This window comes from Chenopodium album, chromosome 2, assembly GCF_948465745.1.
Source record: "Chenopodium album chromosome 2, dcCheAlbu1.1, whole genome shotgun sequence".
NCBI lineage: Eukaryota > Viridiplantae > Streptophyta > Magnoliopsida > Caryophyllales > Amaranthaceae > Chenopodium > Chenopodium album.
In genome coordinates, this window is record NC_137835.1 from 85,828,328 (window position 1) to 85,900,416 (window position 72,089).

General features: G+C 35.1%; 2 protein-coding genes, 1 long non-coding RNA gene and 1 other non-coding gene across 15 annotated transcripts; 2 read left to right on the forward strand and 2 right to left on the reverse strand.

Annotated features, from left to right (window-relative positions):
- Positions 1–372: 372 nt before the first annotated feature.
- LOC145591898 (autophagy-related protein 8i-like) lies at positions 373–3,024 on the reverse strand. The gene is made up of 5 exons (XM_081648385.1): positions 2,832–3,024; positions 2,688–2,743; positions 2,536–2,588; positions 747–865; positions 373–655 (listed from the first exon to the last, which is right to left on the reverse strand). Exons 1-5 carry the CDS (start codon positions 2,869–2,871, stop codon positions 549–551), a joined length of 375 nt encoding a protein of 124 aa, XP_081504511.1. The 5' UTR covers positions 2,872–3,024; the 3' UTR covers positions 373–548.
- Positions 3,025–11,631: 8,607 nt separating this feature from the next.
- LOC145605380 (uncharacterized) lies at positions 11,632–19,611 on the forward strand. Of its 10 annotated transcripts, none has more exons than XR_014105072.1 (8): positions 12,017–12,474; positions 12,898–13,129; positions 14,869–15,095; positions 17,475–17,593; positions 17,722–17,790; positions 17,901–17,979; positions 18,117–18,225; positions 19,190–19,611. It is a non-coding gene; the product is annotated as an uncharacterized LOC145605380 (long non-coding RNA). The 10 variants fall into 10 exon arrangements; XR_014105073.1 differs by having other exon boundaries at positions 17,722–17,786; XR_014105065.1 differs by lacking the exon at positions 14,869–15,095 and having other exon boundaries at positions 11,632–12,474; positions 13,043–13,129.
- A 391-nt stretch (positions 19,612–20,002) lies between these two features.
- LOC145605418 (uncharacterized) lies at positions 20,003–36,971 on the forward strand. 3 transcript variants are annotated; one of them, XM_081661466.1, is made up of 21 exons: positions 20,003–20,429; positions 21,086–21,390; positions 21,590–21,707; positions 22,050–22,132; positions 22,246–22,466; positions 22,568–22,700; positions 23,109–23,191; positions 23,548–23,754; positions 24,750–25,109; positions 25,699–25,861; positions 26,027–26,215; positions 27,343–27,549; positions 27,703–27,795; positions 29,148–29,341; positions 29,647–30,192; positions 30,278–30,358; positions 30,462–30,547; positions 34,021–34,734; positions 35,331–35,484; positions 35,596–35,699; positions 36,311–36,971. In XM_081661466.1, the coding sequence occupies exons 1-20, from the start codon at positions 20,321–20,323 to the stop codon at positions 35,672–35,674; spliced, it is 4,125 nt and encodes a 1,374-aa protein (XP_081517592.1). In that variant the 5' UTR covers positions 20,003–20,320; the 3' UTR covers positions 35,675–35,699; positions 36,311–36,971. The 3 variants fall into 3 exon arrangements, with proteins under 3 accessions (XP_081517592.1, XP_081517601.1, XP_081517609.1); XM_081661475.1 differs by having other exon boundaries at positions 21,133–21,390; XM_081661483.1 differs by lacking the exons at positions 35,331–35,484; positions 35,596–35,699; positions 36,311–36,971 and having other exon boundaries at positions 34,122–34,293.
- Positions 36,972–71,566: 34,595 nt separating this feature from the next.
- Positions 71,567–71,673, reverse strand: LOC145606981 (small nucleolar RNA R71). The gene has a single exon (XR_014105472.1). It is a non-coding gene; the product is annotated as a small nucleolar RNA R71 (small nucleolar RNA).
- Between the last annotated feature and the right edge of the window lie 416 nt (positions 71,674–72,089).

The following is a 72,089-nucleotide window of genomic DNA, read 5'->3' on the forward strand; positions in this document are numbered from 1 at the left end:
CAAGCGACCGGGTTCGTGAAATCCTATGAGAAAAGGCTCATAACATAATTCTTTTTAACTTATTGAGACAGAACGAACTCCCAGCAGAGGAAGCTTAGTTCTTTCAAGCTTATACTTAAACGTTTGGGAGCCCGACCCGGGTTAAATAACACTAATTAAGTAGTAAATGTAATTTAGGAAATCACATTTCACAAGCCATAATTATTTTAAGCAAAAAAGGTAATGACAAGTTTATTTTCTAGATGTTCTTCAAGGGCTTACAGTCTATGGCTACTAGAATCCAGCACATTATTAGGCCAGAGTATCTCGTGTGTTGCATCACCTCTTCCTGAAGCAAGAAAAAGAACAATATTCTATGGCAGACTGCAATGCTTTCATAGTAGGATAAACAGCTTATTTGCCCATAAAGTTTTAATGCATACAGAAAGTTCATAAGTAAATCATGTTTGACAAATTTACAATATTAGCTTGAGAAGTCTAAGAGCTTTGTACAGAAATGAACTGAAGGACAACTTTATAAGTGACATGGGGCACAAAGTTAGCAGAATTCACATTACAGTCGCAACACCACCGAAGGTTTTTTCACTGCTGTAACACATGTACAGAAATCCATCTTCATCCTTGTATGTCTCGTAGACAGAGTTCAACAAACAAGCTGCAGGTACAAGAATAAAATGAGAACATTGCCCCCAATAAAAGTCCCTGGAGAGAGTACCCAAAAATATGAGCATAGAGAAAATCCTTACATGTTTGAGGCAATGTATCCTTGACAAATATAAAAAGTGCCTTGCCAGGAGCAAGCCGAAGTCTGCCACTCAATATGTGAATGAAATGCCCAACTGACATGTCTTTAGGAACCAAAAATCTGTAATGTGGAAAACATGGTTTAAAACAAGACAGCAATGAAACTTTTACAACTATAAGTCTACAAGGGAACAACAATTGAAAGACAGGGGCACAAGCCCGATTCATTAGACATGAAATAATACAGAAGCATCTCATCTTAGCAAAAATACATGTATTAGAAGCACACTAGACGACACTAGCGTCATAAATGTTGTGTGTGTGTTGGGCGTAGAGGGGCGGGAGGGGGAGGTCAGGTGTTGGACAGTTTTGTGCCCATAGTCACCAAGGAGGCAAGGAATGAGCAAATCTGCACACTTAGAATCTGGAAGATAAAATTGCACATGCAACTACATTTTCTCAAAGCTAAATGAGACAAAGTCTACAAGAATTTCAAATGGAATGGCAATAGATATGGGGATTAAAATATAACATTCTGATAAAATGATAATGGAACAAAAGCTCGTACTATTAAAGCTTGCTAGATGAAAGGTTATAAATTACAGGAATCCACAAAGTGTTGCCGTGTTCATAAAATTGAATTTGCATGAGGATGGGGCATTGGATTGTAAGGGATGGAGAAGGAAGATTTTTACCGATGACTACATGGAATAATCAAATTTGGTCCATGTAGCTAACCCCACTTATGGGATTAAGGCCTCGATTGATTGATTGATTGAAAAAAGTGAAGAACTCAACATATAACTACCGGAAAACCATTATGAGTGTTTTGCCTACGGGTTATTGAGGGAGTCCCATTGATCTTCATGATAAAACAGTTTATGTTTGCCTAGAGGCAACCATAAAACCGCAAGTGGTATAATTATTACTCATAAAAAGTTGTGTGTTTATTTACAATATTGCCGGATAAACAATTGTTCTTTATCATGAAGATCAAGTTGTATTTTCTCTAGGTTATTTGATATTTTGGACCTCTAGTGATCCATAATCACCCTTAAATTGTACTTTATACATCTTCAAAATCAGATTTCCACACTACAATAATTAACACAACTAGCTACGTAAGCATTTGTGGTAATTCTTCAACCATATTTAGATAGAATTTGTTATATACACCTGGGTGTACCGTACACCCAAGTAACTTAAAGGTAATGTTTACTCTTCATTTGATGATTAAATAAGAAATAATCACCAAGATAAGAACAAAATAATCATGGGTGTAGAGTACACCCAAGTGTATATAACAAGCTCTCCTATTTAAACATGTCAACATTTTCTACTTTAGCATAACCCACTTGATAAACCAAGCACTCTTTTCTCCAAAAAAAAATGTCACATTGTTCAAACCCTACAAAAAGCAGTATATGAAAACAAATTTATTTGGATCTAAAGAGGAACAAAGTCAGTATATATGAGCCAAAGCGGCTAGCGTAATCAAGAACGAGGAAGCCCCAGGTTTATCAATTTTATAAACAAAATTTGTTTATTAAATGGCAAAATTTTATTTGATATGTTGTTTTATTTACAATTTTGCCATTTGATAAACAAATATCGTATTCATAAACTTAAATTTGCTCATCAAGAACTATTCGATTGAGCAAATTCAAAGAATTTGGCATCTTAATTATTAAAATTGAATATTAAGCAATCAATGGACGAATGCACACAAAATCTAGTGTCTGATCAAAAATTAAAGCTCAATGGAAATCAGGAAATAGGGAAAGTACCGACTTTTTCTTCTCGAGTACAGGAAGGTCAGTTCTTGAATATTTTTCGGCAATCACCTGCATTTAACAGAAAACCCCACAAATTAAATTGATCAACTAAAAGCCCTAAAATCAATTGATCGACTAATAAATAACAAAATTCAGAAAGTGACTAACCGGGACTCGATCAGGATACTTGGCAAGCATATCTGTGGCTTCATTCAACCTTTCTTCTGTAAATTCCAACACAACATATGAAAATATTCAACAAAACCTTTGAATTTGCAGAATCCAATGAAACCAACAACAAATTTTACATACCAAAAGTGAACTCATCCTTGAAAGATGGAGTCTTTCCCATAATCAATTAGTGTTTGTGTTTCTCTCTCCTCAATTCTTGACTTCTGGCCTGGGGTTTCTGAATTACGTCTTCAAATTCACAATTCGGGATGCCACTTACGATTTAGGAAACCTTTTGTAGACTCGTGTTATCTGCCATTGGTGACTTGTCCGACTTGAATATATATACTAACCTATGCCAAATTGCCAATACAAACTTTTTCTTTTTTTTTTTTTTTTTTTTTTTAAGGGAATAACTGCCAATATAAGGAAAATTTTTAATTTACCACCCAAAAATATACCTAATTTCTAGCTAACCACCCGAATTTTTTTTTATTTTAAATTACCACCTAATAATTTAATTAGTTACTTAGATTACCACCCAATTTGAAATGTTGGTGAAATTTAGTCACGTGGGCCCAGTCAACGGCTAGAAACGGCTATTTTTTTTGCTTTCTAACAGTTTTCCTTCCCCGATTCTTCCTGTTCCCCTAACTGAAATTGCCATCCCATCTTAAATTTCTTCACAAATTCCACAAATTGGAGGTGAATTGTAACAGCAGTAGCATCCCTAACAGCGACAGAAAATCAATTCGCTTCAGGTAACCTTTTAATCTGTAAAAATTAGGGTTATTGTGTCAATTAAATTGGGGGAATTTGTGTCAATTTAATTGAGGGAATTAATTAGGGCTTTGAAGGCAATTGAATAAATTAGGTTTTTAAAAACAAAATTAGGGTTCCAATGTGATGATATGTTAAGAATTAAGAAAAAAAAGGGAATTTGCTGGAACGATTTCCCTTAATATTGTTAAAATATAAATTAATTCCCATTATGCTTCGTTTTAAAAACAAATTCCCAAATTAGTGTCCACGTAGGATTGGTTTTCGGTTCAACTTAAAACCGCTAACGGTATTAGCGGTTTTGCAATTTTTGTAAAATAAAGTCAAAGAGACCTGTTTTTATTGAAAGGCGGTCTCTTTGAAGTTATAAGTGTAATTTCAGCGCTCTCTTTTCTTGTTGTGGGCTAAGAATTAACAAGGACACAAAGAGACATGTCGTATTGAAAGGCGGTCTCTTTGAAATAATTTTCCTGTAGACTATGCCTTGTGAATTAACCAAGGACGCAAAGAGACATGTTATTGTTAGAGGCGGTCTCTTTTTTAAAACCGCTAATACCAATAGCGGTTTTAAGTTGAACCAAAAGCAAAAAAAACGATCCTACGTGGACACTATGTAGGGAATTTATTTTTAAATCAATGTATTATGGGAATTGATTTTTATTTCAACAATATTATGGAAAATCGTTCGAATTTGCTGTGATTGAAGGGAGAAAAATGAATAAGGAATGGAGTTGGTTGGGAGAATTGAATGAGAAAGAGAAAAAAAAAAAGAAAAAAAATGGAGGGAAGTAACTACGGTGGGGCCCATGTGACTAAATTTCATCGGAATTTCAAATTGGTTGGTAATCTGAGTAACTAATTAAATTATTGGGTGGTAATTTAAAATAAAAAAAAATCGGGTGGTTAGATAGAAGTTAGGTATATTTTTGGGTGGTAAATTAAAATTTTTCCTTTAATTAATTAAATAAATTCGCGGGGATAGCTCAATCGAGAGAGCGTCAGAAGATCTGAAGGTCGCGTGTTCGATCACAAAACCTAAGTGTTGGGATGTTGGATGGTACAAGGGGGCGTGTGGCATGTGCTCAAGACATGTGCTCCCAATGACAATATTTTAGTCATTTGAGGGTATGTTGACTTTGCGTTAAAAAGTGATGATTCCTATACTATTTATGATTCCCAAGGCCCTTTGGGGACCCATGAAAGTACTTGGATGCATAATCTCGCTGGGTGCAAAAATGATATACGGAAGCCAAATATGAAGAATATAATACACGAAATCGAAAGAATTTAGGAGGTGTCGTGATCCCGGTGTCGGAAATCCACTGAACACTACAGGATGCATCCCAGGATTATATAATATTATTTCACCCATACATGACCATTATTCAGCTACGTAAAGGCCCCATGAAAGCCTATAGCCAATATAAGAGGAGTGTACGAAAATGGGTAAATTGGATGCTTAAAGGAAAATTGGATGGTTTCACCCACCCAATTGGACTCCCGGAGGATAATAGAGACCATGGTAAACATCACAGCAATTTTTATTTCCGGGTCAAAAAAAAGTGAAAAATTGTCAAATTGAAGGCTATTATCCACACTTTTTTAGCAAGTTTGGAGGTTTCGGGACTCGGTGTCGAAAAGTCTTGAGATAGTAGGGGATATCTCTCGAGGTCATATAATGTCGTTTGGAACCATATATGACCATTATATGTTGTCATAAATGTCTGTTGTAGGCTTGAGTTCATGAAATCGGTGCAAGTTGTAAATGGGTAAATTGACTGTTTAAAGGCATATTGGATGGTTGTACCCACTCAATTGGACTCCCGGGGTGTATTAGAATCCATGGTAAGCATCTCGACAATTTTTATTTTCGGGTAAAAAAAGTGAAAAATTGTCCAAAATGGAAGCGATTTCGGCTCAATTTTTGACATTTTTCAAAAATTGAACTGAATGCGTGGGGTGACTCCTGGGGTCATATAAGGATGTTTGAAACCATAAGAAACTGATAAAGATATTTATAAAGTACTAAGAATGAGTTTTCACTCTAATTTGAAATTCATGAAATTTTGAAATATAATGGTGTCTCACATAAATGTAATAATGTGATGTGAATTGACTGTAATGATGTCATATAAATATAATGATGTCATATATTCATATTGAAGTGATGTGACTTGACTAAAATGATGTCATATAAATACCATAATGTCATAAAAGTATATTAAAGTGATGTGACTTGACTTGGATATAATGATGATATATGAATCTAAATGATGTTATATCAAGTAATTATACATATGATGATGCGATGTCATAATATGATTTGACTTTACAATAGTGATGTCATAAAAGTATAATAATAACGAAAATGGTACACATAGACATAGTCTATGTGTACCCCACATAGACAAATGTTTTTATTGGTTGATAAGCTTGGCCCACTTGGTCCCACCCCAATTGTTTTGAAAATTTCATTCTGAAAAATTTTGAAAAGAAAATTTTAAAATTCAAATTCAAAATTTGAAAATAATTGTACTTTTGGGATGAATATTTGCGAGTAGATACTTAGGATGGCCGACGACGGTGGCTTAAGGGTGAGGATTGAAGACGGTGGGTTTAAGGCGAGGGTCAACGACGGTGGCTTGCTTTAAGGCGATGGTCAACGATGGTGGGTTTAAGCTGAATAAGGTGGCTTCAAGGAGAACGACGGTGTGTTTAAGGCGAGGGTGGACGATGGTGACTTAAAGACGACGGTGGACGACGGTGGCTATAAGGTCAGTGAGGTGGTTGAGAGTAAAAGAAGGGACGATGGTTCGATGTAATGAAAAATTGATGTGGTTTAGAGTATGAATTGATGTTCGGCGAAATCATACACTGATGTACATGTGGTACATAAGATGGTGTAGAACAACGGAGGGTGAAATAAAAGGTGCCGGTGAGCAAGCGAAAGAGACGACGGCGACCAAGTGTATTGTTGTAGTATTGAAATTGTTTAGAAAAATTATGTAATGCATCATTTGTGTTATTGTGTTATTTTAGTGTGAAAATATATTGTTTTAGGAGTATATGTAATGCAAAATTTTAGTATGACTCGTTCACAAGTCGGTTCATCTACACTTCTATAATTCACCATTAAACGGCTACATGATGGATCAATTGGATGATTGTGATCCAATTTACAACCACGTACTTGCATCTTCCCATCTATTAAACGAGCATCAACAAACACTTTGCACCCTATGACGTTTGAACCTTTGCTTTGTTTATACCCCCCATTTTACATTTAAATCTTAATCGTTGCATCATATGGTACATTGTCTCATACTTCCCTACCCCTGTTCGAGTAACACCTTCGTCCTTGTACTCATCCATTAGTTTGCTAGTTTCAGTGAAGAACATGAAACCCTTTTTGAAAGCATAGTCGTGGCAAAACTGGGCATACTCTTCTCCTGATACAAAGGTCATTCCAACTTCTGGGGGTTTTGCTATTCCCCGATCCTCTTCTTCACAGTCCTCAAACACCTCGTTTAGATCAATGTTTCTTTCTGAATTGCCCTCCACATTTGCCATTACACTACAACCCAACCCTGCACAGCACAATTAAACTCATAAATAATTCCCCACCACAATTAAATAATATACATGTAATAATACATAATCATACCACTATAATTATATTCATACTAAAAAAAATAATTTCACACAAAGATTGTTTAAAATCAATTTTATAAACTCACGATAAAGGTACATTATACATTATTAACTACAAATCAATAACTTCCATATTTTTTCATAATTTAAACAATGGATTGGAATTAAATAGCAAAACTATAATCATATCTATCTTCTTCAACCCAATTATATTTCCTTATAAACAACTTTTTCATCAAATATAACATATTACCTTATTACTCACTATACTGTCAATGCCCCCAATAAAGTTTTGAGCTTCTTACTTCAGCTTCGATTCAACAAATGACTTGAACTTCATTCACCAATACCGTAGAAATTGTTTCTAAAACTATATTAACATACCTTGGTGGACTAAGTTATCGTACGCTGAGAAAGGAGAACCACTTCTAGTCGAATAATTGAAATTTTTGAGTTATACTTTTTAGCAAAATGGCGCCATCTAAAACGCTGAGAAAGGAGAATATAATCGAAATTTTTGAGTTTTATTTTTTAGCAAAATGGCGCCATAAATTTAATCCTTACCGCTGCTCACTTCAAGGCGGGAATCTCACTCATTTTTGCCGCTCAATTATCCCGCTCAACTCTCTTTCTTTTTTTTTTTTACAAAATTGACGTGTCACCATTTCATTGGTTGTCTATGTGGGGCTACACATAGACTTTGTCTATGTGTATCACCTCCCTAATAATAATATATAAGCAATGTCATATAGGTAAAATGATGTCATATAACCATAATAGTGATGTGATTTGACAACAGTATTGGAAAAGAACACATGATATGTATGTAGGCTGTGATCACGAATCGGATATCCGATTAGAAATCCAAATTCGGATCGGATATCCGAATTCGAAAATTGTTGTATTTGGTATCCGTGTCAGATCCGAAAACTTTCGGATATCCGATATTCGAGTATCCGATGGTATCCGAAAAGTTCAGATCGGATACCTCGGATATACAATATCAGACTCTTTTAATAAACTTTTTTAAAATTTTAATAATATTGTTTGAATTCTATTTTAATGGCAGATATTAATTTTTTTAACAATAAATTGATATATACAAAGTATTGAACCTAAGCAAAAGCAAATTAATTCTGCAACAATTCTAAAAAAAAATAATAATTAATGGAGCGGATGATGGTTACAGTTGTTGTTGCAAGGATTTGAAATTTTATGTTGTTGTAGCGGTTGTTAATCGAAGGAGGGAAGGCGGTCAGCTGGTGCGAGTGGTAGAGATCGAATAGAGGATGAATGAGAAGAGAGATAGTGGCGGTACTTGCACTAAAGAGAGAGAAGATAGATCTGAGGGGAAAGAGGAGAGAGAAGAGAGAAGAAAGAGGGGGCGACAAGTTGTATTTTGAGGGATTTTAAGGGTTAGCTGCTTTGGGTATTTGGGAGTATATGAATAAAATTTTCGCCTGGAGGGTAAAAATTCACTTCTTACTCGTTGCTCAATTCATTCTCGTATTCATAGCTATGATCCAGATTGTTCTATATGTAGTAGGGACTTCGATACCACTATTTACGCTTTGAAAGAATGTGTTTATGCAAAGGCGATTTGGAGCAAAACTGATTATAAGTTTGTTTCTTCCATAAGGTCTCAGAGTGTGGTTGATTGGTGGAATTCTGTTTTCTTGGAGCTTGATGACATTGATGTGGCAAATGTTATTGCTATTTGTTGGGCATTTTGGGGGATAGTAACTCGCTGGTGGTGGAGGGTGTGAGAAAGGACACTGCTGATGTTGTACGCTATGCTTTGAAGATGAATGAAGAAGTTTTTGAGGCGGTTTCAGTAGGGAGGGGGTCTGGTCAGAGTAAGAAGGAGGGTGGTTTCTGCTCTTATTCACTGGTTGGTGCCATCTGCAGGGGCTTTCAAGGTCATTGTGGATGCGGGGTTGTGGGGGAGCTTGTAATCCCCCGCATTTTTAAATATATTATAAATGAAATTATATTTTATTTATAATATTTATTTGTATTTTTCCGGAATTTAATTTCAAAAGTTTCAAATTATTTTGGGTGGAAAATTATTTTTATTACAATATGATTTTTATGAACCATCATTCTATAATTTATGTCCATCAAACAAACCTAACCCACTTTACTTACTTGATTGACCCATTAATTTTTTAGGCCCAATCTTACAACTTGCCCTATACCACTTTCTCTCCTATAAATACCCCATACATCCCCAAAATTTTTCCCACACAAAAAAGGTTAGTACGAGTATTATTTTTTTCCTTTCTCTTTTATTTTTCTTTATTTTCCTTTCTTTTTCTTTTTTTTTTCTTTTCTTTCTTTTTTTTCCTTTTCTCCTTTCCTACGTGAGAATGGCTCACCATTCTTCCTTGCTGCCGCCCAGCCACCTCCGGCGCACCCCCCTGCCGCCGCTATCACCTGGTCGCCGGCGCCTGCCACCGCACCACCTTCCCCCCCCCCCTTCTTCTTCCTTTATTTTCTTAAATTTGCTTAATGTTCATATAATTAGTTTTGGGTTTTGATTTTATAGTATAAAGTTTATATTTTTAGTATCAAAATCATGTTTTTGATGTTTTAAACTAATAATTTCATATTATAATTGTTGTTATAATTTTCAGATTTTATAATTTTAAAACCTAGGGTTTCAATTTATTTAAATTGGGATTTTAGGGTTCTTATGACTAATTAAATTGGAGATTTTGTTCCTATTGCATTTCTAATGATTAATTAAGCATAAAAACATGTTTTTAATGAAGTTTTTAAGGAGTTTTAATCTAAATTATATTGCTGGAAATTTGGTTAAGTATTAATTTATTGTTATTGCTTGTTTTCTAGGAAGTGATTATTTCTTAGGAGACTTTTAAGTGATTAAAAGTGGCACAAAGGATTGTTTATACGAGGTACGTACATGTCTACTTCGTTGTAAGTAGTATCATGTTTAGGTACCAAAGAAAAGAACTTAGTTTCATGATTAGAGAACACTTGGATGAAAATTGTTTGGTTATACATTTAATTAATTCATGTGCTTATGTTTATGAGACATGTTTTGGTGAATTGATTATGTTTGTATGGAATTATGGATGCAAACATGTTGAATTATATTGGATTAATTGTTTGTATGGAATGTTGATACAAGCATATTTTTATTGGATCGGTTTGTTAACCACATTTGGATTATTAAAGGATTGAAATTGAATGGTTTAAGTGGAATGAATTTATTAATTATTCCACAAGGTTGTTATTTATTTTATTACTCAATCATGAATTGTTAGTATGTTGAGTAAAGGTGGATTAAGCCGAAATGGCTAGGTGAGTTGACTATGTTCAACAATTTGGGTAATTTGGAAGTTTAATGAAATTAAAGGTCAATTTATGATGTGATCACCATTGTCCTAAATAAGATTAAAAGTAAATTGATGTATGATTTTTATGTATGGTTTATTGGATTGAGTCGGCTATTAATTAAAATTGTAATCACGTAAAGTGAAACATGGATGAGCAATAAAACTCTAGAAAGCGTGCACTTCTAGAGTATTGACAATTATGGGTTGGGGTACACGGTGGTAGCCCGTGGCTTTCCGAGGCTTGTTTGATCAACATGTCCTCTTTTCTTTTGGTATTTACATTTTTATTTTATAATGAAAGTTAGATGGGATCCTAGACTAACTTTGTGAGAATGGAGTCGCGCCCATTCTTGCATCGCGCTAAACTTTTATTTTAAATGGTCATTTGGGACCAAAATGATTTGGTGGATTGGACAACCTCGTCTATTGCTTACTCCAAATCAAATTAATTAAATTAAATATAAAGAGTCAAGTGTTTGGAATTGATTAGCAAGTATGTTGGGTCGATTGAATTGTTTAAGTGTGGAGTCTTGATTAATGAATTCGTGTTGTATGTTTATTTACTTTAATTAGTTGAACATGCTAGGCTTGGTATGTTGTAGCTTGTATGTACTCAGCTTTGCTGACTGCGTGCTTTTGTGTGTGTCTTTCTTTGGTCATGGCCTTCGCCTTTCAATGACCCTGTGATGATCCAATTATTACACTTGTATTATTAGGGAGCAGTATTGCACATGTTAGCTTGATGATATGAAGTTCGGGGATTTGACATACGCATTGTCAAGGGATTGGTGTGATTGAGAGTATTCGTTATTTGTGTTGAACTTATTTATGTTTTACTATTTTAATTATGTTTTGGGATTTTGAATATTGGTTTGGTTTTAATAAGGGCCTTTATGGTTCCAATTTGTAAGCTTTGACTTATTGGTTTTCTAAATTATATTATTTAAAGATGTAAGTTGGATTTCCGCTGCAATACTTTGATAAAGCCTTAACGTTTTAACACGTGGCGGTAACATGCCAATGGTTCTCCTTTATTTTTATTTAAAGTAAGTGGTTTGGAAAAGGGAGAATTGTTGGGGTGTTACAGAGCTGGGCTAGGTGATGTGATTAGAAATGGCGAGGGGATTGTTCTAACTGTTGGTGAGTAGCAAGGAGGGGAGAAGTGGAAGGTGAGGGTGGCTAAAGCACACGCTATTCTTTGGGGTCTAAGGTTTGCTATAAGTTCGGGTGTGTAGGAGGTTATTGTGGAAAACGATTATTTGCAAGTCATTCATGCTCTGAGAAACAAAGACGTTGGATGTAGCGAATTCCATTTAGTCATTGAGGATATCATTCTATTTTGTAATAATTTTGCTAGTTTTTTATGGTCGATTGTTAAAAGAGGAGGTAGCACATGAGTTGGCTCGTCTTCAACCTTGGGAAGTGGGTTAAACGAATGTGGCCTGACTTGTATCCTTGATTTTTTTATTTTTTATTTTTTTTGTTTTGGAAGGGATCCTGATATCATGTGCTTCTTCTAATTTATCTAATTAGTTCCCTGCACCGTAATGGATTTCTTCAATCTATCTGTCTACACTCTTTAAAAAGAGAGAACATATGCGGAACTATTCCTTATGAACAGTAGAGCAGTGTGCGGACGATTTTGTCCTCGGCTTAGGATGTTTTTTGCGGGCCTGCCATTGAATTTGTCTGTTTTTCTTTTCCTGAATTCACTTGCTATCAGCCTATCACTCATTCATTTTTATTTTCTCTCTCTTCCTACTCTCTTTCTCTTTCCTCCTCTTTGTCCTACCATTTTTCCACTTTTGCTTTCAAGCTTTTTTCTCTCGTCCATTAAAGGTCACTAAGTTTTCCATTGAAGCGTGTTCTGAGCTTTCTTTCTTCCATTATAGCTGAGCCTTTTCTCGACTTTCCTCACAACCTCAGTTTTAAGGATACAAAACCAGAGGAGAGAGAAAGCGTTACAAAGAGAGAAATGGGGCCGCGAGGAAGTAAGTGATGATTTGGAGCTTCTTCTCGACCTCCTTGATCAAGCACCTCTTAATCTTTTTCCTCAATTTGTTATATGTAGTCATAATTTTTGCAAAATTAGGTTTTGATTATCATTTAATTTGGGAAATGGGGTTTGGATGTTGTTGAAATTGGGTGTTATTTTTTTTTTGTTGTTTTCTTTGCTTTTTTGGTGTTAAATCATGGTTTTAAATGTGAATTATAGGTTGGATTTTTGTGTTGAGTTTGGGATCTGTGGTTTTCATTTTGTTGAATTTGGGAATTAGGGTTTTGATTTCCGCTCAAAATGGAAATTGGGGATTTTTGGGTGTCAGTTTTGGACTTTTGGGCAATCTTGTTTTAATTTTATTATTATTATTATTATTATTATTATCATCTTCATGATATCAACGTTCTTGTTTTAGGAATGAGTTGTAAAGAATAAGGAAGTGATGGTCTATATGATTCCCCCATGTCATTCAGACCTAAATTGGCATGATTTAATGCAAAATGCAAAGCCTGCCTTGAATTATGTACTGAGTTTGGTGCTGAAAGTTTGTTTGCTTAAAGGTATCGACATTTTGGGCAATTTGCTCACTGGGAGGAGAGCAAACTACAACTCAGCTTCCTGTGGTTGTGGTACTCCGTTTACGCCAGGTACACCATTTTAAAATCGCTTCTATCTTGAACCCCAATTTGATTTGTAATAGAGTGATTGATGGTTGAAATTTCTTAACTATATATTTTTGAATTGAGGGTTTGATTTATTGGGGTTTTATTACAGTTTGTGAGACTGCATAATCGGTTAGTTTTTTCATTTTCTTTTTTAGACTTTCCCCTTACAATGTCTTTTATTCCTCTTAGTATTGCTTCTTTATGCCACATTATTAACACCAATCAAGACATCCCTGATTATGGAAGCATTGAATTTCACAATTTCTTAGGACTAAAGTAACTTTTTTGCTTAATAATCCATCGTGATTTATTTTAGTTTCATTTAACAATTTAGTTAATTTATTGTAGACTAATCTAATTTATTTTAGGTACATGGTTTCTGTCATTGCTGCAGGTTTTGCTCTAATTGCTGTAATGTTAACTTGGATTAGTTGTTTAGTTAACCAGGCTCGGGTTTTCATTATCTCTGCTCCCACAAATGTTTAGGATTATTTGCAGAAAATGGAGATAGATAAAGCGTTAAATGTATTTATATATACATTATTTGATAGATGATGTAAGTTGGAAAGATGATAGAAAGTTTATGATATCTACAGCAAGAAACATTTACTCGGCTCTAAGAAACATATTAGTGTAATAATAACACTAAAAGGGATATAGATTAAAAATTATGTTTTGGTTTTTCTGTAGCCATTTGGAGTAGTGCAGGAATAAATGAGTAATATAAAATCATTCTCTTATGCTGTAATATTCATATCTGCAAGTGAAAGAGGCGGAGTGATGGTTGTGTTAACCTTATTGTGTTTTTCCACGTCACGAATTTCTTATGTCACAATTTAATCTTAATATTTATATACATTGTATAATGGTGTTTAGAGTTTGGTATTTAAATGTATTTTCTGATGTTAAAAAGTTCTTATGCAAGTTATTTGTATTGGTTAAAAACTCCTAGCTAAATGAAATTAATCATCAGCTAAGTTAGTCAAATTATATTCCACATTTATGTTCAAAATTTCTTGGCCTAAAGGCATGTCATAGATGCATTCTATTATTTACATGAGCAAGACATCTTTTGAGATTCTCTTGTACTTTCTTTCCTTTTATTTTTATTTTTTTTAATTTTTTATTTACATGAGCAAGATATCTGAAAATATACTTAGATTATACTATGTACATAGGAATAACATATAACTCAGACAATCAAACACTTTACTGTCTTTTGAAGTACTTGAACATGAGATTGTGGTTGTATCTATAATCCTTATATCTTTGGATTTGTGCTGTTAATTAATATTTAAGTTGTGTTTGATGTTCATTATAGAGCACCTGGAGGTATGTTTATTGGAGAAAATTCTCTTAGTTAGTAAGCTTTCTTAGCTTTGTTCTCCTTGAGCAATAGTGATTTGATCACCCACAAGATTATCAGTATGAAAGATATCACTAAATCGATACTTTATGTGATTAGTCTGAGTTTCTTGCGGGAAAATGGTAGTAATAAGAAGTATTTTAAGATGATTTAGTACTCTCTGCACTAAATTTTTTGGTTTACTCCAGTGTGGGGAAAATGTGGGCTTCAAATAATATCTGTGGATTATGAGCTGCTGCTTTATGTTTTTATGATGTTCTGATTTTTGCTACTTTGTATTTTGATTGAACACAATCAATGCTCACGGGGCATTAAAATAAGTATTCTGCTCTGAATATGTGTTTTTTCTTTCTAGAATTATGTACGGAATTGGAAAGATGAGTTTGGCTACATTTTAATTAGCTGACATTTTGAAGCAAAGTAAAGTAAAAAAAATTCAGGCATGAGATTTGCTCCCGAGGCAAGGACAGCTGAATTTCATCGTTATGGTCCACTCTCCACTAGATCTTGAGGAAGATTTCTTTATTCATGGAAAGCCCTAATTGTTTATAACCGGAACAACTCTTGATTGGCACTAAAGAGGTATCAACTGAACACCTATGCAATTGGTATTTTAGTTTTCCTTAGTTTTGCATGCATTTGCTTCAAGTGTATGATATCTAATCTTTACAAGCATATTGTGATTTATGTGCATGGTTGATGTATGAATTACTCCTTTTCTGTCAGTTTACTTTTTACTCTGTATTAATAAGCTTATGTTGGAGTTACTCTCACATTTATGTTTGTTACTTGCCATTTTAAGATTTGGATCCCTCGTATAGTATAATAGAAAGATCTCACTTGGCTACAAGATTATGTGCCAGCCTCATCCCGAGCTCTGAATTATAATTAAGGTGCTTTGAAATCTGAAATGCTAAAATTTCAGGAATCATATGTATAATGCTCAGTGCTGGATTGACTATAATTTTTGTGTGACCATTTTTCAGAGTTGAGGTGCTGCTAAATAAAGAGTTTCTGAATGCTTGTTTGGTTTTACAGAATCGTTAAGATTGTGAACCGTGTTTTGGCACTCTTATGGAGTGTTTTAAACTATAATCATTGATACCCTTGCTGGTAAAACATTTTGCAATTATTGATGTTCTCTGATACTTCAGGATTCTGTTTTCAAGAATCGAGTGGTGTTCTATGAGAAGGAAAACAAGAGACATGGTTTATGGTTTTCAATTGATCCTTTGACTGAAATATGTTAGGGAATCTTCTGTGAAATTGTTGACTTGTGGGTTTGGGAAATTGGAATTATGTTGTACGTAGTTGATTGAGAGTTGTGGGAATTTTTTATACCAACATTATAGAAAATGAAATATATAAGTAAATCATATATGAAGAGTACTTGTAGTTGTTAAAGATCAATAATGCAATGACGCTTGGACCATTTCATATTAAGAAAAACATTAGATTTTCATAAGGGAAAAAAATGTTAATTCATAGGAGTAGTATTATGCAACATGTCATTCATATCAGAAATCATATTGATATTGGAAAACCTGAAGACGCATTCTTCATACTCACAGCTTACTATTTCACTTAGTATGATTACAGTTATGTTAGACAGCTATTATTAACTTTTAGTATTGTAGAGGTTGTTTGGATTGTTAGCTAATACAGGCTTGCTAATCTGTTTGAGCTCACATTTGGTCAATTTTCAGCGCATAATAAAAATTTTGTGAAAATTTTGATAATTTTTTTTTCTTGTCATTTCACATTAGATTGTTGGATTTGGAGTTATGACTGATGATGAATCTCATAACAATTTTGTTGTTAGATCTGATTGATTTGTGTTACCCCATTTCACTTTACTTCAATAGTAAGAATTTACCCTTGCTGATCTCACACCGGGTGTAGAAAAAGTTTAGGGATTATGAACTTTTGTAGTTAAAAGCAAAAGAAATAAAGATTAATGTTGGCTATGTTAGGTGTTTAAACGTGCCCTTTGATGTTGTAAATTCTAGGCAAATTCTCAAATATATAAAAGTTGAGTAAGAAAGGAAAGCGTTTTACAAGTAAGAATTGACTATAAAATTTGCAATATTATAAAAGAGAGATAAGGGATCAATTTTAAGATGCCATAAAATTGGAGAAGAAACGGAACTTACTAATGACTTTTGTATGTTGTCTAAGTAACTCGAAACCATAATGGAAAATTCAAACCATGGTTATTTAGATTTACACCTATAATATAATGATATACTTGTATTTGATTTATTTAGAACAGATGTTTCAACTCAAGGTTCACACTATGCTGGTTATGATGTGACCATGTCGTTCCAAGAAGGGAAAGCATGGAAAAAATAGGTGGTCGTCCCTTTTCTGTAGCAATGTTGTTCTAAACAAGGAAAAAAGTTCAATAAGTTTGCTCTAATATTAAAATTAGCGACCACAACAATTATAGTATTTAACATATAAGTAAACAAGAAGGGCTAAATCTTATAATGAAAAGAATGGTTGTGGTAAAAAAGTACAATTAGTCATATTATGCCAACTTATCTTTCTGATCCGCAGCTTAGACAGATTTAGCAATAGAAAGTTAGCTTCACTCCACTAATATTAATTTTTAGCTTAGACACTCTTTGATGCCCTTAGTTAGAGAGGACTAAGGTGATGCAGAGCTTTGCATGCAGGAGGATGATATCATTTGAGGTCATTCGAGGCTAAATCTCAAAGAAAAAATGGGTTCATTTGAGGTTGTTTTTGACAAATATAGATTTGAGGAATGCAGCTTTGGTTTTTTTTTTTTTCTTTTTTTCTTTTTTTTTCTTTTTATGTTATTTGATCGGAATTATTACATCGATTTTTATGGATGCAAGTAGATTAGTAGATTTAGGTTTAAAAAAAATTGTTTCACTCTATTGGTTAGTTTTTGGTTTCAAGTGTATGAATTATCTCAAAGTTTAATTTGTGAAGGGTGCTTGGGTTTTGTTCTGGTGCTTGGAAATGGTGTTTTGTTCTTCAGGAAGTATTTGTGGACAACCTTTTTACATTATGAACTGATGATAGGATATTATGGTTTGCTTGTGTTTCAGGTAGTTTTGGTTTTGATTGTTTCAAATTGATTCTAAATTTTGTTGATTTAATTTTTATTGGATTTGGAGCTGGTTATGTTGATTGGATCGGGAATTTGATCTTGAAATTGTTGGGTTTTATGTTTTAGGGTTTGATGATTTGGGAGTTTTTTGTTCGATAATTCTGGGTTTGTGAACAGCTTCAAACAGATTTGTAGGTAGTTTCAGTTTCATGTTTTCAAGTTACTCTATTAATCTTGTTAATTCCTTTGTCGATTGCTATTAAGCTAGTTTTAGAATTGCTTATATAAAGTTTACTATTTGTCAGACGGTAAACTGAAATATCGATGGTTATTCGGCAAACTATGGAGGCTTGCATAATGACAAACCTAATGCTTCGTTCCCAGGTAGAAAATGACTAACAAGCTTATATGAACTTGGTACTGCCTTATTATTTTTTCAATTTTTTTTTTTTAAATTTTTTTGAAAACTATTATTTTTTCATTTATTGATAATTTACAATGACCAATTTAAATCATTGCAGATTGACATTTTCGTCCAAGTCCTCCAATCCGATGGAGGTAACTATGGTTCCAGCATTTATATAGTTTCTGAGCAGTTCGACTCATGATTGATTGTTTGAATATTCAATGGTAAATCCTCATTTTTTTTCTTGTTTCTATTCTCCTCTCTATTCCATTATTGTTATTACTTGAATTGAGACTTTCTTTGCCTTTCAATTTGATCAGTTTTAAGTTTCGTGAAATCAATTTTTGGGTGTCATTCTATTTATGATACCGTGTTTCTTAATTTTCCATTTGAGACTTAAAATCATTCATGAAATCGAGTTTTAGGTATTTAAATTGCAATTGGCATACTCCTTTGGTTATAGCCTTCTTCTGTTTTAAATCTTTTGATGCTCCCTGCAGTACAGATAAACACTTTTCCTCGCACATTTTCCTCTTTCTTCATCACTTTTCAATCTCTCTCTCCTCAGTCTTTCTTGGATAAGGATGTCATATAGGATCCTATCAGTAACTCTCTCGTCCAAATTACTTGTGTACAAATTAGTCAATTTGGACGAGAGAGTTACTGATAGGATCCTATATGACATCCTTATCCAAGTAGGGCGAGTAGTTGATTTATACATTCCGCATGATAGAGAAACGAACAGATAAACCTAAGGGTTTTGCCTTTGCAGAGTATGAAACAAAATAGAATGCAAATTATGCTGTCAGGCTTTTTTTCTGGCCTTGTGACTCTGTACAACAGGATGTAGAATTTGCGCTCCGTCCCCTTCCTTTTTTTCTCTGCATATCTTATTCTGACATTTAGTTGGAGCTTCATAAGGCTATTTTTAGTCTCATGTTACTTTCCTCATATTGTTGGTGGGATCTTAGTTAGTTCAATTGCCTACTTTTGTTATATGACCAATTACTTTTGTTGTATGGACCAATTGACCTGTTTAAACTTTTATGAGTGGAACTTGCGGCCATGATGTATTATGGCGCCATAATATGGGCATTGGGCAATTAACATGTATTTTCCGATATATTTTTATCGAATAGGAAGATAATTGATTTACCTTTGTTAATAATGTTTTGTTTTTATGGACAGATTTCTGGGCAATATAAGCAGCTGCGAATATGTCCTCTACGTCGATGCACCCATCTAAGTCACCCCTTAAGTCCAGGAAACCTGAACCTTTTAGCAGAAGACCCTTATCACTCTCGATCTTTTGAGGAAGGCCATCTCCATCTCTATTGAGTTGAGGAAATAGCGCAATTGACTTAGGAAATTAAAATAGAGGGTACAAAACAACAATGAGAGAAGAAGAGATAGGATTTTTTATTTTTTATTTTATTTTATTTTTTATTTTTTATTAAGACAAGTGATATAGGATAAAGGATAAAGGAGAAGTTAACATGAATTGACTTTACTATTAACATTAGTTTATTTAACAAAAAAGTGAATTGTGTTAAGGAAAATCTTATATTGTATTATCTTATTTTTTTATTATCAAAAAATCAAACTTAGCATGCTTTGGGTTACTTCTTTCTAATATGATGATATAGGTTACTTGTTATTTATATGATGATTTTTATGAAATCGGTGAGTGTTATCAGACCTAAAATTATAAAAGAATTGTTATTTTGAACGACACATCAAATTACTGAAATTCTAGCAAAAATTATAAATTGTAAATTACTTTTAATCATAATAATTTAAATGCATACATAGTTTAAACAGTTTGCAAACAATAATTGGAGAAGCCCTTTAGGTTTGATAGGTTTCAATAATTCTCTATTACATTGCCGGTGATAATTTAAATGCATACAAAATTTAGACACTTCACAAACATAATAAAACATGTAACAATACCACCATATACAAAATTTACAAGCAATTATCACCACCATTGACGGACCGTGTGCGAAGCGCGCGGGGCCACAACTAGTAATAAAAAAAGAGAGAGTCTGAGTTAGAAACGTTTAAGTAAATTCTGTAAAGCTAAGAAGGGCACGGATCAACTACAGTCCTCCGCTGTCCGCTCTACCAACTGAGCTAAGGGCACTGCATTTGTTTTCGTCTAGGCATTCATAAACTTAGAGCATTAATTAAAAATAAAAAAAATTTGAAGACTTAAGAGGACTCCGAGCGCAAAGGGTTGTGGTCCGCCGTCGGCAACGCCAGACTTGCGGCGTTTAGGGTTGAGAGAGAAAGTGTGTTTGTGTATTGATTAATAATATGGGCGAGTTGAGAGTGGTGGATGGCGGGCAATACCTCGGTGAAATCTCGGCTTTGTGCTTCCTTCACGTCCCCTCTCATTTCTCTTCTTTTCCATATCTTCTTGCTGGTAACTCTCCTTTCTTCTCTTCTTTCCATCTTCAACCAATTTTTTTTTTTTTTTTTTTTTTTTAATGCTTATTTTTCTATGTTTTATTTATGTACTTGTATTGCTTTTTTCAATTAGGTTTCTCCAAAATGTACTTGTTTTTCTGCTCTAATTATTAATTTATTATGTTTGATGATGATAATTCATTTGTGCGATGAGTATGCAACCCAAATGTGTGTCATATGAAATGCATTTTTGTTGAAAGTGTGCTCAGCAATCTGCTTATGCAACTTGCGTTTCCATTTAAAAAATACAAAAATAAATTCTCAATTTTTCAAATGTTAGAGTGCTGCCTTGTTAAATAATTTACTATATGCTTCAGATTATTGTACAATGACCATTGTTTCAAATTTATACAAAAAAAAAGGATCGTTTTGACCAAAGTGTAACTACCTTCAAGGTTTTAGTTAAGATTTTGCTTTTATTTTGGGAAATCACTTGCTTGTAGTTATGTCTGCCACAGTGTTGCTTCATGTATCTTCATCTAACTGTGGCCTTAATAATTGCACTGGAAGCTGACTGATGTACTTCATTTTCCTTGAAGGTTATCTTTGAATATTTTGTTTCTGAACCCTAAGCATGTCTTCCTTCTGCGGTTTTTCCCCCCCTACTTGCAGGATCAGGATCACAAATAATACTTTTTGATGTAAATCTTGGTCGACAGATAAAATCATTTTGCGTGTTCGAAGGAGTTCGTGTTCATGGGATTGCTTCTATATTAATGAATTGCAAGGACGATGCCTTGTCTCAATCTGTTACTTTTAAAGTTGTTATTTCAGGGGAGAGGAGAGTGAAATTGTATAGCTTGCACCTTCAGCTGGGGTCAAAGTCTCTTGATAGATCTGATGTTTCAATAGATCTGACTTTTATACAGTTGCTGCCAAGATTTACACACTGGGTCCTGGATTTTTGTTTCTTAGAGGTGATTTATTTCTAGTTTTACTTAGGAGATTGAACTATGAAGTCGCAATATTATTTTATTTAATTATTATTTTTTGAAATAATGAAGTCGCAATTTTTTCAAGCTATTTTGGATCAACAACCATCTATCTCCTCCTAATTAATTCATTTCATAATTTTATATTATGCTCATACATTAGATTTTTTATCGACTTGTGTAGGATGGCTTATCTTCTTCTGAAGAGGGATGTCATTATCTTGCAGTTGGCTGTAATGATAATTCTGTTCATATATGGGATGTCTTGGCACCAAAATTGATCTTTGAAGTTATATGTCCAGGTCTGTAACAATCTATACAACCTCCTTTGACTTCATTTTTGAAGAACAGGTCCTCCACTTTCATTATTTGACATTGCAGCATGTCAGAGGTTCCATGGTCTCTCTTAACTAGTTCTTGTCTGTTATCTTTTGCTGTAAGAGAACCTATATTTGTCTCGCCCAAAACACAAAACAAGGAAAAAGTGTTATGCCGATGCAAGTGTGGAACAATTGTTTAATATATATTTTTAATTTACATTAAAAAAGATATGTAGGTCTTGCTAATTTTGGTAGTAAATCACAGCATTGTTTCATGAATTTTATCCAATTTGCTACTTCTGACATTCTGTTTTTGGTCTGTAGAGAGGTGCCTTCTGTACTCTATGAAGTTCTGGGGTCATGATTTTAGAGCTCTCCTTATTGCATCTGGCACTATTTTTAATGAGGTAATCCTTGCTTGTCATTAATTGTTGGTTGAACATGGGCAATTTTATTAACACTCAACCTTTGATTCGGCTCTTCTATTCATCTATTTTTTTTTTTTTGTATGGTATGTCAGATTGTTGTATGGAAATTGGTTCGTCAACATAGGACACAACCTTCAACAAATGCTGGTCAAGACCTTGTTGTGATGAGCTTTTCTGAAGCTAATTGTCCTCTTGATTGTTTCTACTATAAAGTTGAGATTATTTCTAAACTTGCTGGCCACCAGGGTTCTATATTTTGCCTATCATGGTCTAGTGATGGATCCAAACTGGTTTCTGTGTCTGATGACCGTAGGTGAGAGCCACTTCATATGCTATAGGATATCTTTTGCTATTCTCCGATATATTAGCACTCTTTAGTTTGTACCATGAGAAATTAATTAGACTAGTTTTCAGTGCTCGAATTTGGATTACCACTGCTGAAATGAACATGACTGATGATTTGACCAAATTGCATGGCCATTACCTGGCTGGTCCTGGGCTGTTTGGTCATGGTGCGAGGATCTGGGATTGCTACATATCTGACTCAGTAAGCTTTGAAGCACCTCTTCTAGCTTTGATTTGTCTCAGTTGAGTTATATGTTGCCGCCTGAATGATATGTAAAAATATTAGGGCATTGTCTATCTTGGATGTTCATTATCATTTATCTTTTACTCTGTTGTGTAGAAACTAGGATTCTCATGTTCTAGGCTTTTCTCTCACCCTACCCCCAAGTAGTAAGCAATCATATTTTCCCCTGGTCTTGGACATTGGAATAGCGCAGCATCATTTACCTGTATAATTTCTTCATGTTTTGGTGTAGTGTAAACACTTGGGAACTGCAAATAGGATGTTAGCTCTTTTTAATTTATAATGTTTCATTTCAGAAACTGAATCTTCTCTGCTTTTTTTGTCTTTTTTTTTTTTTTTTTTTGTTTTTTTGTTTTTTTACCTAAGTTTATTGTCACTGCTGGAGAGGACTGTTCATGTCGTGTATGGGGATTGGATGGAAAAGAGTTAAGAGTTATCAAGGAGCATATGTAAGTGCATCTCATTTCTGTGTTTTGTTTTTTTAGCTTTTACATTACTTAAAAATTAAATCCTGTTGAAAACAATAAGTAGTCCATTCCCTTGTTCTATTTTTGTTATAGGATCCGAAGGTGAAATAAACTCTCTGAGTAACATGGATCTCTCTTGTATTACCTTTAGATTCTCATGTTCAATTCATTAGGATATTCTTTTGTGAGATCATGAATTTGTTGCATGCTGCTTATGTGACTTTCGTAGCTTCATCAGTTTCTCCTCACAGTAAAATGGATCATACCTGTTGCTTGTTTATTTATTTATTCATCTTTAAGTCTGTTTTATGTTGAACAATTCATTTGTTGTTTGGCAGAGGGAGGGGAATATGGAGATGTATCTATGATCCTGACACTTCCCTTCTTGTTACTGCTGGGTTTGATTCTGCAATCAAAGCCCACTGTCTGCATTCTTCGTTATCTGCATTCTCTGGTGAATTTATCAAAGAGGTCAAGGAAAGAAAAGAAGAGGTCTTCAGACTTTGCATTCCAAATTCATCAGGTCATAGTGTCCTTATGGACAGGTGAGTGCTTACCATTTCTTTTTGTACTCCCCTCCTTAGTCCTGAGCTGGGCATTGTTATGACATTTATTCTTTTTAATGTCCTTTTATCTGGGATCAGGATTTGTTGACACATTGCACAAGTAAAAAAAATCTGCTCATTTATTATGTGATTATTTAGTTTAGCTTTGTGCTAGATCTGGGAATGCCTCCCATTTGGCTACAAATTTATGAGATAAGAGCACCTTGATTCTTATTGCTATATGGCTCATGTTGTGGCTTCTTGCTAACTTTGTTAGACTCCCTTTTTTTTTTTTCTTTTTCTTTTTTCTTTTAGGAAAATTATCTGAATCTTAACTTAGAAGGCTGTTTAAGATAGTTCCAAAAATGAAAAGGCTTGTTGAATTTGTGGCTAACCAAGAATTTCATCAACTAAGAAGATGAGGGGGAATTTAGGGTTAATAGTGGTGGATCGGGGTAGAAGAAGAAGACAAAATAATTCTGTTTATTTATTTATTTATTTTTTTATTTTATTTTAAATAATTATTTACCTTAAGTAATAACAGTATTGCATTATATTGGTGCCGTAAACTTGCAATTTTGTACCTCTGGAGTCTAATTTTGGATTATGGGCTAATACTTGAATATTCTTATATTTGTAGATTAATTTCTCCATGATGGTTAGTGGGCATGGGTTTTTTGTTATGTTTTGTTTTTTGTTTTTTGTTTTTTTTTTTTTTTTTTGTGCTTTCCCCTCCTTTAACGGGTGACACCTGTGGTGTCTATCTAATGTACATCTAACACTTTGTAAGCTTGTGTGTATATATAAAAATTAAAATAAAAAATCGTCAGTCCTAGACCATTTAAGAAGACTTGCTCCAAATTTGAGATCATTCCAGGTCAGCTAAAATCTGAATTTTGTTGTAAAAGGATGAACAAAAGTTGGGACCGTTTCTGTGAATTTTATTCTCCCTTTTATATAGAACTATTCATATTTTCTTGTTATTTCTGGTGCAGCAAGAGCGAATATGTACGTTGTTTGAAATTCGCTCGCAAGAATATGATCTATGTTGCTACGAACCATGGTTATGTATACCATGCTTATCTATCCGAGAGTGGATCTGTGGATTGGACTGAACTTATCAAGATTACTGAGGAGATACCAGTTATCTGCATGGATTTGTTGTCTCAAAATCTGTCTGAGCCGTCCTTTGAAGTTGAGGATTGGATTGCTGTTGGTGATGGTAGGGGAACCATGAAAGTCATCAAAGTCATATTTAATGATGGTATCCCTCAAGTGGCTGTCAGAATATCGTGGTCTGCGGAAAAGGAAAGGCAGCTCTTAGGAGTGTATTGGTGCAAGTCAATTGGATGTGGGTAAATGACCATTCTGATCTACTTAATCTTGTAAAATATAATACTAGGGTTTAGTTTGAACTTTCATTTTAAAGAAGCATAGTTGTGATGGAAGTGACAACCATATCAATTCCATTCACCGTCTGAAACAGGAATAACCAACTCCAATTATATGAGTTGGCTGATGGGGATCCCTCATTCTTGCTGTATTCCAAATACTTCCTGCTTCCCCCAAAAAAGTTCTTTCTAATATTTGATGTACCTTTGACTCCAGCAAAGAAAGGCTTTTGTAATTTTATCACAACTCATATTGGTGTACTAATTTCCTCATCTTCTTGTGTTCATGCTTTCTAATTTATATTTCACTGCTGCTGCTGCTCCAAGAACAATACTTTTACTATTAGTGGCCTTGAATTTGAATAGCTTCCTTTCCTTCATCTGTATGTGATGCGTCAGTTTGAGTATTTTTGATGATTAAAATCTAATCCATCCAGCCTGTGGGTTCTGTTTGCTTATGGAGATTTTGTAGTATTGTTCTTTTTCAGCAAAAGACTGCATTTCTGTTCTGTAACTACTTATCTAAAACACTTTTTTTCTTCTCATTCTTTAGGTTTATTTTCACATCTAACCCTAGGGGTTTTGTGAGGTTATGGAGGCTGTCTGATTCTTTATCTCATGATGTTGTGAGAAGTTTTGATGCCTGTCTAGTTGCAGAATTCATGTCACCTTTTGGTGCAAGGATAATGTGTCTAGATGCCTCATTTGAGGAAGAGGTATCACCTCTTTTCTTTCCTAATTATTTGCACTTGCCTTCATCTTCAGATCAGTCACTGTAATATAAGATATTGTGAATTAATTTTGCTACAGAGATTATATGGCAGAGTAATGCCAACTTGTTTCAGATGTTCACTTTGGTCCTTTGTACTTTTTTTTTGCAGGTATTAGTTTGCGGGGATTTGCGTGGTAATCTTGTTTTGTTCCCTTTGTCAAAGAGGATTCTGCTTGATTGTTCCATACTCTTTATTGAGAAAACTCCTTCAACATATTTCAAAGGAGCTCATGGGATATCTACTGTCTGCAGCATATCATTAGTCAGACTCACCACTGGATTGGTTGAAGTTTGCTCGGTAATGGCTGAGTTATATTATTAACTTGATATCATCAGAATTAAATGTGTTTTTCATGCTTTTTTTTTAACTTTCTATCATAATCATTTGTGTGTCATAATTAAATTTCATTGTGGTTTGGTAGTCCTTGTGCGGTTGTGCCCCATGTTTTACATCATCCCCTGAGTTTTTGAATCCAAGTCTATGAACTTTGATTGCTAATAGCCTGATATGAGTGATATCATTAAGAGCATGCTGATTTGAAGTTTGAGACTCCTTACATGCTGCCAAGTAAAGAAGAAAGAAGCACACACTAATTTGGAAAACTGTGTTTGGTGCATAGGCTATTTATCATTTTAGCTCTAGACACTTTCTGAGTATATCTTTTCATATACGGAGTATTTTATACATAGTAATTTCCATAGTATAAAATGGTCAAAGTTTGGTCTCACATCTCATTTCTTGAAAAATCTTTTATTGGACAGGAATTAAATATTTATAAAAAAATTTATTGACCTGAAGCTTCAATATTATGCCAATTTTAAAATTCATTTTTCTTTGCAACTTCGTTTCTTCTCCATATTTGTGGGCTAAACGTAAATGATAGTTTAAATTGTTGATGAAAGGAGTACATCTTTCTCTTTTCTTTACAACTTGGTTTCTTCCCCATATTTGTGGGCTACATGTAAATGATAGCTTAAATCGTTGATGAAAGGAGTGCATCTATCTCTTTTCCTTACAACTGTTTTTACAACTGTGACATGACTGACATCTGTGCAGATGTCTACTGTATTCCGTCCACCTTGTCATATATCATTGCCTTGGCTAATCCTACTACTTCACTTTCCTCAATTAGATTCGGTTTGTTGTTTGCTTTCTTCCTTGGATAGTGTCTAATTCTGCTGACGAGTTGTTATCTCATCATGCTCTGCTATACAATTTATGGCATCAATATTTGTCTCATCTAGTATCGCCATCGTCATAGCTTTCGGACTCTAGATGGGGTCTGTGATTACTGGTCAAATATGTTTATACTATTATAAGGCTGGTCATATATGTATTACGAGTAACATTTTGGATATGAAAGCTAACTTAAGTACAGTAGAATTTTAATCTTCCAATTTTTTCTCCATATGCTTTTTGTTCAGACTGGAGGTGATGGGTGCATATGCTATCTGGAATATAATAGAGACCAACCAACTGTTGAATTTGTGGGAATGAGACATATTAAAGAATTAAGCCTTGTTCAGTCCGTGTCTGCTCATTATTCCCTGGATGATTCAGAAAATATCAGCTATGCCATTGGTTTCTCATCTACGGACTTTTTGATATGGAACTTACTCTCTGAAACGAAGGTCCTCTTCTGCTATATGTTTTCTCTTTCTTTGATGATATACTTTTTTTAAACAGGGGAGGAGGGTGGGAGGAAATTGAGGTTTAAATGTTTAACTGATATATTATTTTCTCATCTTACCTATCTTGGAACCTAAGAATGCGTGTAAATGTAGGTACTGCAAGTTAAATGTGGGGGATGGCGTCGTCCTCATTCTTATTATCTTGGTCAGACACCTGAAATCTGCAGTGGCTTTGCATATGTTAAGGCACGCTCTCAATCCCCCCCCCCCCCCCCCCCCCCCCCCCCCCCCCCTCTTTCTTTTGTTATTTTTTTTTCCAAGTGTCAGATATTAATGTTTGGTGTCAAATGTGGGAATTACAGGGAATTTACTTATTTGCATAAAGTTACCTTTTATTAGTTACATTCTCTGTTTGCGGTTTGCCTAGTGCATGTAGATAATACCTTGTGACTTTTGCCAACAATATGGAAAAAATTATATTTTGTTGTACACACAAACTACACAAGTACACAACACACACACACACACACACACACGCACACACACACATTCACATACATATACACATTCACACACACACACACACACACACACACACACATACATATACACATTCACATACATGATACAAAATTTCGCTATAATCAAAGTGTGATTTGACAAAGCTACAGCTATGAAATTTTGTATGTAATACATATGCCTCCTTAATTGATTTCCTTTGCATTTATTTATATGCATAATTGTTTATGAGAGATAATTAAACAAAAAAGGATTATATTTTGAGTGAAGGGACTGAGGGAGTTTTTCCTTAGGACGGCTGCTGAATTTTAAGCCCCCCCTCCCCCCCTCCCCCCCCCCCCCCCCCCCCCCCCTTTTTTTTTTCTTCCTGTTAGTATTGTTCACATTATCAAACTTCAAAGATAGTCTTCTTAACTACCACCTTTAACAACATTATATTAATATCAAGATTTTTGGGCTGCTGGCTACTTGCTGACCATTTTCCTAATATCATCTTTTGAATAAAATTCTCTCAGTCCGTCTTGTGTTCGGCTGGCCACACAGTGTGACCGCTTGTAAAAGAACGTTGTATCCCCTATAATACTGACTGAGTAACCCCTATAACACTAATGAAGTAACCCTTGTAACCTGACCAAGTAACCCCTATAACACTAACGAAGTAACCCCCATGATGGCTGGCCACATGTAAGAATTTGTGAAACACTATTACTTAGGCTCATACTAATGCGTGGCTTGGGAACATGTCCTGGTGCCAAATTAAGTCTTCAAGTCCTCAACTCCCCACAGCTTTTTTTCTTCTTTTTTTTGTGTTTAGTATACCCATAGAATTACCTGAAATTAAATAAAGAATACGTAACACATGGCCATTAATCCAAATTGTGGCTTACTACCTGCCAGATTTAGTTCTGAGTGAATCAGTTAAACTCACATGTGGAAGCTTATCTTCCAAGCCAGAATCCCAGATACAATGTCTTCCACCGAGATTTGTTCTCATACCTGGAGTTATTTGCTTGTGTAGGTTTGATGACAATTGGTTATGTTTCTATAAATTGTCTGAATTGTTTAATAACCCTCTCCAGGATGAGATCATCTATGTTCATAGATACTGGGTACCAGATGGTGAAAATAAGATATTTTTGCGCAACTTGCACTTACAATTCCATGGGAGAGAGATTCACTCCTTATGTTTTATCCCTGAAGATGTTCAATGTGCAACTCCTAAAATTAGCTGGGTAGCTACTGGGTGTGAAGATGGTACCGTGAGATTGACTAGGTATGATTTTCTGCACAATTAGCTGGTTAGGTTTTTACCAGTCTACTATACTGATTGGATTTATTCCTTCAAAATACTTTTTATGTGGTTCAAAAAAAAAAAAAAAAAAAAAATTATGTTTTCGTGTGCTTTTAGTTTTTTCTTTTTTAATCTTGGAACAGCATATGTGCAAACTGCAAGCTGTTCACTATTGTACAAACATTGTAGACCATTAATATGCTTGTAAATTTGTTGCGTGAAAACTTTATGATCTTTGCAAGATTTTTATTTCATCTGACAGTAGGTTAATCTGATGGATAGCTCAGGTATAATCATGGTACTAGTAATTGGGCTATGTCCAATTTACTCGGGGAACATGTTGGAGGGTCAGCTGTAAGATCATTATGTTTTGTGTCAAAGCTACATTCGGCAGAAGCTAAGGTGGTTGAAGGAACTAATGGGACTGGTGGGACCATTAATTCCTTGGAGAACTGTGAGATTCCATGCTTACTAATTTCTGTTGGTGCTAAACGGGTGCTAACTTCATGGTTATTAAGGAAAAGACAAAAAATTGAGGGAGATACATCTGTTGATGGCCTAGTGAACGAATATGGGAGCCATAAGTCTTCACCAGTAGATATGCCTTCAATGTCGTTCAAGTGGCTGTCTTCTGACATGCCAGTTAAAAGTGTTCGTACTAAAAAAAAGACTCAAAATAGTGGAAACTTACCCAGTCCATCAGATGTAGTTTCTAGTTCTGACTCTGTTTCAGCCTCTATGGAAATGGAGCTAATGCAACATGGAGATGCACATGATAATGATTGGAGATACCTGGCTGTTACTGCCTTTCTTGTTAATTTTGCCAATTCAAGGCAAGTTAATTTGACTAATTCTCCTACAATTGTACATTTAAGTGCCAATTGAAGTTTCTGTTACATAACTCTCATCTACTTTCAGGTTTACTGTCTGTTTTGTTGTTGTTGCTTGCTCTGATGCTACTCTAATGCTGCGGGCTCTTGTTCTTCCATATCGGTATTGGTAAGATAAATGCCTTCTGCAATTAGATTATGTAATGATTGCTAAATTTTTCTTCAAGAACTCAGTAGATCTTTGATATGCTTCATTTTCTTTTGCTTTGCAGGTTTGATATTGCATCGTTGGCTCCCCTTTCATCGCCTGTTCTGGCTTTACAGCATGCTGTAGCTCCTCTTTGCCAACTTTATCAAGGTTTGATATATTCTTTCAGTTAATCCTTTTGGAAATTACATGTATGTAATAGATCGTTCTGAACTATTTCCTTGTATTACTATTTCTAGAATACGCTAAAATGTAGGAAATCAATATGTTCAAACTCTTAACAAGAATTTTACCTCTCAATGGTTAATTATTAGCATCATGACTTGTAGTTAGGGGTGTTAACGAGCCGAGACCAAGCCTAGGTAGCTCGGCTCAAGCTCAAAGCTTGTGAGCTTAGGCTTAGCTCGAGCTCGAAGTTCGTCAAGCCTTAAAAATTGGGGCTCAGCTCAAGCTCGAGACTTCTTAAGGCTCGGCTCTTCTTGAGCTCGATAGTCTTTAAGGCTTGAGACTCCTAAAAGCTCGGCTCAAGACTTCTTAAGACTCGTCTCGAGCTTGATACTCTTTAAGGATCGATACTCCTAAAAGCTTGGCTCGATTCGATTGAGGCTCATCATGGCTCGACTCGAGGCTTATAGACTTTAGTATTTTAGCCCATTTAACAAGGGCCCAAATGATGCCCATAGTCATTGTTTCTAAGACAATCTAAGTTTGCTTTTATGACTCTCATATTCTATCCCTTGCTCCTATCTTTCAACGTGGGACTATTTCTTTCCTCTTTTTTTACTTCTTTATAAACAAAAACAAAATTCATCAACAAAAGATCCAAAACTTAGCTGGAACACTAGAGTTACGTAAATTAATTTTAGTCCCTAAGCCTTAAATATGAAGAAAAGTTTATGTTACTAACTTATTTATTACCAAAAAAACATATTGTACAAAAAATATAAATTTTTTAAAAAAAACTCGAGCTTGCTCACCGACTTTCGATCCGAGCCAAGGATAGCTCCTGACTCGTTAAGATCTCCAGCGGAACCTGAGTTAAGCTCACTAAAGCCGAGCCAATGCCAAGCTTTGGTCGAGCCAAGTCTCGAGTAGTCTCGGCTCGTTAATACCCCTACTTGTATTTTTAGAAAAAAATGTCCCAACCTTCTTATGTTTCCTACATAATTTAGGTAATGATAACTTTATACTCTAATTCCATTACTTAACAAAACTGGCCTTAGTAATTTATTAATTAATGAATCAAAATAGCCCTCTAATTGACCAATACAATTATGGAAGCTTTAGGCCTCATATCTAATTGCAAGGAATCAATATTTAGGGGAAGGCTGAAAGGGCATGTTAGTCATAGTCTATTAGGACCTGTTCACTTCAGCTTAATTTTAGTTCAGTTCATTTCAGCTCCAATCAGTTCAGTTCAATTTCGTTCTCTCATAAAATATTCATTTCAGCTCTATTCAGTTTAGTTCAGTTCAGCTCAGGTCCAATCACTTCAGCTCAGCTCCAATCAGTTCAATTCACCACAGCTCAGTTCAGTAAATGTGAACAAGCTAGAGGTTTGTTAGGAGAAATTTCTATAAAATAGGCCTTATTAGGTAGAATAAGGACATGTTGAATATTGTGTGGTTTGTTACTGGGAGAGAGTGAGCCTCTCGAAAGCTTATACTTGGAGAGAATCCACCTCTCGAAAGTGGAATTATCATTTGTTTTTCTGTAATTCTCATCTCACCAATATAACCATCATCATCTTGTTAATTTTCTGCCATTGTTAGAGCTGTCAGCTAGGTCAGTTTCTAGCACTAATGAAGTAAACATCAACTAAATGATTCCCAGCATGTGAAACCCACTCTTTAAAAGCCATGGTAAACCTGCTGTTCCTAGGAAACCACTAAAATAAGAAGGCCCAAAAACAAGGCTTGACTTACAGTATTATCTAATGATACAAATACTGCTACATGAAGTATAATTCTTTTTATGGCTTATTCAACTCTTTTGACGGTTGTGTGGTGAGGCCTGCTGCAGATAGGCTTTTGATGTCTTTACCACTGGGAGGAGCTTGACTGCTGAAAGTTTTTTTATGAAGAACGTTGTAAACTTTAGATATTAAATTCTCCATCATGCTTTTGTAGTGACCCACTGAGTCACTGATCCTGTTTTCTTAAGAAATTATTATCATTCTCCACTTATAAGGGCCAATGGATAGCATAATTTCCCAATTCGGAAGGATAATTTGTTCTTCTTGTTATAGACTCAATCGAACACTAATGTATTTAACAGAGAATATCAAGATGTGACAAAGATGAAAGCTTGTATTTTGAATTGGAATTGACAGCAGGTTACAAAAGGGGGGTAGCTTGAGGCTACTACTCTCAACGTTAGTATCTTGAGGCTACAAGTCTCTAGACAAATACAGCACAATAATTCTCAACATGGCTTTCACTAAAATACTGCCTTCTTTATATGCACAAGGATCAAAAATACTATGTTTAACTTAGCTTTAATCATCTTTGTCATGTACTGCTGCCCAAATCAGAGGTCAGTTCCTCAAGCCACCACTCTCTATAGAGGATTCATAATGGTGCTTGTCTTCTAGTGCTGATTATGCTCTTCCCATTTGTCTGGTGCTGATTCTTGTTTCCTGCCTAGTTCCTCCTTGCATACACCTTGAGAGGTGGCTCCACTTGGTCTATAACACTATTTTACCTCTTAAATCCCAAAAACTGTATATGAAACTGTTATTTTACATCCCTCTCTCTCTCTCTGTTTTTTTTTTTTTTTTTTTTTTTTTTTTTCCTTCTCTCGTTGTCTGCATGTGTTTTTTGGCAATAGTCTGAGAAGCAGATTTAATGATAATGAATTCAATTTCAACATGTTGATGGTGCAGTTAAATTATTAGATTATGAATTGAGCAGAACTTCTGGGAGTGCAATAAACCTACAGGAAGCAATTCGGAACTTCCCCCCTACCTATCCCCTCGCCCCCACCCTCCCCCCCCCCCCCCCCCCCCCCCCTCCCAAAAAAAAAAAAAAATCTTTAGCTGGATCTGACGATAGAGATTTGGGGAATCCCCTTGAAATTCAACCCTCAACTGAGAGAAATACAACTAAGCCCTTTTTTTAAAGCTGAAGATTAGTTTTGGAATTAAATAATCTTCCTTAAAACATAATCTGTGTAAATGAGTAAGATTAAATAATAAAAACTACATTTACAATTTTATTTAATGCCTAATCTTACTGCATTCACTGTAACTGCTCTAGGTTAACTATGGTGAAGAAATACATCCTTGGACCCACGATACATTACCGAATGACTTGAGAATCGGGCCTCTAAGGAATTGAGTAAAACTAGGGAGGACATTAACTCTATCAGTCTGTTTGCTAACACTTGAGGCATGTTATGATGCTGCTTTGTAATAAATTATGAGGTTAATCTGCTGGCTAGATTATACAATAATGTGGATAGGTAAAGTTCTTAATAGAATCCTCATGTATACAAGAATATAATGACACAAAGTGTGTTGCTGGCTTGTTGGGTTCTGATTGCTCTGTCATCTATATCATATTCTCATCCGTGTTTTTCTTTTGTAAGATTATCTTCATGTAACCTTATTAAGGTTTTTGCAGATAAAATGATGACAAAGAACATATATATCATAATTAGTGGATCAACTGATGGAAGTATTGCCTTCTGGGATGTTACTAAAAGCATTGAAACATTTATGCAGCGAGTATCATCACTTCACTTGGAGAAATCTATTGATTTTCAAAAACGACCACGCACTGGTAGAGGAAGCCAAGGTGGTCGATGGTGGAAATCTGTTGATGCAGCTCTAAATGCTAAAGAAAGACCTACGGAATCTATGGCATTGAAAGACAATATTTTCTCTAGTGACAAAGCTGATGTTGATGAATTACCAGAAGCAATGGTTTTGAAGGGCGAGAATAAATCTTCTGAGCATATAGAAATAACTTCCTCTAAATCTGGGGAAAGTTTTGAAGATTCTTGTGAAAGGTTATCTGAAATAAAACCATTACATATCTTGCGTAGTATTCACCAGTCTGGTGTCAATTGTCTGCACCTTTGCTGTCAAAATCTTGGAAATAGTATGTCATTCAACATTGTAAGTGGGGGGGATGATCAAGCACTTAATTATCTTCAATTTGTTGTGGATCCATCTTCGTTAAGATCAAAGTTGGGCCATATTGGAAAAGAAGGTGATACAATATCAAAGCTAGGTAACCCAGAACACACTATCCAGTATGACTCAAATCAAAGCTATTCTATCAAATTCTTGTATCAGAACAAAGCCATAGCAGCTCATAGTTCTGCTGTAAAAGGTACTTATTAGTCTTTATTTATTTATTTATTTTATTTTATTTTTTATTTTTTTATATATAAATAAATTATTTATTTTCTCTATGTGGAAACAATATTCACTCTGATCCGTACCCGTGTCAAATAATCGTATTCGTGTCACCCATGTCACGTAGGTCTCCACATGTGAGTTCCTTTTGGTAGAACATATTTATATGAAGTGTGGGTAATAAGTCCTGCAACTTGTGTTAATATAATCTTGCTTGCGCCTATTACCCAATTATTATCATTTTTTTTTCATGGGTATGCAGTATGCTCTTGCCCTATTGAATTATCCCTTTTTGCTTCCTCAATTATTATCATTTTTTTTGACATCCTGTGTTCTAGGAAGAATGACCCAGTATTCATTGTAAAAGGAACATCATATATCCTGATTCCTGATGTAGTACTAAACATATTAGCTGCTTTTTTGTCTCTCTTTTGATGACTCCCAAAGCTTTAGTGAAAGTGATCTTGGGAAGAAGAGAGAGAGAGATCTTACACATGCTCTCATTACAGAAGGTTCTGAAAATTTGTGCAACTATTTGAAGTTTAATATCTTGGTTTCCATTTGGTTTAGGTGTATGGACAGATGGAATCTGGATATTCTCTACCGGTCTTGATCAAAGAGTAAGGTGCTGGAATATTCAAGAGCATGGCAATCTAGCTGAGCATTGTCATTTCATAACTAGTGTACCAGAGCCGGAAGCCTTAGATGTCACAGCCTGTGGAGGGTAAATGAAGCACTTTTTTTTTGCTTACATTTGGCTTTGGTAGTTATTCTTACCATGAGAAATGATTTTCTGCTGCTTTATTAGTATTTATTAATTATTATCTTCATACAGGAACTGTTATCAGGTTGTTGTAGCTGGTAGAGGAATGCAAATGATTGAGTTCTCTTTAAATGATTGCACTGCACCTTGAGCTCTATTATTAAAGTGCTAAATTGGTAAGCAGACTTTGCACTCGATTTCTATAAATACTTAGTGAGTGTGTCTTCAATATAGTGAAGGTCTGCATTGTGACATCATAGAAACAAAGCAGAGTCTTAGTGGTATTGTTTTTAATGAGCTGTTGAGTTCTAATATCATCACCAACTAAAGGATATTCTCTGTTTTGCACTATATGATGTTTGACTTTATGGTAATTTTTTTATTAATCTTGACCATAATTGTCAATTGTCATACTACGTGGTGAAATAGATACATACTATCTCTTACTGTTATACTTGCATGTTTAGTGCTCTGATATATTCCAAAACTAATTGTGCTCTTTGCAGTTTGGGTATAAACCATGATATCATGTTCTGCTACGAGTTTAAATTATGATTAAATCTGTAGTATTGTCTTGGCACTTGTCTGCATGGGAAACTTGTATTTAGGTTACAATATGTTGGTTTTTAGACGATTAATGATTAAATTGCAAGTAGAAAAAATGTGACCATTTTGATTTACAAGGATAATTACCCAAGTTAAAAGTTGTATTCCTTTTTCTCTCATAAATCAATATCACTTTCATGGGACAAAGTGAATGTTAAAGCCCAAGCATTGTTATTCTCAGGGTCTGTTAGATGGTTGGTCGGCAAGTTTCTCTGGGGTCTGTTAGATAGTTTCAATTGCTTGAACAAAAGAAGCCACAACATGGAGAACATAGCTTGTCTTCCATTCTTCACCAAAAGGGTCGATCACTTCACCAAAAGGCCCACCTGCAGCCTGATTACCTTTGACAGCCCGATGACCTGAAAAGCCCAAATTACCAAGACAATGATTTGTGCATGGATTGAGCTTAGGTTTCCCAGGTAACTGAGACCAACATTGCTGAAGATTTTGGCACTGGTCTTGAACAAAACTGCCTCTCCGATTTTGACCCTGGTCCTAGAATGAAGCTCAGGGAAGACAGCCTTCTGCTATGAATAACTTCATGCTCTTGATTCTTAGTGGAGGTTTATTAGTCAGCTGATAATCCTGCTGTTTTTTGTAGTCTTCGGGGAATTCATCGTAGAGGTAAAATGGTTTCTTCCTCATTGTGATTTTTCCATTGTTTTGGACAACTACTGGTGGTTCTATCCTTGAAATTAAGGGGAGTAGGGTTTGCCTTGTCTGTGTATGGGGATGAGAGAATAATGGACTAATGGTAGCCATTGAATTGTTGTTTTGAAGGGAAATTTTGTTTATACCATTAGAATACCATTTTAATAAAGCTTGAAAAATGCTTCAAAATATTTATTTACAATATATTTATAATGTTTTTTTTTTTAAAAAAAAAGGTACGTATGTTTTAATCCTCATACACATGAACCTAAAAAAATTATATATTTAAAGGAAATTCTCTTGGGTGCTCATCAATTTTTAATTTTTCTGAAGCAAAAATTCCAATTATCTTAGGTAATCATGAATTATTAGAATAGATTAATCATAACATTAATTATTTATTTTGAATAAAATCTTTAACTACTGTTAGTTTTATTATTATTTTTAATTTTAAACAATTAACTTTTTTCTTTTAATAAAAAACCACCGTCCAATTTTCCCCGGTTCCCCCACCCTAGGCACCCAACCCCCTGCCTCCACCTATGACCAACCCCGATCCCCTACCCTCGGCATCGACATCGTGTCGGGCTTCCCTTTTATCGCGTCACCCTCGTCCCCTTGAACCATCAACCTTAGAAATACCGACTCAAACCCATCTGAACCCGAAAAAATGGTGACCCAAACCCGACCTGAAAACCAACCCAAGACCCGAGATGACTCGAGTATGTGAGACCCGAACCCGAACATGAACTGTCCTGGAGATGACCCGATTCGAATGTAACCCGTAAATTATTGACCTGAACCGAACTCGACTTGAACCGAAATTGACCTAAATCCGTTTTAACCCGACAAAACCCGAATTTAACCCGACTTGTTACTAACCCGACCTGAATTCAACTCGACCTGTTCCTAACCCGACCCGAATTTAACCCAACCTGTTGCAAACCCGACCTGAAATCAACCCGACTTGTTATTGACCTGACCCAAATTCAACCCGACTTGTTATTAACCAGACCTAAATTTTATCAGATCTATTACTAACCCGACCCAAAAATTCAACCCGATTTCTTACTAACCCAACTCGTAATCAACACGACTTATTATTGACCGACCTAAATTCAACCCAAATTGTTCCTGACCTGATTTTAAATCACCTTAAATGCAATTTAGACCACCTTATTATTGTTGATTAAATCATTTTCTTTGGGGAGACCAAATCGCCAGCCAGAAAAGAAATGAGCATCATCCTTAAATTTACGAGTTAAATATAGTATATATTTGTTGTATGGTCAAAAGAGATAATTATCTTCCTAAATTATAAAATATAGTTCCCTAGTATATAAGTATATTGCCATATATATTATAGTCAAAGGAAATAAATAGCTTGATAAAAATGATAATTATCTATTTATAGTTAGTTGAACCCGGATATGACCTAACTTGGAAATGAACCGACCTGAGTTATTGACTTGAACATAACCCGAATTGAATCCGAGAATGACCCGACTTGGAAATGACCCAACCTGATTATAAACCGCAAATTATTGACTTGAACCGAACCCGACTTAAACCCGAGAATGACCCGAGTTGAAAATGACCCGACCTGATTATAACTCGCAAATTATTGACTTGAACCGAACCCAACTCGAACCCGAGAATTACCCTAACCCGTTTTAACCCGTGAAAACTCGAATTAAACCCGACCTATTGTTCACCCGACCCGAATGTAACCCACCATGTTATTAACCAGACCTTAACCCGACCTAATCCCGATAAGAATTATGACCCGACGTGACTAGACTCAAGCATGACCCAACCCAAACCCGACCCGCATAGGTTATCGAATTAATCCTAATTGACCCGACCCGAGTTGACCTGAACCACTCTAACCGACCCAAACCCAACCCGTTTACCCGAATAAACAACTCTACCCGAAACCTCCAAAATTTCTCAAAAAGCGTGGATATTAGCCTTTAATTTTGGAATTTTTGGAGTTTTTTTTTCACCCGGAAATAAAAATTGCCGAAATGTTTACCATGGTCCATAATATCATCATGGAGTCCAATTGGCTGGGTGGAACCATCCAACTTGCCTTTAAACGACCAGTTTACAGGTTTACAACTTGCACCGATTTGTTTAACTCAAGCTTAACACGAACATTTATGACAACATATAATGATTATATATGGATCCAAACGGCATTATATAACCCCGTGATGTATCCCCTAAAATCTCAATGCTTTTCGACACCCGGATCCGAAACATTCGAAATTTCTCAAAAAGCGTAGATATTAGCCTTTAATTTTGGAACTTTTTGACTTTTTTTCGTCCGGATATAAAAGTTGCCGAAATGTTAACCATGGTCCCAAATGTCCTCCATGAGTCCAATTAGGTGGGTGGAATCATCCAATTTGCCTTTAAACGACCAATTTACCGGTTTACAACTTATGTCGATTTCATTAATTCAAGCCTACCACGAACATTTATGACAACAAATAATGATCATATATGGTTCCAAACGACATTATATGACCTCGATATGTATTCCCTAGAATTTCAAGACTTTTCGACATCGTACCCTAAAGACTCCAAAAATTCTCAAAAAACATGGATATAGCCTTCAATTTTTTAATTTTTTGACTTTTTTTTTTGCCCGAAAATAATAATTTCCGAAATGTTTACCACGGTCTCTAATATCCTTTGAGAGTCCAATTGGGTGGGTAGAACCATCCAATTTGCCTTAAAACGGCCAATTTACCGGTTTACAACTTGCGTTGATTTCATTAACTCAAGCCTACCACGAACATTTATGACAACATATACTGATCATATATGGTTCCAAACGACATTATATGACCTCGAGATGTATCCCCTAAAATTTAAAGGCTTTTCGACACTGAGCCCCGAAACCTCCTAAATTTCTCAAAATGCTTGGATAACCCTTCAATTTTGGAATTTTTTTTTACTTTTTTTCGCCCGAAGTAAAATTGCCGAAAAGTTTACCAAGGTCCGTAATACTCTCTAGGCGTCCACTTGGGTAATTGGAACAATCCTATTTGCCTTTAGATGACAACTTACCGGTTTACAACTTGCACCGATTAAATTAACTCAAGCCTACCAAGAACATTTATGACAACATAAAATGATCATATATGGTTACAAATGGCATTATATGACCCCTAGATATATCCCCTAAAATCTAAAGGCTTTTCGACACCGGGCCCTAAAACCTCCAAAATTTCTCAAAAAGCGTGGAAATTAGCCTTCAATTTTTCGAATTTTTTTCTTTTATTCGTCCAGTAATAAAAATTGCCGAAAATTTTACCATGGTCCCTAACACACTCCGGGAGTCCTATAGGGTGGGTGGGACCATCCTTTTTGCCTTTAAACAGCCAATTTTCCGGTTTACAACTTGCGTCGATTACATTAAATCAAGCATACCGAAAACATTTATGACAACATATTATGATCATACATGGTTCCAAATGACATTTTATGACCCCGAGATGTATCCCCTAAAATATAAAGACTTTTCGGAACCGGGTCCCGAAACATCCCAAATTTCTAAAAAAGCGTGGATATTAGCCTTCATTTTCGGATTTTTTTTACTTTTCTTCGCCCGGAAATAAAAATTGCCGAAAGGTTTACCATGGTCCCTAATACTGTCCAGGAGTCCATTGGGTGGGTGGAACCATCCAATTTGGCTTTAAACGGTCAATTTACCGGTGTACAACTTGCACCGATTTTATTAACTAAAGTCTACCACGAACATTTATGACAACATATAATGATCATTTATAGTTCCAAACGGCATTATATAACCGCTAGATGTATACCCTAAAATCTGAAGGTTTTTCGACACCAAGCCCCGAACCATACAAAATTTATCAAAAAGCGTGGATAATAACCTTCAATTTTTGAATTTTTTTTTTTACTTTTATTCGCCCGAAAATGAAAATTGCCGAAAAGTTTACCATGGTCCTTAATACTATCCGGGAGTCCAATTGGGTAGGTGGAACCATCCAATTTGGCTTTAAACGTTCAACTTACCGATTTACAACTTGCACCGATTAAATTAACTAAAGCTTACCACGAACATTTATGACAACATATAATGATCATTTATAGTTCCAAACCGCATTATATGACCCCTAGATGTATACCCTAAAATCTGAAGGTTTTTTGACACCGAGCACCGAACCTTCCAAAATTTCTCAAAAAGCGTGGATAATAGCCTTCAATTTTTGAATTTTTTACTTTTACTCGCTCGGAAATAAAAATTTCCGAAAAGTTTACCATGGTCCCTAATACCCTCCGGGAGTCCTATAGGGTGGGTGGAACCATCCTTTTTTCCTTTAAACAGCCAATTTTCCGGTTTACAACTTGTGTCGATTGAATTAACTCAAGCCTACCGAAAACATTTATGACAACATATTATGATCAAATATGGTTCCAAACGGCATTATATGACCCCGAGATGTATCCCTAAAATCTAAAGACCTTTCGAAGCCGGGTCCCGAAACATTTCAAATTTCTAAAAACGCGTGGATATTTGCTTTCATTTTCGGTATTTTTTTACTTATCTTCGCCCGTAAATAAAAATTGCCGAAAAGTTTACCATGGTCCCTAATACTATCCGGGAGTCCAATTGGGTGGGTAGAACCATCCAATTTGGCTTTAAACGGTCAAATTACCGGTTTACAACTTGCACCGATTTTATTAACTAAAGTCTACCACGAACATTTATGACAACATATGATGATCATTTATAGTTCCAAACGACATTATATGACCGCTAAATGTATACCCTAAATTCTAAAGGTTTTTCGACACTGAGCCCCGAACCCAACAAAATTTCTCAAAAAGCGTGGATAATTGCTTTCAAATTTTGAATTTTTTACTTTTATTCGCCCGGAAATAAAAATTGCCGAAAGTTTAGCATGGTCCCTAATACTATCCGGGAATCCAATTCGGTAGGTGGAACCATCCAATTTGGCTTTAAACGGTCAATTTACCGGTTTACAACTTGCACCGACTTTATTTACTAAATCCTACCACGAACATTTATCAAAACATATAATGATAATTTATAGTTCCAAACGGCATTATATGACCGCTAGATGTATACCCTAAAATAATATGGTTTTTCGACAGCGAGCCCGGAACCCTCCAAAATTTCTCCAAAAGCGTGGTTAATAGTCTTCAATTTTTTAATTTTTTTACTTTTATTCGCCCGTAAATAAAAATTGCCGAAAAGTTTACCATGGTCCCTAATACCCTCTGGGAGTCCAATCAGGTTGGTGGAACCTTCCTATTTGCCTTTGAACGACCAATTTACGAGTTCATAGCTTGCGTCGATTGCATTAACTCAAGCCTACCGAAAACATTTATGACAACATATTATGATCATGTATGGTTCAAAACGACATTATATGACCCCGAGATGTATCCCCTAAATGCTAAAGACTTTTCGAAACCAGGTCTCGAAACATCCCGAATTTCTAAAAAAGCGTGGATATTAGCCTTTATTTACGGAATTTTTTACTTTTCTTCGCCCAGAAATAAAAGTTGCCGAAAAGTTTAACATGGTCCCTAATACTATCCGGGAGTCCAATTAGGTCGGTGGAACCATCCAATTTTGCTTAAAGCGTTCAATTTACCGGTTACAACTTGCACCGATTAAATTAACTAAAGCCTACCACTAACATTTATGCCAACATATAATGATCATTTACAGTTCAAAACCGCATTATATGACTCCTATATGTATACCCTAAAATCTGAAGGTTTTTCGACACCGAGCCCCCGAACCTTCAAAAATTTCTCCAAAAGCGTGGATAATAGCCTTCATTTTCGGTATTTTTTTTACTTTTCTTCGCCCGTAAATAAAAATGCCGAAAAGTTTACCATGGGTGGGTGGAACCATCCAATTTGGCTTTAAACTGTCAATTTACTAGTTTACAACTTGCACCGATTTTATTAACTAAAGTTTAGCACGAACATTTATGACAACATATAATGATCATTTATAGTTCCAAACGGCATTATATGACCGCTAGATGTATACCCTAAAATCTGAAGGTTTTTCGACACCGAGCCCTGAACCCATCAAAATTTCTCAAAAAGCGTGGATAATTGCCTTCAATTTTTGAATTTTTTTACTTTTATTCGCCCGGAAATAAAAATTGCCGAAAAGTTTACCATGGTCCCTAATACCCTCCGGGAGTCCAATCAGGTTGGTGGAACCTTCTTATTTGCCTTTGGACGGCCAATTTACGAGTTCATAGCTTGCGTCGATTGCATTAACTCAAGCCTATCGAAAACATTTATGAAAACATATTATGATCATATATGGTTCCAAACGGTATTATATGACCCCGAGATGTATCCCCTAAAGCTAAAGACTTTTCGAAACCAGGTCCCGAAACATCCCAAATTTCTAAAAAAGCGTGGATATGAGCCTTCATTTTCGTTTTTTTTTTACTTTTCTTCGCCCAGAAATAAAAATTGCCAAAAAGTTTAACATGGTCCCTAATACTATCCGGGAGTCCAATTGGGTGGGTGGAACCATCCAATTTGGCTTAAAACGTTCAATTTACCGGTTTACAACTTGCACCGATTAAATTAACTAAAGCCTACCACTAAAATTTATGAAAACATATAATGATCATTTACAGTTCCAAACCGCATTATATGACTCCTATATGTATACCCTAAAATCTGAAAGTTTTTCGACACCAAGCCCCGAACCCTTCAAAATTTCTCAAAAAGCGTGGATAATAGCCTTCAATTTTTGAATTTTTTTTACTTTTATCCGCCCGAAAATAAAAATTTTCGAAAAGTTTACCATGGTCCCTGATACCCTCATGGAGTCCTATAGGGTGGGTGGAACCATCCTTTTTGCCTTTAATTATCCAATTTTCCGGTTTACAACTTGCGTCGATTGCATAAACTCAAGCCTACCGAAAACATTTATGACAACATATTTTGATCATATATGGCTCCAAACGTCATTATATTACCCCGAGATGTATCCCCTAAAATCTAAAGACTTTTCGAAACCGGGTCTCGAAACATCCCAAATTTATAAAAAAGCATGGATATTAGCCTTCATTTCGGAATTTTTTTACTTTTTTTCGCCCGAAAATAAAAATTGTCGAAAAGTTTACCATGGTCCCTATGGCTTTAAACGGTCAATTTACCGCTTTACAACTTGCACCGATTTTATTAACTAAATTCTACCAAGAACATTTATGACAACATATAATGATCATTTATAGTTCCAAACGGCATTATATGACCGCTAGAGGTATATCCTAAAGTCTGAAGGTTTTTCGACACCGAGCCCCAAACCTTACAAAATTTCTCAAAAAGCGTGGATAATAGCCTTCAATTTTTGAATTTTTTTACTTCTATTCGCCCGGTAATAAAAATTATCGAAAAGTTTACCATGGTCCCTAATACCCTCCAGGAGTCCAATCAGGTTGGTGGAACCTTCCTATTTGCCTTTAAACGGCCAATTAATGAGTTTACAGTTTGCGTCGATTACATTAACTCAAGCCTACTGATAACCTTTATGACAACATATTATGATCATATATGGTTCCAAATTATTTTATATGACCCCGAGATGTATCCCCTAAATGCTAAAGACTTTTCAAAACCGGGTCCCGAAACATCCAAATTTCTAAAAAGCGTGGATATTAGCCTTCATTTTCGGAATTTTTTTACTTTTCTTCGCCCTGAAATAAAAATTGCCGAAAAGTTAAACATGGTCCCTAATACTATCCGGTAGTCCAATTGGGTGGGTGGAATCATCTAATTTGGCTTTAAACGTTCAATTTACCGGTTTACAACTTGCACCGATTAAATTAACTAAAGCCTTCCACGAACATTTATGACAACATATAATGATCATTTATAGTTCCAAACGGCATTATATAACCGCTAGATGTATACCCTATAATCAGATGGTTTTTCGACAGCGAGCCCGGAACCCTCCAAAATTTCTTAAAAAGCGTGGATAATAGCCTTCAATTTTTGAAATTTTTTACTTTTATTCGCCCAGAAATAAAAATTGCAGAAAAGTTTTACATGGTCCCTAATACCCTCCGGGAGTCCAATCAGGTGGGTGGAACCTACCTATTTGCCTTTAAACGGTCAATTTACCAGTTTACAACTTGCATCGATTTTATTAACTAAATTCTACCACGAAACTTTATGACAACTTATATTGATCATTTATAGTTCCAAACGGAATTATATGACTGCTAGATGTATACCCTAAAATCTGAAGGTTTTTCAACTCCGAGCCCCGAACCCATCAAAATTTCTCAAAAAAGGTGGATAATTGACTTCAAATTTTGAATTTTTTTACTTTTATTCGCCTGGAAATAAAAATTGCCGAAAGTTTACTATGGTCCCAAATATTATCCGGGCGTCCAATTTGGTGGGTGGAACCATCCAATTTGGCTTTAAACGATCAAATTACCGGTTTACAACTTGCACCGATTATATTTACTAAAGCCTACCAAGAACATTTATGAAAACATATAATGATAATTTATAGTTCCAAACGGCATTATATGACCGCTAGATGTATACCCTAAAATCAGATGGTTTTCGACATCGAGCCCTGAACCCTCCAAAATTTCTCAAAAAGCGTGGATAATAGTATTCAATTTTTGAATTTTTATACTTTTATTCGCCCGAAAATAAAAATTTCCGAAAAGTTTACCATGGTCCCTATTACCCTCCGGGAGTCCTATAGGGTGGGTCGAACCATCCTTTTTGCCTTTAAACAGCCAATTTTTCGTTTTACAACTTGCGTCGATTGCATTAACTCAAGCCTACCGAAAATATTTATGACAACATATTATATGATCATATATGGTTCCAAACGGAATTTTATGACCCCGAGATGTATCCCCTAAAATCTAAAGACTTTTCGAAGCCGGGTCCCGAAACATCTAAATTTCTAAAAAAGCGTGGATATTAGCTTTCATTTTCGGTATTTTTTTTTACTTTTCTTTGCCCGTATATAAAAATTGTCGAAAAGTTTACCATATTCCCTAATACTATCCGGGAGTCCAATTGGGTGGGTGGAACCATCCAATTTGGCTTAAAACGTTCAATTTACCAGTTTACAACTTGCACCGATTAAATTAACTAAAGCCTACAACTAACATTTATGACAACATATAATGATCATTTACAGTTCCAAACCGCATTATATGACTCCTATATGTAAACCCTAAAATTTGAAGGTTTTTCGACATAGAGCCCCTAACCTTCCAAAATTTCTCAAAAAGCGTGTGGATAAAAGCCTTTAATTTTTGAATTTTTTACTTTGATTTGCCCGGAAATAAAAATTGCCAAAAAGTTTACCATGGTCCCTAATACCCTCTGGGAGTCCTATAGGGTGGGTTGAACCATCCTTTTTGCCTTTAAACAGTCAATTTTCTGGTTTACAACTTGCGTCGATTGCATTAACTCTAGCCTACCGAAAACATTTATGACAACACATTATGATCATATATGGTTCCAAACGGAATTATATGACCCCGAGATGTATCCCCTAAAATCTAAAGACTTTTCGAAACAAGGTCCCGAAACATCCTTAATTTCTCAAAAAGCATGGATATTAGCCTTCATTTTCGGAATTTTTTTTACTTTTCTTTGCCCGGAAATAAAAATTGCCAAAAAGTTTACCATGGTCCCTAATACTATCCGGGAGTCCAATTGGGTGGGTGAAACCATCCAATTTGGCTTTAAACGGTCAATTACCGCTTTACAACTTGCACCGATTTTATTAACTAAATTCTACCAGGAACATTTATGACAACATATAATGATCATTTATAGTTCCAAACAGCATTATATGACCGCTAGACGTATACCCTAAAATCTGAAGGTTTTTCGACACCGAGCCCCGAACCCAACAAAATTTCTCAAAAAGCGTGGATAAAAGCCTTCAATTTTTGAATTTTTTTACTTCTATTCGCCCGGTAATAAAAATTGTCGAATAATTTACCATGGTCCCTAATACCCTCCGGGAGTCCAATAAGGTTGGTGGAACCTTCCTATTTTCCTTTGAACGAACAATTTACGAGTTTACAGGTTGGGTCGATTTCAATAACTCAAGCCTACGGAAAACATTTATGACAACATATTATGATCATATATGGTTCCAAACGACATTATATGACCCCGTGATGTATCCCCTAAATGCTAAAGATTTTTCGAAACCGGGTCCCGAAACATCCCAAATTTCTAAAAAAAAGCGTGGATATTAGCCTTCATTTTCGGAATATTTTTACTTTTCTTCGCCCAGAAACAAAAATTGCCAAAAAGTTTAACATGGTCCCTAATACTATCCAGGAGTCCAATTGGGTGGGTGGAACCATCCAATTTGGTTTTAAACGTTCAATTTACCGGTTTACAACTTGTAGCGATTAAATTTATTAAAGCCTAGCACGAACATTTATGACAACATATAATGATCATTTATAGTTCCAAACCGCATTATATGACCCCTAGATGTATACCCTAAAATTTGAATGTTTTTCGACACCGAACCCCGAACTCTCAAAAATTTCTCAAAAAGCGTTGATAATAGCCTTCAATTTTTGAATTTTTTTTACTTTTATTCGCCCAGAAATAAAAATTTCCGAAAAGTTTACCATGGTCCCTAATACCCTCCGGGAGTCCTATAGGTTGGGTCTTGTGCGTAGCTCTATGGTAAGATTCGATTTTCCAATATTTTATAATTCTGAAGCTTACGCGAGCGCATCTCTGATAGTTGCGCGGCCTGCCGCGCGCAACTTAATAAGTTGCGCGCGACTGCTGAGCGCGACTTTGTGAGATGCGCGCGATATTTTCCGCGGCAGCTTTTATTTTAACCTAGACGCTCCTAAATCCGTCATTATTGGGTTTTAAGCACGGGCTTAAGCCTAATTATGATCGGGTTTAGTTAATTTGGACCTTGCGTTGGCCTTGTTCTTTTATCTGGGCTAGTCTTTTGTGTTTTGTGGCTTAACCAGTTATCCATAAGAATTCTTTACTTTGATCCAACACGAAGATGGTTTTATTTATCGTCATTGCACTTCCTGTCGGGACAGGAGGCTAAAAGTAGATGTATACACTATCCGGGAGTCCAATTGAGTGGGTGGAACCATCCAATTTGGCTTTAAACGGTCAATTTACTGCTTTACAACTTGCACCGATTTTATTAACTAAATTCTACCAGGAACATTTATGACAACATATAATGATAATTTATTGTTCCAAACGGCATTATATGACCGCTAGATGTATACCCTAAAATCTGAAGGTTTTTCGACACTGAGCCGCGAACCCAACAAAATTTCTCAAAAAGCGTGGATAATAGCCTTCAATTTTTGAATTTTTTTTACTTTTATTCGCCTGGAAATAAAAATTGCCGAAAACTTTACCATGGTCCTGTAGACACCCATTTGTGTCTCCCCAAAAACCAAACCCGGTGATGAGTGCCTTTCACATCGAATCATAATCGAATGAAGCGAAAGTGTGGAAATTCTAGTGTTGCGGATAGTTTTAATTCTTTTCTCTTCTCTCTGTTTTTGAAAACTTATTTTAAGAAAACAGCCAATCCAGTTTGGTTGGTCCATGATATGGGTCGAATAGTAGTGTAGTTGGATGGGGCTTGCCAAGAGCGCGCTTTTCAACGATATATTATAAGCCCAATTCCGATGAATATTGAGGAAGTTATGGTAATTCCTAATGGCTACACCCCCTTGTAGCCATAACTACCTACCCCCACCCCCTCATTCCCCAAAAAAAAATTACAATAAAACCCTTACCCACACCCCACTAACCATACAGTTACCACCCACTAACCACGATAAATGCAAGTAATTGCCTAATCCTCACATTTATATACAAAAAAGAAAAAAAAAATTGAAACCTTCATTTCAAACCCATTTTCATGAAATTCTCTCTCATCAAAACCAAAATTTTGCATAAAACTCACTACAAATTGCTTCAAAATTATTGCAAATTACATCAAAACATCTAAAAGTGTCTGAGATTAGAGATGAATTTCGTCAATCGCAACTAAATTCCGAAAAAGAAGAGTAAGAATTTGTTCATTTAAGTAGAATTTTGAGTGTAAACCCTAGATTTTATATTTTTTTGCGTTTTGATATTCTAAAACAAAATCTACTATAAATACACTTATTATTGTGCAAAATAGACTAAAATCTACTATATTTGGTGGTATATTTACAGAGAAGAACACTTTGAAGGTTCCGTCGGAGAAGACAGTTGCTGAACAAATGTTCATTTTCGGTAAATGTTCATTTTCTTGATAGATGTTCATTATAATAGTAATATATGATAATTTACATTCTCACCTTACATCTACTAGGGTTCATTCTTGAGAGAATATTACCCTAGTTTTGTTTATGATCTTTACATTAATGAATGTTTACTAGTATTTAAACATATGTTTATTTAATGTAAATATGTACATGTTCATTATCATATTAAAAATATCCACATAGACTATAATAATACATGTTTAACTTCATATTAAATTATATGCTCATGAGCGTCATTTGAATATTATATTACATACATTTTAGCTCTAATATTGATATACATTTTAGCTCTAATATTGATAGATGATTATTCGAATTTGATACATAAATGTTCATTTGGATATGTGTATATTCACACATATATTAATGTATGTTCATTCACATGTCAAAAAATGTTCAGAAATAAATCACATATTGTTCATTCATCATAAACCTTTGGTGATTCTATTTTAAAATATAATTTAATCTTATAGTATTTTATTCACATTTAATATCAATACATATTAAGTTGTATTTTGAAATGGTCATTTACATTTGTAGATATTCTTTTGAATTTTTTTTTTATATATGTTCTTTTTCATATTAATAAATGTTCATTTAGAATTTAATACATGTTCATTTAGATTTTATATATATGTTTTCATTTTCATGTTAAAATATTTTTATATATTTATTGTGTCTTCATTTCTAAATTTTTAATTATTATTATTGTGTTAAAGTTCAATTTTGAATCCTTATATATAATGTACTTTTGTTTGGAATGTGTTGCTATAATTTTATTTATTTTTTTTTTTTAAAAACTTGATCGATCTCTTATTGTACAGGATAATCAAGTAAGGAAGTTGAAGGAGATAAATATATTGTGCTCATATTATATATTTTATGGAAAACACACACACAAACAAATATATATACACTTTATTATATCAAATGTAACAAAAAATGTTCATTTAACAAGACACATATGTACATTTGGTTCACTTTCATGTTTATGAAACAATTATTACATGTAATAGTATAGTTATATAGAAATGCGTTATTATTGTAATTAAATTAAATTTATTTTATATTGGAAATTATTTTTTAACAACGTTTTATTTAAATAAGTAGAATTCTAAGGCGTATGTATTTGTATAGTATACATCTTACTATGAAACTTACAAATAGCTCTTGAAATGAACATTTGATGATACAAAAATGCACATTTGATGATACAAAAATGAACATTGGTTGAAACACGAATAAATAAAAATGAACATTAGATGATGCAATGCTTCTTTCAATAAAAATGATTTGAACGCAGTAATCCTTATAAATAAATTTTCTCTCCTTTTTTTTTTATAGAAAATTCTTAGAATTCAATTTAGAAAATATATTAATTTGAGAAAAAACTCCTTGTTATAAAAATGAACATCTAATGATACATAAATGAACATTTACCAATTCAAAAATGAACATATTATAAAAATTTGCAGGAAATTCATAAATGAAAAGGGGCGGGAGCGAAGCACGCGCGGAGGGTAGGGGGTGCAGGTAGTGTTCCCTGCCATGGGGTGTAGGTAAAAATTTGTAAAGTTATGGCCAATTTACCAAACTGGGCCCGGTTTGAGCCTTATGTGCGGCCCAATGATCTAGGGGAGGGCCTAATATGATTTATCATTCCTAATGCAATTAGGAATGGTTTTAGTCTTCTAGATTCTTCTAGAAGGTTCTTTTCATTCCTAATTCAATTAGCATTGATAAATTGACTTTTGTTGACTTTTCAGAGTTTTAATTAAAATCAAATAGCATTTTTGGGGAAAATATACGATTTTATCCTCCAGTACGGCAAACTTATCTGATTTTCGAAAACGCGTTGAAAACAGGCCTGGCGCCTGACTCCAGCCATTGGCGCCTGGCGCCAGCTCTGGTTTTCGTGCGCCAGATTCTGTTTTGTTAATTTATCTTTTTGGCTGGTTTTCTCTATAAATAACGATGTAAAAACTCCGTTTTCACTCACCAATTCTCATCAACAATCAGCTTTTCAATTAGATTCACCTACAATCAGTTTTCAATTCTCAATCTCTTCTATAATCATCTCTCTCTCTCTTCTAAACTAGTCTTTTACATACAAAATTCCGCATTCACAAGATCTAGAAACACCTAGCCATATTCGAAGTTGCCTTTGCCCTAGACGTGAAAGGTTTAATTTTTGAGGGTTTGGTCCCAAATCTCTATTTCAATTATGATTGTTTGATTATTATTTTCCTTGAAGTTACTAACGTGTGTATTTTGTTATTAGAAAGAGGTACGAGACATCCAAGTAAGTACTTTAATGGTTTTTATTGATATTATGATGTAGAAATCATGTTTAAATTGTTATTATGATTCCTAGTATCATGTTTAGGGAAAAAGTTATAATATCAAATATATTAAATATGATTCCTGCGATGCTTCTTATGTTCTTCCTAATATTTATGATTGTTAGTATCATGTTAGGGTTAAAGATTTGATTTTTATTGCTTAGTGACATGCTAGGGTTTGTTATTAATCTTGTTAGTATCATGCCTAGGATCTTGCTATTATTATTACGCTTTAATATTAACATGAACATGATTATGATTATAATTGTCATAATTTATGATGATTATGAATATTATTATTATTATTATTATTATTATTTTGATGATGATTATTTTATTTATAATGATATTATTGCTATAATTATTATTATTATGATTAATATGATTGTTATTATGATGATTATTGTTTTGATGATTATAATTTATTTTCATGATGATGATATTTTTTATTATGATTATTATGTTGCATGATATTAATTGTTTATTGCTTGATCACGCCTTTATGCATGTTTAAAGGGAATTTGGTACTTGTAATCACGCTGAATAAGAGAAATTAATAATCTTGTTTAGGGTTAATATGATTATAATTCAAGTGATCGCCAATAATAGCTTTATATGTGCATTAAATTCAACCAACATAGATAAACAGGTTTAGGTTTAATCCTATTGATTGCATGTTAGTCAGATAGCGCACATGAATACGATCAGAATAAAGTAGAGGCCTATTATTAGGGCAGGTTCAATCTCTTTTAGGTTGGATTTGTACCTTCATCCCCGAACCCTTATTTGGTTCTAGACCTTATGGAGTTGACGATCTCTTGGATCGTTAAGGAGTGTAACCTTCACCTCGTGAACGATTTACAAATTCCTAAAACTTGTTGGCGACTCTTTTGCTCTATTTTCTTCCCTTTTGGACGCCACCGTACTTTAGTGTATGATCACAGTGGGGTTCAAGCAAGGGGTTTAACGCTTGAAATTTAATCCCCACAGGTCCCTAATACCCTCCGGGAGTCCTAACGGGTGGGTGGAACCATCCTATTTGCCTTTAAACAGGCAATTTTCCGGTTTACAACTTGCGTCGATTTCATTAACTCAAGCCTACCGAAAACATTTATGACAACATATTATGATCATGTATGGTTCCAAACAGCATTATAAGAACCCGAGATGTATCCCTTAAAATCTAAAGACTTTTCGAAACCGGGTCTCGAAACATCCCAAATTTCTAAAAAAGCGTGGATATTAGCTTTCGTTTTCGGAATTTTTTTACTTTTCTTCGCCCAGAAATAAAAATTGCCGAAAAGTTTAACATGGTCCCTAATACTATCTGGGAGTCCAATTGGGTCGGTGGAACCATCCAATTTGGCTTTAAACGTTCAATTTACCGGTTTACAACTTGCATCGATTAAATTAACTAAAGCCTACCCCTAACATTTATGACAACATATAATGATCATTTACAAATCCAAACCGCATTATATGACTCCTATATGTATACCCTAAAATCTGAAGGTTTTTCGACAACGAGCCCCGAACCCTTAAAAATTTCTCAAAAAGTGTGGATAATAGCCTTCAATTATTGAATTTTTTACTTTTATTCGCCCGAAAATAAAAATTGCCGAAAAGTTTACCATGGTCCCTAATACCCTCCGGGAGTCCTATAGGGTGGGTGGAACCATCCTTTTTGCCTTTAAACAACCAATTTTCCGGTTTACAACTTGTGTCGATTACATTAACTCAAGCCTACCGAAAAACATTTATGACAAAATATTATGATCATATATGGTTCCAAACGACATTATATGACCCCGAGATTTATCCCCTAAATTCTAAAGTCTTTTCGAAACCGGGTCTCGAAACATCCCAAATTTCTAAAAAAGCATGGATATTAGCCTTCATTTTCGGAATTATTTTACTTTTCTTCGCCCGGAAATAAAAATTGCCGAAAAGTTTACCATGTTCCCTAATAATATCCGAGAATCAAATTGGGTGGGTGGAACCATCCAATTTGGCTTTAAACGGTCAATTTACCGCTTTACAACTTGCACCGATTTTATTAACTAAATTATACCAGGAACATTGATGACAACATATAATGATCATTTATAGTTCCAAACGACATTATATGACCGTTAGATGTATACCCTAAAATCTGAAGGTTTTTCGACACCGAGCCCCGAACTCAACAAAATTTATCAAAAAGCGTGGATAATAGCCTTCAATTTTTGAATTTTTTTAAATCTATTCGCCCGGAAATAATAATTGACGAAAAGTTTACCTTGGTCCCTAATCCCCTCCGGGAGTCCAATCAGGTTGAGTTAAAGCTTGCGTCGATTGCATTAACTCAAGCCTACGGAAAACATTTATGACAACATATTACGATCATATATGGTTCCAAACGACATAATATGACTCCGAGATGTATCCCCTAAATACAAAAGACTGTTCGAAACCAGGTCCTGAAACATCCCAAATTTCTAAAAAAGCGTGTTTATTAGCCTTCATTTTCGGAATTTTTTTTACTTTTCTTCGCCCTGAAATAAAAATTGCCGAAAAGTTTAACATAGTCCCTAATACTATCCGGGAGTCCAATTGGGTGGGTGGAACCATCCAATTTGGCTTTAAGCGTTCAATTTACTGGTTTACAACTTGCACCGATTAAATTAACTAAAGCCTACCACTAACATTTATGACAACATATAATGATCTTTTATAGTTCCAAACCGTATTATATGACCCCTATATGTATACCCTAAAATCTGAAGGTTTTTCGACACCGAGCCCCCGAACCTCCAAAATTTCTCAAAAAGCGTGGATAATAGTGTTCAATTTTACAATTTTTTTACTTTTATTCGCCCGGAAATAAAAATTGCCGAAAATTTTACCATGGTCCCTAATATCCTCCGGGAGTCCTAACGGGTGGGTGGAACCATCCTATTTGCCTTTAAACAGGCAATTTTCCGGTTTACAACTTGCGTCGATTTCATTAACTCAAGCCTACCGAAAACATTTATGACAACATATTATGATCATGTATGGTTCCAAACAGGATTATAAGACCCCGAGATGTATCCCTTAAAATCTATAGACTTTTCGAAACCAGGTCCCGATACATCCAAAATTTCTAAAAAAGCGTGGATATTAGCCTTCATTTTCCAATTTTTTTTTACTTTTCTTCGCCTGAAATTAAAAATTTCCGAAAAGTTAACCATGGTCCCTAATATTATCCGGAGTCCATTTGGGTGGGTGGAATCATCCAATTTGACTTTAAACGGTCAATTTACCGGTTTACAACTTGCACCGATTTTATTTACTAAAGCATACCACGAACATTTATGACAACATATGATGATAATTTATAATTCCAAACGGCATTATATGACCGCTAGATGTATACCCTGAAATCAGAAGGTTTTTCTACAACGAGCCCGAAACCCTCCAAAATTTCACAAAAAGCGTGGATAATAGCCTTCAATTTTTGAATTTTTTTTTACTTTTATTCGTCCGGAAATAAAAATTGCCGAAAAGTTTACCATGGTCCCTAATACCCTCCGGGAGTCTAATCAGGTGGGTGGAACCTTCCTATTTGCCTTTAAACGGCAAATTAATGAGTTTACAACTTGCGTCGATTGCATTAACTCAAGCCTACCGAAAACATTTATGACAACATATTATGATCATATATGGTTCCAAACGGCATTATATGACCCCGAGATGTATCCCATAAAATCTAATGACTTTTCGAAATCGGGTCCCGAAACATCCCAAATTTCTAAAAAAGCGTGGATATTAGCCTTCATTTTCGGAATTTTTTTACTTTTCTTCGCCCGGAAAAAAAAAATTGGCGAACGTTTACCATGGTCCCTAATACTATCCGGGAGTTCAATTCGGTGGGTGGAACCATCCAATTTGGCTTTAAACGGTCAATTTACCGGTTTACAACTTGCACCGATTTGATTTACTAAAGCCTACCACAAACATTTGTGAAAAAATATAATAATAATTTATAGTACCAAACGGCATTATATGAACGCTAGATGTATACCCTAAAATCTGATGGTTTTTCGACACCGAGCCCTAAACCCTCCAAAATTTCTCAAAAAGCGTGGTAAAAGTCTTCAATTTTTTAATTTTTTTACTTTTATACGCCCGGAAATAAAAATTGTAATACCCCGTATTTTTATTGTATTTTATAAATTATTTACTTATTTATAAAGTATATTTTGGGGTCACCTTGTTTTAATTATGGGATTTAATTAAATTGAGTTTTTAATTTGATTAATACTCACTCTACCAAATTACAATTATATATATATATATATATATATATATATATAACAAGCCCAATCATTCTTTTATTTATTTGGGCCAATTGTTTCTCCCTCCTATAATCTTTTATGAAGCCCAAATATCTTAAATCTACCCTACTCTATATATACTCCTTCAATCCCCAAAAATTTTCCCACACAAGAGGTTAGTCTTACTTTTCTTTTCTCTTTATTTTCTTTATCTTATTTTCCTTTAATTTTCTTTTCTTTTATTTCTTTTTCTTTTTCTTCTTTCTTTTCTTTCCCCTTCATCCTTCGCGTAAAAACAAGCAACCCCACCCCCCTGCTGTCCGGCCAGCCTCGTCGCCGGCCAGCCACCTGCTGTCGCCGGCGACCTGCCGGTTGTCGCCCAAACTGCACCGCCGCACCAACTTTCTTCCTCCCTTCTCTCTCCTCTTGTTTTAATTATTGTTCTAATAATTTATAATTTGGGTTTTTGATTTTAATTGTTTAAATATGATTAGTATGTTTTATAATTATGTTTTGATAATTAAAGATTGTAAATTTTAGAGTGTGAAGTGTTTTAATTTCAGATTTTATAAAGCATTGAAAGTTAGGGTTTTTATTATTAAAGTATTGATTTTTAGGGCTCTAACTTGCAATTAATTTGGGGGTTTTATATACCTATTGATTGGAAGTATTAATCAAGCTTAAATATTGAATCTTTATGGAGTTTTGATGAGTTTTTAATTAAACTATAATGCTGGAATTTTTGCCCAAAGTACTACTTTTGATGGTTTTATGAAAAGGGTTTAATTACCCAATAAAGAAGAGTTTAACTAGGGGTTTTAAAATAAATTTTCAGATTATTTTAAGTAGTCTAAAGTGAGTTTAAGTTGCTGGAAATTGTGTATACAAGGGTAATTAATTTAGTATTATTGTCCCTTTATGTAGGAGACTTGATTCGGGAATTGTTGTAGTGTTTTCGGCCACTTTAAGGGCTTTATTGAGGTACGTTCGCGTACTTAGCATATTTTGATGATGTAGAATCATGCTAGGTTTAATTTCAATCAATTACAAGTAGTATCATGCTAAGGTTTATGTATTGAGTTGTGAATTATTGGTGTTGGTGATTGAATTGTGAAGCATGAATTATTTGTGATGGTTTATGGATTGGAAAATTATATTTTGGCATGATTATATGGACTGCATATTTATTTATGGCATGATAGAGAGCATGTTTAATTAAACTAATTGTTTAATTATGTTTGGAATATTGAAAAGAAATTTTATTATGGTTCATATAATTTTTATTGATGCTTTAAGCATGAGAAAGGAGCTATATAAGTGTCTATGTACACAAGGAATAAATTGTATGTTGGTGCCTTTGTGCACTTAAGGTGTTTTTAACACCGAGGGATAGGATTTTTGGCGCTTTATGCATTTAAGGTGTCTTTGACACTAAGGTAGAATTAAAAAGGGTTCAACATTAAATATTATGTGGTCACTAAATATTCAAGAATTAAATTGGTATGTTTGTTGATTGAATAATTATTGATGATTGAATAGTTATGCTTTGAGAGTCATCACCAAGTCTAATAATATGTAAATAACGTAAAGTGAAAGAGATTACGTACCAAAACTCTTGGAACGTATATACCTTGAGTATGAACATATGGGGGGAGTTATGTGACTTTATATTTGATCATAACTTCTAACGGAGTACAGGACGCTGTATATTCCTTTTTATTATTATTATGCGCTAGAATTCTGCCACCTATGTGTGGCACAGGTTTGTTGCTGGCACGGTTAGCTCCCGTGTCAATTAACCTCAATTTATTGGGGGAGGTATAGTTGGAAACCCGTTCGATGCGTAATCAACGCTAAATGAATTATTTAGTGTCTAGTTAAAGTGTCTTGTTGATTGTTGTGTGTGCTTGTAAACAGGTGCATTGAGGTAAGTGTGTGTTGATAGGTGAAAGCAAGTTAGTGTGTTTAATTACGCTTATGTACTCAGCTTTGCTGATTGTGCGTGTTTGTGTGTTTGGCCATGTCTTTATCTTGGCCCTATGATGACCCATTTTTAATGGAGAGTAGTGGGGACAAGTGGAGATAATCTTTTCAGGTGTTGAAGCATATTCATGACGGGGTGAGTGAAGAGCGAATCATGCTAGTTTCTATTAGTTGTGATGCGATTTATTGCTTTCAAATATTATATTATGTTACGCTTATGAGACTAACGCAAAGGTTTTCGTAATTTAATTGGTTTTGATAAGGGCCTTCAATGGTTCCAAGTTGTAGGTTGATTTTATTTGACTTCGTTTGACTTTGGTTTTAACTTTACTTTCGTTTGGTTGACTTTTAAGTTGACTCGTTTTGAATGGTTTTGATTTAAGTCTTCCGCTGTGTGTCTTTGATAATTGCCTTAACTGTTCTCACGGTGGCGGTAATGTCTTAGATATTCCTAAATCGTATTTTAAAGAGTAAAATAGGTATTTTTAAAGGAAAGGAATTTCTAGGGTGTTACAAAAATTGCCTACAAGTTTTCCATGGTCCCTAATACCCTCCGGGAGTCCAATCAGGTGGGTGGAACCTTCCTATTTACCTTTAAACAGCCAATTTACGAGTTTACATCTTGCGTCGATTGCATTATCTTAAGCCGACCGAAAACATTAATGACAACATATTATGATCATATATGGTTCCAAACATCATTATATGACCGCTAGATGTATACCCTAAAATCAGAAGGTTTTTCTACAACGAGCCCGAAACCCTCCAAAATTTCTCAAAAAGCGTGGATAATAACCTTCAATTTTTTTAATTTTTTTTACTTTTATTCGTCCGGAATAAAAAATTGCCAAAAAGTTTACCATGGTCCCTAATACCCTCCGTGATTCCAATCAGGTGGGTGGAACCTTCCTATTTGCCTTTAAACGGCCAATTAATGAGTTTACAACTTGCGTCGATTGCATTAACTCAAGCCTACTGAAACATTTATAACAACATATTATGATCATATATTGTAATACCCCATATTTTTATAAAGTATTTAATTATTAATAAAATGTATTGTCAAGGGCTCAAGTATTTTATTTAAATATTTTTAAGGGTTAAAGTATTTTAAATATAAAGTTTTGTAAAAGTAAAATATGTTTTGGGCCAAACGTTTATTAATTATTGGGTAATGTAAATTATTCCTACATACCCTTATTGGAATAACCCATTCTGAAACCCATAACTTAAGCCCTATCCCATAACTCAAGCCCACATTTTTTATAAGCCCAAATTTAACCCTACACTCTCTACTCTATAAATACCCCATGAATCCCCAAAAATTCCCCACACAAAAAAAGTTAGTCTTATTTTCTCTCTCCTTTGTTTTATTAATTTGTGTAATTATAATTATTGATTTATGGGTTTTGATTTTATTGTTTGAAATTAATTTAATTAGTATCAAATTGTATTTTGATGATTGAACTTTATAATTTTCAGATTTTATAAATTTTATAACCTAGGGTTTTTAATTATTGAAAATCATGATTTTAGGGTTTTTATGAATAATTGATTTAGGGCTTTTATAGTAATGATGTTTTGAAATTTTGGTGATTATAACTACTTATTAGTTTAACTTAATTCCATATTTATTTTGAACACGCAAATTCATGTTTTAATAATTAGATTTCCGTTCGTTAATATTAATCTCGTTTTAATCCCGATCAGGTTCTAAACTTCTCCGATTTTGATAAAAAAAAGTAGTGTTTTTCGAGTGGAAACAACGTTTTAAGAAAGACTCACTACCTTTGGTATTGAGCACTACACTCTGGTGGCCAAATTCAGCCTCAAAATACGATTTTCGAGCAGTTTTTGATTTTTAACGAAGTTTTTTTTTTATGCTTTAAATTTTATCTTTGAGTTTAAAAGGGGTAAGAGATAATTTAATGTTTCTATGGATAATTTAAGTATAAAGATGTATTTTGATGAAGTTTTAAAGGATTTTTGATTATTTTAAAATGTTGGAATTTTATTTAAAGTAGTATAATTGTGATTTTTAATAAAAGGGTGTGATTATCCATCAAAAAGGAGTTTAATTAGGGGTTTTTAAATAATTTTCATATTATTATAAGTTATTTAAAGTGAGTTTAAGTTGCTGGAAATTGTGTATACAAGGGTAATTAATATAGTATTATTGTCCCTTTATGTAGGAGACTTGGTTCGGGAATTGTTGTAGTGTAATCGGCTACTTTAAGGGCTTATTTGAGGTACGTTCGCGTACTTAGCATATTTTGATGATGTAGAATCATGCTAGGCTTGATTTCAATCAATTACAAGTAGTATCATGCTAAGGTTTATGTATGAAATTGTGAATTTATGGTGTTTGTGATTGAATTGTGAAGCATGAATTATTTGTGATGGTTATGGATTGGAAGATTATATTTTGGGCATGTTGTGTTTGAACCACATTTTTTATTTATGGCATGTTAGAAGGCATGATTAATTAAACTACATGTTTAATTATGTTTGGAATATCGAAAAGGAATTTTATTATGGTTCAAATAAATTTTATTGATGCTTTAAGCATGAGGAAGGAGCTATATAAGTGTCTATGTACACAAGGAATAAATTGTATGTTGGTGCCTTTGTGCACTTAAGGTGTTTTTAACACCGAGGAATAGGATTTTTGGCGCTTTATGCGTTTAAGGTGTCTTTGACACTGAGGTAGAATTAAAAAGGGTTCAACATTAAATAATATGTGGTCACTAAATATTCAAGAATTAATTTGGTATGTTTGGTTGAGTGAATAATTATTGTTGATTGTTTTATGATGCTTTGAGAGTCATCACCAAGTCCAAAAAAGGTAAATAACGTAAAGTGAAAGAGATTACGCACCAAAACTCTTGGAATGTATATACCTTGAGTATGAACAATGGGGGGAGTTATGGGGTTTTATATTTAACCATAACTTCTAATGGAGTACAGGACGCTGTACATTCCTTTTTATTTATTATTATGCGCAGGAATTCCGCCACCTTTGAGTGGTTTTGTCGCTGGCACGATTAGCTCCCGTGTCAGTTAACCTCAATTTATTTGGGGGAGGGATAGTTGGAAACCCGTTCGATGCGTAATCAACGCTAACTAAATTATTTAGTGTCTAGTTAAAGAGTCTTGTTGAATGTGGTGTGTGCTTGTTCACAGGTGCATTGAGGTAAGGGTGTGTTGATAGGTGAAAGCATGTTAGTGTGTTTATTTACGCTTATGTACTCAGCTTTGTTGATTGTGTTTGTTTGTGTGTTTGGCCATGTCTTTACTTTGGCCCTACGACGACCCATTTTCTAATGGCGAGTAGTGGGGACAAGTAGAGAGGAGGTTTTCAGGTGATGAAGCATATTCATGAATGGACAGGAGTGAAGAGCGAATCATGCTAGTTCCTATAAGTATATGATGTGTTTCATGCTTTAATTATTTATGATATTATTATCATGCATGACTAACGCAAAAGTTTTAAAGTTGGTTTGGTTTTAATAAGGGCCTACAATGGTTCCAAGTTGTAGGATGATTTTATTTTACTTTCGTTGGTTGACTTTTCAAGTTGACTTGTTTTGAATGGTTTTGAAATTAGTCTTCCGCTGTGTGTCTTTAATGGTTGCCTTAGCCGTTTTCACGGTGGCGGTAATATATTAGATATTCCTATTTAAATTTTTAAACAGGGCAAAATAGGTATTTTAAAAGAAAGGAATTTCTAGGTTGTTACATATATGGTTCCATACGACATTATATGACCCCGAGATGTATCCCCTAAAATCTAAAGACTTTTCAAAACCGGGTCCCGAAACATCCCAAATTTCTAAAAAAGCGTGGATATTAGCCTTCATTTTCGGAATTTTTTTACTTTTCTTCGCCGGAAATAAAAATTGCCGAAAATTTTACCATGCTCCCTAATACTATCCAGGAGTCCAATTGGATGGGTGGAACCATCCAATTTGGCTTTAAACGGTCAATTTACCGATTAACAACTTGCACCGATTTTATTTACTAAAGCCTACCACGGACATTTATGACAACAGATAATGATCATTTATAGTTCCAAACTGAATTATATGATTCCTAGATGTATACCCTAAAATCTGATGGTTTTTCGACACCGAACCCCGAACCCTCCAAAATTTCTTAAAAAGCGTAGATTTCCTTCAATTTTTGATTTTTTTTTACTTTTATTTGCCCAGAAATAAAAATTGCCGAAAAGTTTACCATGGTCCCTAATACCCTCAGAGAGTCCTATAGGGTGGATGGAACCATCCTTTTTGCCTTCAAACAGACAATTTTCCGGTTTACAACTTGTGCCGATTGCATTAACTCAAGCCTACCGAAAACATTTATGACAACATATTATGATCATATATGGTTCCAAATGGAATTATATGACCCTGAGATGTATCCCCTAAAATCTAAAAACATTTCGAAACCGGATCCCGAAATATCCCAAATTTCCTAAAAAGGCGTGGATATTAGCCTTCATTTTTGGATTTTTTTTTTACTTTTCTTCATCCGGAATAAAAATTGCCGAAAATTTTACCATGGTCCCTAATACTATCCGGGAGTCCAATTGGGTGGTTGGAACCATCCAATTTGCCTTTAAACAGTCAATTTACCGGTGAATAACTTGCACCGATTTTATTTACTAAAGCTTACCACGAACATTTATGAAAACATATAATGATAATTTATAGTTCCAAACGACATTATATGACCGCTAGATGAATACCTTAAAATCTATAGGTTTTTCGACAGTGAGCCCTGAACCCTCCAAAATTTCTCAAAAAGCGTGGACAATAGCCTTCAATTTTTGAATTTTTTTACTGTAATTCGCCCGGAAATAAAAATTGCCGAAAAGTTTACCACGGTCCCAAATACCCTTCAGGAGTCCAATTAGGTGGGTGGAACCTTCCTATTTGCCTTTAAACGACCAATTTACGAGTTTACAACTTGCGTCTATTGCGTTAACTCAAGCCTACCGAAAACATTTATGACAACATATTATCATCATATATGGTTCCAAACAGCATTATATGACCCCGAGATGTATACCCTAAATTCTAAAGACTTTTAGAAACCGGGTCCCGAAACTTCCCAAATTTCTAAAAAAGCGTGGATATTAGCCTTCATTTTTGGATTTTTTTTTAAACTTTTCTTCGCCCGGAAATAAAAATTGCCGAAAAGTTTACCATGGTACCTAATTCTATCCGGGAGTCCAATTGATTGGGTGGAACCATACAATTTGGCTTTAAACGGTCAATTTACCGGTTTACAACTTGCACCGATATGATCATTTATAGTTCCAAACGGCATTATATGATCGCTAGATGTATACCCTAAAATCCGAAGGTTTTTCGACAAAGAGCCCCGAACCTAACAAAATTTCTTAAAAAGCGTGGATAATAGCCTTCAATATTTGAATTTTTTTTACTTTTATTCGCCCGGAAATAAAAATTGGTGAAAAGTTTACCATGGTCCCTAATACCCTCCGGGAGTCCAATCAGGTGGGTGGAACTTCCCTATTTGCCTTCGAACGACCAATTTACGAGTTTACAACTTGCATCGATTGCATTAACTCAAGCCTACCGAAAACAATTATGACAACATATTATGATCATATATGGTTCCAAACGGCATTATATTACCCCGAGATGTATCCCCTAAAATCTAAAGACTTTTCAAAACCGGGTCCCGAAACATCCCAAATTTCTAAAAAAGTGTGGATATTAGCCTTCATTTTCGGAATTTTTTAACTTTTTCTTAGCCCGGAAATAAAAATTGCCGAAAATTTTACCATGGTCCCTAATACTATCCGGGAGTCCAATTGGGTGGGTAGAACCATCCAATTTGGCTTTAAACGGTCAATTTACCGGTTTACAACTTGCACCGATTAAATTAACTAATGCCTACCACGAACATTTATGAAAACATATAATGATCATTTATAGTTCCAAACCGCATTATATGACCCCTAGATGTATACCTTAAAATCTGCAGGTTTTTCGACACCGAGCCCCAAACCCTCTAAAATTTCTCAAAAAGTGTGGATAATAGCCTTCAATTTTTGAATTTTTTTACTTTTATTCGACCGGAAATAAAAATTGCCGAAAAGTTTACCATGGTCCCTAATACCCTCCGGGAGTCCAATCAGGTGGGTGGAACCTTCCTATTTTCCTTTAAACGGCCAATTTACGAGTTTACAACTTGCGTCGTATGCATTAACTCAAGGCTACCGAAAACATTTATGACAACATATTATGATCATATATGGTTCCAAACGGCATTATATGACCCCGAGATGTATCCTCTAAAATCTAAAGACTTTTCGAAACCGGGTCCCGAAACATCCCAAATTTCTAAAAAAGTGTGTATATTTTTAACTTTTCGAAATTTTTTAACTTTTCTTCGCCCGGGAATAAAAATTGCCGAAAAGTTTACCATGGTCCCTAATGCCCTTCGGGAGTCCAATTTTGTGGGTGGAACCTTCCTATTCGCCTTTAAACGTTCATTTTACCTGTTTACAACTTACACCGATTAAATTAATTAAAGCCTACCACGAACATTTATGACAACATATAATGATCATTTATAGTTTCAAACCGCATTATATGACCCCTAGTTTTATACCCTAAAATCAAAAGGTTTTTCGACACCGAACCCCGAACCCTCCAAAATTTCTCAAAAAGCGTGGATAATAGCCTTCGATTTTTTAATTTTTTTACTTTTATTCGGCCGGAAATAAAAATTGCCGAAAAATTTACCATGGTCCCTTATACCCTCCGGGAGTCCTGTAGGGTGGGTGGAACCATCCTTTTTGCCTTTAAACATCCAATTTTATGGTTTACAACTTGCGTCGATTGCATGAACTCATCATCATCATAGTCGCGCGACCTTAGCGAACGCACGAAGCCGCGAGCATTTCGAAGAAACCCAGTGAAGCGCGGGCGAGCAAAGATCGGGTGCGGCCACACCACAATTCGGCACGGGCGCATCACCTCTTGGCGCAGGCGCACCTCCCCATGGTGCGGGCGCGCCTCCCCTGCTGCGCGGGCGCGCCTCTGTGGGAATTTGTTGCTCGGTTTTTGGTGTTTTCGCGCCACTATGAATATCTTTGTAACCCGATTTTTGGGGCAAGTTTAGAATAAGTTTCATATTACATTTTGATCATATTCTTAGCTTAGTTGAGAGCTTCTCTCTCTAGTTTTAGGGTTAGTTTTAGAAGTAGATTTTAGAGAGAGAAAGTGAGGAATTTCAATGGTGATTGAGAGATTTAAGATTCAATGGTGACAACTGTATTGGAGATCTTCTCTATTATCAATGAGCATTTCTAAACTCTATCTCATTTATTGCTTTGTTTAATATTCATGTTTGTTTGATTTGTTTTGGATTTGTTTGGATTTTGATGTTTGATCTTTGATTAGAGTAATTGATCTTGATAGATTGTTGATTCTTGTTTTCTATAGTTGTTTGTTGGTTTGATGATGTTGTTAGAGTAGTTTTCTTGCTAGGGTGATGGTGAAGCTTATATGATGTGATGGATTAATGTAAATTGGGGATAATTGATGGAGTTGATGGTGTGATTAAACTGGTCGATTGATCATGTGCATGTGTGTAATTGATTGAAGAATGGCTAACTTTGATTGTTGCACTAGATTGCATTGTAAGTTCACATTGATACGGACCATTGATGTGTAACTTGCATTTAACGATTGAGGTGTCTTGTTACGTTCCTAGCTAAAGTTTATCGTAGTTGACGCTAGTTAGACCTCTAGGAAAATAGCTCGATATGCTCTTTTGGTTGCACGACTGGTTTTCCCTCGCATCACTCGACTTAGTCAACTTCCTATCCCAATTTTCTATGTTCATTGCTATTACATGTGAATCCTAATCCCTAGCACTTTATTTGTTCGGTTTCTTCGTTTAAGTAGTTGTTAGTGTCAACTCCTTTCCTTCGTCTTCGACCTAGCTTAGGCACCCAAATTGAAATCACTTAGACATTACCGTTCCTTTGAGTTCGACCCTTGACTTACCTCTATACTTCAATTTAGTTTAGTTAAGTGTTTATAAATTTTGTTTGGCTTAGGGAAGATTAGTCCAACGACCTAGTTTATCCCACGTCAGCATTAACTCAAGCCTACCGAAAACATTTATGATAACATATTATGATCATATATGGTTTCAAACGGCATTATATGACCCCGAGATGTATCCCCTAAAATCTAAAGACTTTTCGAAACCAGGTCCCGAAAAATCCCAAATTTCTAAAAAAGCGTGGATATTAGCCTACATTTTCAGAATTTTTTTACTTTTCTTCGTCCGGAAATAAGAATTGCCGAAAAGTTTTCCATGGACCCTAATACTATCGGGGAGTCCAATTGGGTGGGTGGAACCATCCAATTTGGCTTTAAACGGTCAATTTACCGATTTACTACTTGCACCGATTTTATTAAGTAAAGTTTACCACGAACATTTATGACAACATATAATGATCATTTATGGTTCCAAACGGAATTATATGACCGCTAAATGTATACACTAAAATCTGAAGGTTTTTCGACACCGAGCCCTGAACCCAACAAAATTTCTCAAAAAGCGTGGATATTAGCCTTCAATTTTTGAATTTTTTACTTTTATTCTCCCGGAAATAAAAGTTGCCGAAAAGTTTACCATGGTCCCTAATACCCTCCGGGATTCCAATCAGGTTGGTGGAACCTTCCTATTTGCCTTTAAACGTTCAATTTACCAGTTTACAACTTGCGCTGATTAAATTAACTAAAGCCTACCACGAACATTTATGACAACATATAATGATCATTTATAGTTCCAAACCGCATTATATGACCCTTAGATGTATACCATACCATAAAATCTGAAGGTTTTTCGACACCGAACCCCGAACCCTCCAAAATTTCTAAAAAAGCGTGGATAATAACCTTCAATTTTTGAATCGGAAATAAAAATTGCCGAAAAGTTTACCATGGTCCCTAATACCCTCCGTGAGTCCTATAGGGTGGGTGGAACCATCCTTTTTGCCTTTAAACAGCTAATTATCAAGTTTACAACTTGCGTCGATTGCATTAACTCAAACCTACCGAAAACATTTATGACAACATATTATGATCATATATGGTTCCAAACGGCATTATATGACCCCGAGATGTATCCCCTAAAATCTAAAAATTTTTCAAAACCGGGTCCCGAAACATCCCAAATTTCTAAAAAAAACGTGGATATTAGCCTTCGTTTTCGGAATTTTTTTACTTTTTTTCGCTTGGAAATAAAAATTGCCGAAAATTTTACCACGGTCCCTAATAATATCCGGTAGTCCAATTGGGTTGGTGGAACCATCCAATTTAGCTTTAAACGGTCAATTTATCGGTTTACAACTTGCACCGATTTTATTTACTAAAGCCTACCACGAACATCTATGACAACATATAATGATAATTTATAATTCCAAATAGCATTTTATGACCGCTAGATGTATACCCTATAACCTGAAGGTTTTTCGACACCGAGTCATGAACCCTCCAAAATTTCTAAAAAAGCATGGATAATAGCCTTCTATTTTTGAATTTTTTTAATTTTATTCGCCCGAAAACAAAAAATGGTCCTTAATACCCTCCGGGAGTCCAATAAGGTGGGTGGAACCTTCCTATTTTCCTTTAAACGACCAATTTACAAGTTTACAACTTGGTCGATTGCATTAACACAAGCCTACCGAAAACATTTATGACGACATATTATGATCATATATGGTTTCAAACGGCATTATATGACCCCAAGATGTATCCCCTAAATTCTAAAGACTTTTTGAAATCGGGTCCCGAAACATCCGAAATTTCTAAAAAAACGTGGATATTAGCCTTCATTTTCGGAATTTTTTTACGTTTCTCCGCCCGGAAATAAAATTTGCCGAAAAGTTTACCATGGTCCCTAATACTATCCGGGAGTCCAAATGGGTGGGTGGAACCATCCAATTTTGCTTTAAACGAACAATTTTACCGATTTACAACTTGCATCGATTTTATTTACTAAAGCCTACCATGAACATTTATGACAACATATAATGATCATTTATAGTTCCAAACGGAATTATATGACCGCTAGATGTATACCCTAAAATCTGAAGGTTTTTCAACACCGAGCCCCGAACCCTCCAAAATTTCTCAAAAAGCGTGGATAATAGCCTTCAATTTTTGATTTTTTTTACTTTTGTTCGCTCGGAACTAAAAATTGCCGAAAAGTTTACCATGGTCCCTAATATCCTTCGGGATTCCAATCAGGTGGGTGGAACGTTCCTATTTGCCTTTAAACGACCAGTTTATGAGTTTATAACTTGCGTCGATTGCATTAACTCAAGCCTACTGAAAACATTTATGACAACATATTATGATCATATATGGTTCCAAACGGCAATATATATGATCCCGAGATGTATCTCCTTAAATCTGAAGACTTTTCTAAACCGGGTCCCGAAACATCCCAAATTTCTGAAAAAACATGGACATTAGCCTTCATTTTCGAAATTTTTTTACTTTTCTTCGCCCGGAAATAAAAATTGTCGAAAAGTTTACCAAGGTCCCTAATACTATCCGGGAGTCCAATTGGGTGGGTAAAACCATCCAATTTGGCTTTAAACGGTCAATTTACTGGTTTACAACTTGCACCGACTAAATTAACTAAAGCCTACCACGAACATTTATGACAACATATAATGATCATTTATAGTTCCAAATCGCATTATATGACCCCTAGATGTATACCCTAAAATCTGAAGGTTTTTCAACACCGAGCTCCGAACCCTCCAAAATTTCTTAAAAAGCGTGGATAATGATGTGTCTATTTTATATTGTATTTTACCCCCGTCCCTTGGTCGTAATTAGTAGTGTTTTTGGCTCTTTAGAGCCACTTTTATTACTAATTGGTGTTTTCTAGTGTTTTCGTAGATTTGGTTGACTTTTGTAGGGATTTATACTTTTTAAGTATTTTCCCGAGATATTTTGGAGCAATCACGAGCATTGGAGAAACACGACCAGATTTTATAGCCCAGGGCCGGTTAGAGCCATCGAACCGGTGATTAAGGGCTCGGTATAGGTGATACCGGGGCATTTGGACCGAGTATTCAAGACCCAAAGAGGAAACCCAGATTGGCCCGAAGAATTGGAGCCCAATCGTAGTCCAAATAGTGGCCCAAGAGAGCCGCCCGGCAAAAAAGGCTGGCGCCCGGAGGCGCGCCCGGCCGGGTGGGAGAAGCTTAGGCTGGCGCCCGGTGACGCGCCCGGTGACGCGCCCGGTCGGGCGCGAGATTAGTAGTTGATATGTCCATTTTATATAGTGTTTTACCCCCGTCCCTTGGTCGTTATTAGTAGTGTTTTTGGCTCTTTCGGGCCACTTTTATTACTAATTTATGTGTTCTAGTGTTTTTGTAGTTTTAGTTGTATTTTACAGGAAATTGCACTCTTGGAGCATTTTCCCGGGCTTTATGGATCAACTACGAAAGCTAGAAGGACGCGACCACTTTTGAAGCCCAGGATCGGTGAGAGCCGGTGATTAGGGACTTGGTAATTGGGATTCCGAGGCATTTGGACCAAGTATTTGAGACCCGAGAGGAAATCCGGATTGGGCCGAGAAATCTAGCCCAATCGAAGTCCAAGCCTCAAGAGGAGCAAAGACCCGATCGGGCAACCTCTAGCCCGATCGGGCGCGGCAAACCATAAAGCTGAGCGTGCTGAGGCGCGCCCGATCGTGCGAGCATCTAGCACGATCGGGCGATGCTGCTTGGGAAGAACGCGAAGAAAAAGGCGCGCCCGATCGGGCGGCCCTTCGCCCGATCGGGCGCGTGTATTTTTAGGAGACGATTAGCGTCGTTTTAGTTTGTTTTAGTTTAGGATTTGTAAGGAGTATAAATACTCCTCCGTAATACGTTTTTTGGAGAGGACCTTCTTTCTTAGACTTTCTCTCTCTATTTAGCATCTCTCTCTTTCTCTCTCTCTCTCTCTCTCTCTCTCTCTCTCTCTCTCTCTCTCTCTCTCTCTCTCTTCTTTCTTATCTTCTATTCTTCTTCTCCTCTTTACTCTTTCTTTACTCTCTTAATTATTCTCTTAGAATTCTCTCTCTAAACCTTTGTTCTTAATTTACTCTTAATTCCAGATTACTTTTTGGTAACGATTTCTCTTCCCTTAATCTTAGTTGTTTATTTTATTCCTTTCATCATGATTTATTTTATTGCTTTGATTTGTTTAGTTTCTATTATGTGTGAGTAGTTTTATTTCTAGGGTTTATGGGGATCTAATAAATAATATGAAGGGGTAATTTATTGTTGTCGATTATCAATGCTAGATTAATTTCCTATTGATTGATTTAATGCTCTGTGACTCGATTAGGCCTATCTTTTATGCATGAGTTTGACAATATTGATTCAAGATTCGAGAGATGAGAATTGATGTTTAGGTCTAGTTTCAATAGGCAGATTAATTTATAAATGGTTAAGTTGAGATTCGAGAGATGAGATTTAATACCGGTAGATTAATTCTGTGATTGTAATACGTAGCGAAAGCCCTTTACAATCTGGTTAATTGATGCATTGATGATTGACTATTATTGATTGTTGGTATTGCATGATAATTTCTTATTGAATTGTTTTAACGTTTTACAATTGCGGCTTGTAAAAGTATAGCAATATTAAATTGATGAATCGAGCAGATGTTAATTTGATATTAAAGGCTATTTTCAATAAGAACTTAGATCTAGTAAATTGCGAGAGCCTGTTAGATCTATGTTGATTAATAAATTGCGAGAGTCTGTTAATCATGTTATTTATGCAATGTCAATGATTGATTACTATGTTTTACCCTAGAGTATTATTTATTGGTGAACCTATGCCCTAGATCCTTTCATATATTGTTATCTTCCTATTCTCAACCTTAGTAGTTTAGTTTCTTACATAATTATAAATATTGGTTACTTAAATAATTTAGATTATAATAATTAATTAGAAGTAAAAAGACTTGTTTCCCTGTGGAGATCGACCCTACTTCCCTATCTACTTTAGTTAGAGGATTTAGGTATTTACTTTTGATTAGGGGATACGACTTTACCCTGTCAAAATTTGGCGCCGTTGCCGGGGTAACGGTTTTATTTTTATTTCTGATTGTTTTTGTAGTCTAGATTATTTCTCTTTTGTCTCAGAGAACGCTCTCTGAGACAAATCTCATATTTGCTTCTAGTTTTTGTTTATGCCCAGGTGTTCCAGATCAGGTTATATCCCATTCGATCCTGAGATCGAACGTTCCTTCCATAGACAGAAAAACTTATACAAGCAAATCCTGGCTACAAAAATCACCGCGATCCTCCAACTGATTCCAGCGATTTAGAGGCATCATCAGACGCAGAATCAGAGATGACGGCTCCAAAGAAGCTTAGTGATTATTCACAACCAAAGCTTATGGATTTTCCACATCTCACCCCTACTCCGGCTCTTGATGGGGTTCAATTCAAAATCAAACCTCAATTTATAACGAAGATAGAGAGGAAGCAATTCAGTGGAGCCAAGGGTGAAGACCCGAATCTTCACATTGCCGACTATTGTCAATATTGCAACACCATCAGGCAAGCCGGGGTCACTCAAGACCAAATCAGGGAGATTCTCTTTCCTTTCTCTTTAACTGGAAAAGCTAAATTGTGGTTTAACGACTTAAATAGAACTACACTTGGTATAACTGACTGGGAAACTCTTGTTTTGAATTTCTATAACAAGTATTATCCTGCAGAGAGAACAGCAGTACTACGGAATGCGATTCAGAACTTTGCCCAAGAAGCCGATGAGTCTTTATATGAGGCTTGGGAGAGGTTCAAGGACTTACAAAGAGAATGCCCTCACCATAATTTAGCACAATGGTAGTTAATCCAAGCCTTTTATAACGGCATTGGAAATTCCTCTAGAATAATTTTAGACTCTGCAGCTAGTGGGAGATTTATGAATCTTAATGTTGATGATGCAGGTCAGGTTATTGAAGATATGGCGATACACAATTCCCAATATGGGAATCCCAGAGGATTTGCCAACAAGGGGAAGCATAGTGTCGACTTTGTATCCTTTTTGCAAGCTCAATTAACCTCTATTTCCCAAAAATTAGATAACCTGAGCCCTGCTAATGTAGCCAATGTTTCTGCGATTAATAATAATTCTAATGAGGCTTTCTGTGAAAATTGTGGTATTGTAGGTCATTGGGAGCAGGATTGCAGGAGTTCCGTGGAGCAAGTTAATGCCTTCCAAGCTTATAGGCAGAATAACCCATACTCCA

Bases quoted from the DNA above. Each gene is read 5' to 3' on its own strand.
- LOC145591898 (XM_081648385.1), bottom strand. From the start codon at position 2,871: ATGGGAAAGACTCCATCTTTCAAGGATGAGTTCACTTTTG. The intron at 866-2,535 runs GTCGGTACTTTC...TCCACATTACAG, and splicing joins CCTGTACTCGAGAAGAAAAA to ATTTTTGGTTCCTAAAGACA. The intron at 656-746 runs GTAAGGATTTTC...TTGTACCTGCAG, and splicing joins GGATACATTGCCTCAAACAT to CTTGTTTGTTGAACTCTGTC.
- LOC145605418 (XM_081661466.1), top strand. From the start codon at position 20,321: ATGGGCGAGTTGAGAGTGGTGGATGGCGGGCAATACCTCGGTGAAATC. The intron at 30,193-30,277 runs GCAAGTTAATTT...ATCTACTTTCAG, and splicing joins GTTAATTTTGCCAATTCAAG to GTTTACTGTCTGTTTTGTTG. The intron at 30,548-34,020 runs GTTTGATATATT...AGGTTTTTGCAG, and splicing joins TCTTTGCCAACTTTATCAAG to ATAAAATGATGACAAAGAAC.